This window comes from Populus nigra, chromosome 3 (assembly GCF_951802175.1).
Source record: "Populus nigra chromosome 3, ddPopNigr1.1, whole genome shotgun sequence".
Taxonomy (NCBI): Eukaryota; Viridiplantae; Streptophyta; class Magnoliopsida; order Malpighiales; family Salicaceae; genus Populus; species Populus nigra.
In genome coordinates, this window is record NC_084854.1 from 19,344,426 (window position 1) to 19,415,039 (window position 70,614).

General features: G+C 33.8%; 6 protein-coding genes and 1 pseudogene across 14 annotated transcripts in view; 5 read left to right on the forward strand and 2 right to left on the reverse strand.

Annotated features, from left to right (window-relative positions):
* Positions 1–5,992, forward strand: part of LOC133688144 (protein root UVB sensitive 5) — a 6,191-nt gene extending 199 nt beyond the window's left edge. The window contains exons 1-13 of one of the 5 annotated variants that reach the window (XM_062107543.1): positions 1–266; positions 351–451; positions 704–762; positions 890–936; positions 1,031–1,109; positions 1,200–1,272; positions 2,483–2,572; positions 3,669–3,728; positions 3,856–3,969; positions 4,145–4,205; positions 4,286–4,384; positions 5,156–5,248; positions 5,325–5,396. The exon at positions 1–266 is cut by the window's left edge and continues 199 nt beyond it. In XM_062107543.1, the coding sequence (XP_061963527.1) occupies positions 1–266; positions 351–451; positions 704–762; positions 890–936; positions 1,031–1,109; positions 1,200–1,272; positions 2,483–2,572; positions 3,669–3,728; positions 3,856–3,969; positions 4,145–4,205; positions 4,286–4,384; positions 5,156–5,229 (1,123 nt within the window). In that variant the 3' untranslated portion in view covers positions 5,230–5,248; positions 5,325–5,396. Of the gene's footprint in view, positions 267–350; positions 452–703; positions 763–889; positions 937–1,030; positions 1,110–1,199; positions 1,273–2,482; positions 2,573–3,668; positions 3,729–3,855; positions 3,970–4,144; positions 4,206–4,285; positions 4,405–5,155; positions 5,249–5,324 lie in introns of all 5 variants that reach the window. The other 4 variants (XM_062107540.1, XM_062107542.1, XM_062107539.1 and 1 more) reach the window with 4 other exon arrangements.
* Positions 5,993–15,604: 9,612 nt separating this feature from the next.
* LOC133688044 (E3 ubiquitin-protein ligase AIRP2) lies at positions 15,605–18,725 on the forward strand. Of its 4 annotated transcripts, XM_062107425.1 has the most exons (6): positions 15,605–15,936; positions 17,050–17,200; positions 17,357–17,423; positions 17,570–17,801; positions 18,386–18,444; positions 18,539–18,725. In XM_062107425.1, exons 1-6 carry the CDS (start codon positions 15,860–15,862, stop codon positions 18,637–18,639), a joined length of 687 nt encoding a protein of 228 aa, XP_061963409.1. In that variant the 5' UTR covers positions 15,605–15,859; the 3' UTR covers positions 18,640–18,725. The 4 variants fall into 4 exon arrangements, 3 of the variants coding, with proteins under 3 accessions (XP_061963409.1, XP_061963408.1, XP_061963410.1); XR_009841077.1 differs by lacking the exon at positions 18,539–18,725 and having other exon boundaries at positions 15,609–15,936; positions 17,570–17,905; positions 18,386–18,520; XM_062107424.1 differs by having other exon boundaries at positions 15,609–15,936; positions 18,386–18,725.
* Positions 18,726–21,641: 2,916 nt separating this feature from the next.
* On the forward strand, positions 21,642–22,763 carry LOC133690077 (chlorophyll a-b binding protein CP29.2, chloroplastic). The gene is made up of 2 exons (XM_062110239.1): positions 21,642–22,217; positions 22,310–22,763. Exons 1-2 carry the CDS (start codon positions 21,720–21,722, stop codon positions 22,667–22,669), a joined length of 858 nt encoding a protein of 285 aa, XP_061966223.1. The 5' UTR covers positions 21,642–21,719; the 3' UTR covers positions 22,670–22,763.
* A 3,984-nt stretch (positions 22,764–26,747) lies between these two features.
* Positions 26,748–35,199, forward strand: LOC133689956 (RNA polymerase II C-terminal domain phosphatase-like 2; annotated as a pseudogene).
* Positions 35,200–35,924: 725 nt separating this feature from the next.
* Positions 35,925–39,136, reverse strand: LOC133688036 (uncharacterized). Its single transcript, XM_062107415.1, has 5 exons — positions 38,736–39,136; positions 38,288–38,327; positions 38,043–38,203; positions 37,237–37,953; positions 35,925–36,527 (listed from the first exon to the last, which is right to left on the reverse strand). The coding sequence occupies exons 1-5, from the start codon at positions 38,943–38,945 to the stop codon at positions 36,213–36,215; spliced, it is 1,443 nt and encodes a 480-aa protein (XP_061963399.1). The 5' UTR covers positions 38,946–39,136; the 3' UTR covers positions 35,925–36,212.
* Positions 39,137–45,055: 5,919 nt separating this feature from the next.
* Positions 45,056–48,865, forward strand: LOC133689022 (probable LRR receptor-like serine/threonine-protein kinase At3g47570). Its single transcript, XM_062108724.1, has 2 exons — positions 45,056–47,829; positions 47,970–48,865. Exons 1-2 carry the CDS (start codon positions 45,126–45,128, stop codon positions 48,368–48,370), a joined length of 3,105 nt encoding a protein of 1,034 aa, XP_061964708.1. The 5' UTR covers positions 45,056–45,125; the 3' UTR covers positions 48,371–48,865.
* A 20,592-nt stretch (positions 48,866–69,457) lies between these two features.
* On the reverse strand, positions 69,458–70,541 carry LOC133690377 (uncharacterized). Of its 2 annotated transcripts, none has more exons than XM_062110654.1 (4): positions 70,334–70,541; positions 70,110–70,158; positions 69,896–70,036; positions 69,458–69,815 (listed from the first exon to the last, which is right to left on the reverse strand). In XM_062110654.1, exons 1-4 carry the CDS (start codon positions 70,466–70,468, stop codon positions 69,769–69,771), a joined length of 372 nt encoding a protein of 123 aa, XP_061966638.1. In that variant the 5' UTR covers positions 70,469–70,541; the 3' UTR covers positions 69,458–69,768. The 2 variants fall into 2 exon arrangements, with proteins under 2 accessions (XP_061966638.1, XP_061966639.1); XM_062110655.1 differs by having other exon boundaries at positions 69,458–69,820.
* Positions 70,542–70,614: the final 73 nt, after the last annotated feature.

Below are 70,614 nucleotides of genomic sequence, written 5' to 3' on the forward strand. Positions count from 1 at the left end.
CCGCACGAGAAAGAAAGCGCACCACTTCCAATCTCTCTGTTGTTCCTCCTTACAACATCCCAGTCTTCAAGAAAAGCCTGATAACGAGGTGATTTTGTTGGAGAGATATGGAAATGGAACTGCTAAAAGATATACATTAGACGACGCCGTGCAACTACAAGGTTTTCTTGAGAAAAATGGCTCTGAAAATCATAGCTTCGAGGAAGCCGGACTGTCCTGGCTTCCGGATATTCTCAAAGATTTTATTCTACCTGCTGGCTTTCCAGGTCACCATTCGATAACCCCTCTTTTGCTTTTTTTTTTTTACATGTAATAGCTTTGTTTCTTACTCTTCTTCAATCTAAATGCAGGGTCGGTTTCGGATGACTACTTGCAGTATATGGTGTTACAATTTCCTACCAACATTACTGGGTGGATATGCCACACTTTAGTCACATCAAGTCTTCTTAAGGCATGTCAATCTAACTCAGGCAGTTAATTTTGCATGGGTATGTTTCCTAGGATCAATTCTTTTTCCTAGTTTACTTTGTTGCTTCACATTCTTGTTCTACACCTTAGGTCATGATCCATTAGGGGTGTAAGGTGTTCTATGTTTGTTTTTTTTTCATTTTCTTTTAATTATTGCGAAATATCTCAAAATGTGACTTTAGCTCTGGCAATATTTATGCATACTGATATGAATTTCTATGTACTACCTTTGCAGGCTGTTGGTGCTGGCTCTTTCACAGGAACTGCCGCTGCTGCTTCTGCTGCCGCTATCAGGTGAATTAATTTTTATTTTCATCGGTTGCCTATATATTCAATGCATCAGACTAGTGTTCATTTTTTGGAGTGCAAAAAATTAGTCTTTTATTGGACTGAGCTGTAGGTTTTGCAATTGTTTCTACAGATGGGTTTCAAAGGATGGCATTGGATCTCTAGGGCGGTTATTCATTGGTCTGAAAATTATAAGAAGTGTTTTAGAAACAAGTAATTGAATAAATACAGGTTCTGTGATAATGGTTTCAATGACTATTGTATGTTTTTCTAGGTGGACGGTTTGGAGATCTTTTTGATGATGATCCAAAACAATGGCGCATGTATGCGGATTTCATTGGCAGTGCTGGGAGGTTTGTGTTCTAGCTTTTTGTTTGAGTTGAAGAGCATCAAAATGAAATATGCGCACAAGATTTATCAATGTTTTTTGTTCCATTATGCAGCATCTTTGATCTAATCACTCAAGTATATCCTGCCTATTTTCTACCATTAGCTTCTCTTGGAAACTTGACCAAGGTATTCTCTTTTAAAGTTCTTTATATATACCCTCCATCCCTTGTTATTTTTTATAATTTTTCGGCGGAAAAGAAAATGCACTTCCTAGGTAGGCTTCTTTGCATGTGGTCTCTACTGCAATCCATCCCGAGCTTTTCTTTAGCATAGCACATTATAAAGATCACAAGAAACAGTGTAAAATGTTGGACATGTCACATGTGTCAGGGGTGGGCCCAAATGCAACTTGTACACATGGTAGAAAGCCATGCTTCGTTGCAGAGGGATGTATTTTTTTTTTCATTTTGTACTGAGATCAGACACACATATACTAGAAAACACGGATTATCTTGGAAACATGGTTTTCCCTTTTTGTTACAACAGAAAAATCTGTCATCTTTCCAGACAGGAATGAATGAGAGAGGGGAGAAGAAGAGGTGATATGGAAGCCAGTTTTGTCTGTTGAGTTCAGAGCAACCAAGATTTTTACTTAGTAGTTAGCTCTCTTGAAAGTTATGGTATCTGTAGCTCATAAATGATATATAAACTCACCTCAAGTAAGCCGCATTCCCAATCTAATCAGGGTAGGCTACATGCATCTTCCTTCATCATCGCCAATATCAAGGACCAAAATCTCCATTAGTTATGATATTGCGTCCTTTTTAGTCCACCTACTTGAATTTGACTGCTCTTCTTCACCAATAGATCCTTAGGCCAGTGTTGGATATGGTCAGGCCATCACATCCAACATCCATCAACTCATCCTCAATAGGTGACATCTCCACGTTTCCATGGATACACTCATTTCTAACTTTCCCCTTTCTCGTGTTTCCATACTTCCATCTATGTCATGTTATGAAAGTGCTGCTTCTAACAATATTTATTTATTTAGAAGACCATCAATGCAAGCAAACCAAACCATGATAATAAACACAACTATCATGCTGTTTCTTAAATTTATTTGTAGTCTTCAGCATTGCCATTGATGTGCTAACTGGAATCACGTTATGCAAGTTATTGAAGAAACTACACCCTTTATTAAATTGAGTATAATGGTTAAAAGATAAACCTGTTGGAAGCAAAACATGGCCAATTCTGTGCATCAGAAGTACCCATTATTTTCGTAGAAATCAATTTCTCCACTGTGTGATTGTCTATTTTCTTTTAAATACACTGTTCAAACATGCATAATAACTGATAACTAATCTAAAAAATGTACCGTGGTTTTAAACAGGCTGTAGCAAGAGGACTGAAAGATCCTTCGTTTCGTGTGATTCAAAATCATTTTGCGGTCTCTGGAAATCTGGGAGAGGTAGCAGCAAAGGTATACTTGGATTTACTGTAAGCTGGAGCGTTTCCTTGTTGGTTAAAAAAAAACTTATATACGAAAACAATATAATAGCCTTAACCAGTTGGTATTGGGCGCTTACTATGTTCTGATTCTCTGAACTTCCTTGCAAACATTTGGAAATAGCATGTATAAGAGTTAATCTGGAAGATAGTGTGGAGACAGTTACATTAGCATCAGAAGTGTTGCTTAGGATACAAGGCAACAAAAAACCAATATTAATGTTGATATGCATATGATTTTGTTGTTGACCACTCAATGAGTAAAATTTAATTTTGGAATCAGTAGAGAAGTTTTCAAAGTGTAAAGCATTGCTGAATCTGCTTAGGAATGGGGAGAATGTTGTAGTTTGTGGCTCATAGACAGAAGCCAGAGTGGAGCGGAATGACAACATCTGCCTTTCCTGGGATGTTATTTACTGTTTTATTGTCAGGGATGATTGATAGGTTGGGGGGTGCGGGGCCAATGCCAGTACGGTAAAGGAGTATTATTGGAAAATTACCAATACTTCCAGAGCAGTTTAGGGTTTACTATAAATATACATTATGTAATCCTATATTGACATATAGTGAAATAAAATCTCCTCGCTCATGTGGATGTAGGCACATTGCCAAACTACTGCAAATCTTGTGTTCTTTCTTGTTTTCTCTTGCTTGCAATATTCATCAATAATTGTTGTAGGTTACTCAACAAAGAGTAATGCGGGCTTCATGTTCTGAACCCTGGAGTATTTCTTGACTTTAGAAATATTGATGCTCCAGATGTATTGTGCAATTATACTAGGATTACTATTGTTCTATTTGTTGAAAGTATAAAAAGGTGATTTATTTTTGTTGAAAGGACAAAAGTTGATTTATTGTTGAATCTTTTGATAGAGGAAATTGTAAGCCTTATGTTGATATTTAAAATGTTCTTTTTTTCTCTACTACTTTTCTACTTTACTATTGGAAGAATACAAAGGGAATATGTATATGAACTGGACTTTGACTGATATTTTCTGTCTTGAATCAATGATGTATGGGTTCTCAGCAAAACATAATGTTTTCCTGATGATTATCGATGAATGTGTCAGGAGGAAGTTTGGGAAGTAGGTGCGCAGTTGCTTGGCCTTGCACTGGGCATACTGATCCTGGTATGTGTTATAGTTTCTGAAGATGAATTTTTATATTTTTAGTTAGTAATTTCAGTTATTAAACAAATATCATGGTTTTTTTATGATGCATTTAATTGAGTGTTAGAATTGTGATATATGAATGCAGGATACACCTGGCCTTGTAAAATCCTTTCCATTGCTGACATCAACATGGATGAGCATGCGGCTTCTGCATCTTTGGTTACGTTATCAATCACTTTCAGTTCTGCGATTTGACACAGTAAGAATGCTTTATGTTCAGTTCTTTTTCTCCTGGATGCTTATGGTGGAGAACCTCTTGTGAGGCAGACGGATTGAACCACACTGAACGTGGCAATCTGTTCACCTTGGGGAATTATTAAACTTTCATGTTTGAATCATTGCTGAGATATTCATTTTGGTTTGCTCTTTTATAGATAAATCTCAAGCGTGCTCGTATATTGATAAAATCACATATTTTGCAATCTCGTGTTCTGGGTAAATTTCTTACACTTTCAAGTGTCTTGTTTGCATAAATTTGCTCATTTTGCAACAAAAATCAAACTCTATTTGTTCAGGTTGTGTTGATTGCAACCAGGATGAAAACATTTTATCATGGGAGACATTCACTAGACCACGAATTATTTTTGGTGTGCCTTTAGAGGAGATGATTGGTGGTGAGAGATCTGTTGCCAAGGTGTACCTTTGCTTACCTCATTTATAATAAATGAATCCATCTAAAGCTCCATGGTATGTTTTGAGGAGGATAGACATATGAATTTCACAGGACCCAGTGAATTTCTAAGCATTTTCTTTTACCTTTCTTTTTTTTCTGATACATAAGGTTTTGCCTTAGCTATTAGATACCTTGTAAGCTTAAAGTGTGTGCTAATCAAATTAATAACTGCTATTCAAATAAAACATGGAGTAGTTATAAAGGTAAATCAACAATGTTGATAAAGTCAGTTTTAAGCTGTATTGTTTCAACATAGGCTTATTTGTAACTTACCAAAGCAGTTAGGAAAGGCAACTTTATGTCTACAGAAATATTATTGCACTTTTACGAGACACTTGTACTTTTTGTCTGGCAAGGTTTTCAATGCCATCTCCTTCATTTGAACATAGTTTGAGATGCTTTCTCATGGCTTGGTTATTTTATTTTTTTCCTGTTAGAAACTTAGAAGAGAAATATACCTCTTCCTAGCTTTCGTTTGAGATGTATTTTTTTCCCATTGTGAACCAGAGTAAAGCTCGTTCCTAGCTTCTTATTGGAAAAGCTGAGACCGTCATGAATAGGAAAACTTTTATTAATGGAGAATGTTTGGTAACTTAAGCAGCAGAAAAGCAGAAAATATCTCCATTTTGGGGTTGGGTGGGGCGTTTTAAATGTAGCCTGTTGAAGCTCAAATCTGGATCTCTAATGTTCAGGTTTCTTTTTGTCCGAACAGGTAAAGATGCTCCTGAAACTATATGCAAAGGAGAAACATTTTCTTGTTGTGAACCAGCAGAAAACAGACTTTGAGGTCTTGGTGTCATTCAAGGTACGCAAGAAAACAAGCTGGAATGATTTGTGGGTGAATAAGTGATTAATGTCCTCAGCTCAGAGAAACCTCCTAGTTCCATGCAGGTAGGAGCTACGAGTATGTCCGTTTTGCGCAGCGTGTGGCAGACTTATTGGTTACATGAAAACTGGAAAAGTCTTGACAACCGCAGTTCTGCTAGTGATTGTGATCAGCTTGCACAAAGCCTACTGGAAATGGAGGTTAAGTTTGAGGATTTCATGCAGCAGCTAGATGCAGCTGGATGGGATACAAGTCAAATAAATCTGAAGGTCCCTCGAAAAATCTCCATCGAAGAATTGGGTCCTGTTTGATTCTCAAACGTCAGCAATTGATTTTTCATTTCTATGGTTATTATCAAGAGCCACCTCCTGCTGTGCTTGACATGTGGTCTATCAGCCAGAGTAGACATGCTGCTGGCATAGTTTCATTTATGATCAGGCTGCTTCTGAGACGGTCCAGCTGCACGTGGTTTAGCCCTGCTTGAAAAGAAACAGAGATTTGCAAACAATTTTGCCAGATGGAAGGGTTCGAGGTATAGGCTAGTGGGAGGGTTCTAGTTGAGTGTTCACTGCCATTGTGAACCAGAGGAAAGCACGTTCATAGCTTCAATAGAGTTTCGAGCTTTTCGTAAATATTACAGGATTTTGCTTGTTTGAAATCTTGTGGAATTTATATCTCATTTACACAAATCTTTAAGATTTACTAAATAGTCTTTTTTGCCTCCGTTTTCTGGTTAAGTCTCTTCTACTTGCTTGTTATCAATAGAACCTTTAAAAGTCCAAAAGGAAGAGATACGTCTCAGCTTGTGTAATCTGTCAGCAACAAACACTGAACGCTGGAACACTGAGCAAACAAGAGGCACTGACATTCGCGAAAGAGGTGAAGGGAAGGGGACATGACCCTGGAGTACATGTCATTAAAAATGAGCCATCTTAAATAAATAAAAATTCCTAACGGCAATAGTTTGGTTGAGGTCACTTCTTGTTTTGTATATCTGAAGAATTTAGAAATATACTAAAACTGCTTAGTTTTTTACTATAATAATTCACAGTGAAAGATTTTTTAGTTTTTGTTTTTTTTTAAGTTCTTTTCTTTTAAACCAATTTTTCTTCATTTTTTTTATTTTTTATTTTTTGATGCCTTTAATTTTTTTCTTTCTTTCTTTGTTTTTTTCTTTTAATAAATTTTGTTTTGTTTAATTTAGTTTAAGCTATTTTTTTTCATTTTTTTTTATGCCTTTAGCTTTTTTCTTTTTTTTTTCTTTTAATAAATTTTCTTTTATTTAATTTAGTTTGTTAATGTTAATATTTTTTTTAATTTAGTTATCAGATTTTTATGACATTGATCCCGGGTTTAACAGGTTAACTTAGTTTCACGAGTTAACCAAGATTTTTTTTTCTTTTTAATTAATTTTTTTTGTTTATTTTAGTTTGTTAATATTAAATTTCTTTCTATTTAGTTATCAGAGTTTCATGACACATATCTCAGGTTTCACGGGTTAATTTGGTTTCACGGGTTAACCCAGTTAATTCTGGATTAACCCGTCTATTTTTTTTTTGTTAATGTTAAATTTTTTTTATTTAGTTATCATATTTTCATGATAAGGATCCCAAGTTTAACAGGTTAATCTGGTTTGACGAGTTAATCCAATTTTTTTTTGTTTTTTTTAATTAATTTTTTTCGTTTACTTTAGTTTGTTAATGTTAAATTTCTGTCTATTTAGTTGTCAGACTTTCATAACACATATCTCAAGTCTGATAGGTTAACCTGGTTTTACGGGTTAACCCAGTTAATTCTGGGTTAACCCCTCCATTTTTATTTGTTTTTTTCTTTTGTTAATGTTAATTTTTTTTATTTAGTTATCATGCTTTTATGACATGGATCTCGGGTTTAACGGGTTAACCTGATTCGACAAGGTAACCTGAAGTTTTTTTCTTTTTAATTAATTTTTTTTGTTTAATTTAGTTTGTTAATGTTAAATTTCTTTCTATTTAATTATCAAACTTTTATGACACATATCTCAGGTTTGACTGGTTAACCTGATTTCACGGGTTAACTGAGTTAATTCTTGGTTAATCTATCAACTTTTTTTTTTCTACTTAGTTATCAAACTTTCATGATATGAATCCCAAGTTTGATGAGTTAACCTGGTTTGAAGGGTTAACTCAATTAATTCAGATTTTTTTTCTTTTTCTTCATTAATTTTTTTCTTTTTAATTAATTTATTTAATTATCATACTTTTATGACACAATCTTACAATCAGACCCACATACAAGGCTCTTGGATCTGGTGTTGCAATCAAACCCACTTAAACTTGAGTCATGTAAGTTTAATATTATTATTAATATTATAAATATTACTCTTGGGTCAAGCATTGCAATTAGACCCAAGGCTTTTGGGTATATCTTTGCAGAAAGACCTAACAGTCTTAGATCTTAGCCTTTTTTATATTTTTTATGCAAGAAAATAAAATTAACCCGTGGGTATGCCTTTGTTTTTTTCCCTTTTCTTTTTCTTTTTAAGCTTTTTTATTGTGGATTGCACAGTGCAGTTTACAGTAAAAAAGCTGATGCCTTTAGTTTTTTTCTGGCTTTTTTCTTTCTTTTTTCTAATTTACTTTCTTAATATTAAATTTTTTCTATTTAATTATCAGACTTTTATGACATGGATCCCTGGTTTGACGGGTTAGGCCAGTTAATTCTGGGGTAACCTATCAATTTTTTTTTCTATTTAGTTATCAAACTTTCACGACACAAATCCAATATTTGATGGGTTAACTTGGTTTGAAGAGTTAACCCAGTTAATTCAAATTTTTTTTTCTTCATTAGTTATTTTCTTCATGTTGGATTTTTTTTCTATGTTTTTTTTTTTACTTAATCTATTTAATTATTACACTTTTATGATACGACCTTGCAGTCAGACCCACATCCAAGGTTATTGGGTTTGGTATTGCAGTCAAACCCACTTAAACTTGGATCATGCAAGTTTAATGTTATTATTAATATTATAAATATTACTCTTGAGTTAGACGTTGCAGCCAAACCCAAGACTCTTAGGTATAGCTTTGCAGAAAGACCTAACACTTTTAAATCTTAGCTTTTTTTGATATTTTTTATGCAAAAAAAAATTAATTTGCAGCATCGCGCGGGTCATCTAACTAGTATTATCTCTATTGCTAATTCTAAGTTTTGTTTGTTTTGTTTTGATTTTGATTTTTGTAAATTTTCATGTTATTATTAATTAATAATCTAAGGTTATCATATATTAATAACATGTTTTTATGAGTTTTAATTTTAGGGTTTCAATTTTGAATTAAAACAATTGAAACCTGTTTTTAACAAAAATCATGATATTAGAGTGATAATCGAAGTGAACGAATATTTAATTCTTGGTCTATGCTTGATTACGAACAAAACCTTGTTTTTTATTGCTTGAAATCTGGTCTGGTTTGATATTTACATTATTGGGTTTGAGTTTGAATGATCTTCATTGTTCTTCGTGTTTTTCGTTTTCCTTGGTGTTTGATCTATTTTTGTTAGAAAATTTTATGTTTTTTTTGTTTTGATTTTATTTCGGTTTAAATTTGTATTTGGTTTAGGTTAAACTTTGGTTTTTTATTCGGTTCATGATTGAACCAGTGTTTTTAAGTCAATCTGGATGAGTCAAAATCGGATCAGATTGGTAAGGCCCTGTTTGGTTTGCCAATGTTTTTGTCAAATGAGTTTTGGCTTAAGGAAGTGTTTGACAAACATGCACTTAGGTATGTTTTGAAGGAAAATTTAGTTTTGCCAAACATGAACTTAAAAAAATTAATTTCATTTAAAAATTAAAAAAATAATTTTTGTTTGTTATATACAGCCCAATACTTACAAAAATTGCATTTTAATTATAAAAAAAGAGGGAAAAATGTTTGTTTAGCATGGTTTTAGAAAATACCTGTGTTGATTTTCCTTTTTTTTTATTTACATCAAGTTTGTAAATTTTTTTAAGGATTTAATCAATATTTTAATAATCTTAAAAAAATTTATTCGTGAAAATTAATGGTCAATATTATGATATAAATGTTGGATCTATAAATAGGCTGATATTTAAATATTTGGAGTTAACTAGAAATTTTTTAGAATTATTTTAGATATTCATTAATTTTAATTAGGAGTATTTTTTACCATGATATACAAGTTGTGGAAAACTCTTTCACCTTCCAAGACAAGTAAATATTGTCAGGGTACCTACATAGATTTTTCCATGAGAATTTATTTGGATTTACGAGCCCATAATAAATTCAAAATGCTAGATTTATTCACAAGCGTAAATCTTTGTTCTAAGCCACAAACAAAATATCAATTAGGAATCCATCAATACCTTTAAGCCACATATAGACCATACAATGTAGTTTGCCTCATGTAAGGTGCATTAAAGGTATTAATACCTTCTCTAGTCACAATCAATCCCTTACCTTAGAATTTCATATAATACTAGTATATTTGAGTCTCCTAGTGACTCTAAACCAAATAACTAGGTGGTGACTCCTTGATCCCTACATCTCACTACGTCACGCGCGCCACGTGTGACAAACATCATGGAGCTTCAATGTTTATATAAATAATAAAGGTCCTTTTTTTATTAAAAAAATTTTTCTAACTACTTTTCCATTTCAATTACATCTTTCTACAACTTAATTAGGTGAAATTAGGTTTGGAATTATAGTAAAAGTACCAAAATAAACATTAGAGTACTAAAAGTAAAACAAATATAAAAGATATTACTAACCCAAAATTCATCGCCTATCTATACTATAAGATCTGGCATGCTCCAATTTTTTTTTCAATTCAACCTTTTTATTCTCATTTCCCTTTTTTTTTCCTTTCAATTTCATATTCATACTTTTTTAACAATTGTCTAAGTTGTCTTTAGACTGATCGAGTTGATGGATCATGTCAGGACAACTCCCATATATTTTAATTTTAAACCTTGTCTAGACAAGGTTTTTTTCTATCAATCTCATAATTTTTTCTTAATTTCATCCTCAGATGTTTTTTAGTACTCGGTTGAGTTGCTTTTGAATCATCCAAGTCTACCACGATATGTCGGGGAAACTTCCATATGGTTTTATTTTAAACACGGGCTAGACAAGGAGTTGTGTTAGTGATTTTTTCTGTTAATTTCATCCTTAAACTTCTTTTACCATCGACCGATTTGCTTTTAGACCGGCCAAGTTAACTAGATCACATTAGTGCAACTTCTACACATTTTAATTTTAAAGTTAGGCTACAAAATAGTCAGGTAGAGAGATTTCAAAATTAATCCATTGATTAATGTTTAATAACAATACCAAATAATTTTCCACAACCTAGACATTTTTTATTAAGTTAAAATTTGTTTATCCAACTCTTAACAATAAACTAGAAACAACTAAATATAATAGTAGGATTTAGCCATCGAAGAACTAGGATCTCAAACTATCATGTTAATTTAGACAAGTTCATGGCCAAGAGGTGGTACTGGACTGTGTTGAAGAGAAATGTCATAACCCTTTTTTTTAGACCTCAAAATTATTTGTGTTTTTTCTTAAAAGTTGAAAAAATTAGATATTTAAAACCAAAAAAAAATAATTTTAGGACACAGAAAAATAAGCCTTAAACCGCAAAAGATTAAAAAACTAGAAGAATAGCTAGATTATGACATTTTGACAAGATAGGCTGAGAAAAAAATTTGATTTGAAGAAAAAATTGAAGTTTGAAATTCTAATTGACCAAAATTAGAAGAATTAGTTAAGTCTAATGATTTTATTAAACTTTTAATGGGTTTAATTGACTTAATTAAGAATTTAATTTGAGCAAAATTGAGTTTAAAAGTCAATTTGACCTAAATTGAAAGAATTAATTAAGTTCAAAGACTTAATTAAACTTTTAATGGGTGTTAAAGATTCAACCAAGAACTCAATTGGTAAAAATCAAGTTTCGAGGCTTAATTTGGATCAATACACAAAGATTGAAAGATTAGGGACTTAAACAAAGCTTGAAGGAGGCAAACTGTTGCAATCAAGGGATTAATTAAAAGAAATTTAAAGTTTGAAGGCTGATTAAGGGTCTAATTAAAGAATTTCATGTCCAAGGACCAATTTACAAAAAACACGTGACTGTAAAGATTGAAATTGGTGAAATTAAGAGCCAAATTAGAAAAATTAAAATTTTAATGGTCGTCTAGGGGTCTAATTGAAGAAATCAGAAACTAAGGACCAAATTATAAAAACACTCAAATTTGGGCTAGCAATTGAGTTTGGAATGGATGAAATTGCATGAAATTAGGAGTTCAAGAGGAAATCACGGATGGAATTAAAGGAAATTGGAAGAATAGGGATTAAATTGAAGTTTTCCAAATCCCAAATTAAAAATCCTAATTTGTACGGTTTAACATAGACAACGCATTATTCAGCTACTGTGCATCTTTTTCTTTCGCAGTTTTGGCTGATCGAATGAGCACTTTCAGGTGAATGAATGTGACGTTTCTAACCACCTATGAGGCTGTAGCCACCACCATTCAACCGAGAAACACCCCCTCTATAACTTTATTTCCATGAAATTAAACATTTGCATCCTATTTTCTTTAATGATCTCAACATATTGTCCACGATCAGCCACTACTAAATTTTCAGATTCCATGTTGATCGAGTTGACACTTTCAAACTAATGAATGTGGAGCTTTAGATCTTCAAATTAAGCAAAAATAGATCCAACATAAAGGTATGCACCCCCTCTGCCAAGTTAAGGTGAATTCAGGCAATGTTGACGTCAAAGTTAATCTGGCGAAGCCACGAAAATGACCAAACTAGTCAACTTTAACTGAGATATCTATTTGCATAAAATCATTCAACTCTTTCATGTGTTCACACTTAAAAAACTCCTAGATGGTTCTTATCAAGGGTTTAAAACCTTTCTCTCAAGATCAAAAAGCCAAAAACATTTCATCTTAACCTCCAAATTTGATACCAAACTACCTAAATCCAAAACTATTGATCTTGTGGTAAAACCAACCTAGTTTTGGTTTTTTAGAACCCTAACAAACTCATCTAAAAGCTCTGAATTAGTCTATAAAATGAGAGGTATATATATTTGCATGCATTTTAGATTTAATTATCAGTTTATTAAATTTATGAGAATTTGATCAATATTTCAATAACTCATAAAATTTTAATTCATGAGAATTAATAGTCAATATTTTGGTATAAATGTTGGCCTTATAAGTAGGTTGATATTTAAATATCAGTAATTGACTAGAAAATTCTTAGAATTATTTTGAATATTCATCAATTTTAATTGAGAATATTTTTCACTACAACATATGAATTATAAAAAACCCTTCCATCTTCTAGGATAAGTGAACTCTATCAGTGCACCTACATGGATCTTTTATAATAAAATTCATTTGGACACACGAGCCCATAACAAATTCGACATACCAGACTTATTCACATAAATAAATTTTCATTCTAAGCCTTAGATAGACCACCGATTAAGAACAAATAAAAACCTTTAAATCACATTTAAATCACATAATGTAACTTATCTCATATAAGGTATGTTATGGATGCTAATATTTTTTTTAACTATAATCCATGCAACCCTGAACTAAACAATAAGATAGCAACTCCTTGATTCTCCAACACTGTGCATCCACGCGAGACCAGAAAGGAACTGGAAATGCAAAAGAAAAAGAAAGAAAAAGATGGGAACTAACAAGTCCAAAAGAGTGAAATCAACCATTATTAGTCCCACTAATTTCCTAAGAATTCTATTCTCATTTGTCGACCAATGACCAAAAGGGTCGTGGACTTCTGGCTTGGGAACTCAGCTTACAAAACATGTCCAATGACTCCAACCCTCCAATTTTAAATGACTTCGTCGTTCTTTCTTTTTCTATTGTTGAAGACATGTCGGCGATACAAGCAAGCAAAATGGTTGCTTCTCACTCTTCAACTGCTGTCAATATTTTATTTTTGGTTTGTTTTTGCTTCTACGATATTTGTGAGTGGATATTTGTTATTTTTTAAAATATATTAAAATAATATTTTTTTACATTATTATATTAAAACAATACGGGAAGATAAAAAATATTAATTTGAAATAAAAAAAATAAAATTTATATTTTTAAAAAATACTTTTTAAATATAAAAACATGTTATAATATATGGTCACCATAAGGTTGGCATGTTTTTATTATTAAAAAAATCCAATCATTACTTTCTAACTCTTCTTTATTATCGTATTTGAGACCACCCTCTTTACTAATTAATCTGTGGATTGTGAAATTAGGCAACAAAAGCCTGCCGACGACAAGCAAGGCATCGTCTAGTGAAAGCTTATTGACATGGACCTCATGGAAAACATCCCTCTCCGTGCATCAGAGGGTTCTGTTATGTCATGAAAGAGTCGTTCTCTGAATTTGTCCATCTACGTTTCTTTTCTCTTTTTTTTCATTTTATTATAGAAATTGCAGCTTTTTTCATACGTTTGGATCTCAACAGGATGACTACTCATTGAATGTGTGGTGGTATGATTTGACCACTGCTGTACCTTTGATCAATTCTACATTATTTTTCTCTTTAATGGGCCCTTTTGAGAGTTAAAATTGCTGCTGGATGATGATTACTTGTCAAATTTGGTTTCCACTTGTGTAATGACGTTAATAAGTGGGATGGTGGCTCATAGTATGGTACAATCCACTGGTTTGGACGAGTGGGGGAGGGAAACAATAGAAAGTCAAATAATAATAATGTAATTTAATCTTTCAAGTGACCTTAAGCTTATCCATGAGAATCCCCTTGTCATGCTCTAAACATGATTAGTATGGGTTAACACTACTTGACAAACCAATTACTTGTACGTTCTTTGTTTTCTTAATTAAGTTTTAAGAAATAAATAAGTTGATTACATCTTTGAAAACTTGGTTGCATTGGTAATCAAAATTTAAGATTCTAAAACAACTATTCCAAGTTATACCAAGTTTCAAGATATTACTAGTACGAAATATTATCATTTTAAATAAAAACTTTAAGCATGAAATTTGCATAAATCTATATTATTAGATGATATTCTAAAATATGATTTATATTATTTACTAATATATTATATCAAGTAAAAATTATTCGAATTTAAAACTTGCATAGACTCACGATATTTTATATATAATTTTTATTAAATAGAACGAAGAAACTCATGATATATAATTAATTAATAAAACTATAATATTTTATTAAGAAACCAATTCAACCGTTGAAACTTTTTTAAAAAAATTATATTATTATCTTACATAGATATAATTATTACAAGTTTAACGAGTAAATCAACACATATTTCGCTTAATGTAGTAAAGGTCTTCATCAGACATTATCTTTCTTTTAAGCTTAGTTAATTATTTTTGTTATCCAATACAAGATTTTCATGGTTTGGATCTGCAGAGCTTCTGGGCAACAATCTAGGTCTTTGGTGGGGTCCATCTCATTTACCAATCAGAAAACGTGGCACTCCAAGGACTAAACAAATTAATCATGACCATTGTTTAACAGGTAGATCAAGCATGCATGCCTGCCACGCGTCGGCAGATGCCGCGAACATCGTACTCGTGTCTATGACGACAAAAGTAACACTCCGTAAACATCATCCAAACCGCCACCCATAACCTCATAGATCTTGACCCACACGCACACCGAAACAAGGGAAACTTCAATCTAGCCCCTTATTTATATCTTATTATTATTTAGTTGTCTCAAAACTCTTGCTCTTATCAATTTTATCCTAAATATAATGGACATCAGATAATGTCACTTCCATCCATGGCGCAAAGATAAGATAAAATATATCCTAAAAAGATTATTTTAGTAGCAAATCATATTAATTTCTTTTATCCGTTTCACTAGCTTGTAAATAAAATAAATTTACAATAATTCAGTGCTAACACTATTCATTATAATAGGTTGGGTTTATATATATATTTATATATATAACTAAAAACACTTAGCATGAAAATTGAAAACATTGTTTACTTATCATTAAATGAATGGATTAAGAGGTGACATATTTTAATGTGCATTACGTTAGGGTGAAATTGATAAAATCAAAAGACTTGAGACCCAACTGCTATTAGGATAATACTATGGGGTTAAAATGAGCTTTACCCAATTAACCTGACGTAACAAACGTGACTGACCAGTGGGAAAGCAGAAATATCGGGGAGCGGGTAAGGTATAAATTTCGAGGCAAAATTAAGGGTAATAACGTAATTATGCTAAGTACAATCTTCTTCCTTCAAGTTTCTTTGGTTATTAATGAGTTAAACTGATGAGAGTGACAATTACGTGTGCACCAAGCGAAAAGCCCAACGCAGTAACCCTCACTCTTCTTTCTGCTCCTGTACTCTCTCTCTCTCTCTCTCTCGCCCTCTCTACCTGCCTCAGTCTCATAATTGTTCTTATTTTTATTGTTTTGGGTTTTCTTTTGGAGATGATTTAAAGGTTTTTATGTGAAAGAAAGAAAGAAGGAAAATTTTTTAATGGATGGTTTTTGAAGGAGTGGTGGATTTTTGGAAGAGAAATGAAAAGGGAAATGAGGAAATCGTTTAAGGATTCTCTTAAAGCGCTTGAAGCTGATATTCAGTTTGCCAACACCCTGTAATCTCTTCTCTCCTTTCTCTGTATTTTTCCAGTTTTTTTTTGTTTGTTTGTTATTTGTATTTTCTGTGTTTTTTGTGTATTAACTGAATTTGGTGAGATATTTTGGGATTTCTGAGAAAATTGTTTTGGTTTCTAATTTTATTTCTTTTTCAAGTTTTTTTATTTTATTTTTAATGACATGTTTGTTCTTGTCTGTTTGTCTGTCCGGTTCTTTTCTTTTGTTTAGTGGGCTAAGTGGATTGATATTCTTATCAATGTGGATAAGGTATTTATTGAGCGGAAAAGTATAATTTTTTATTTTACCCCAGTTTAAATAAATTTCCACCATCTCAGAAAATCAAAGTTTGTAAAGGAAAAAAGGGTAGAACTAGCTGTGGAAGTTGGTATTTTTACTTTCGACCCTTTTGTATTTCTGGTAATTTAGATCTTCCTGTTTCAGGCATTTATGTCAATTAAGCTGTGAACTGGAAAAAATAATGATTAACTAAAAAAAAATTGTTTTTTCTGGGATTTCTCTCATTGAAGGTTGTTATAATGATGCTACTTTGTGTCTCAGATATTTTCTTTGCTCTATGTTGGCATGGTGTTTTTGTAACTTATTCACGGAAGAACCATCCAGGAGACTACATTTGATTTTTTTAGAAATTAGAACACTTGATAGTCATTGTTGATTGAGAGCAAATTGCAAATTTAAAGATTACTGGGACAGTGAATAGACGGTGAATGTGCCCGTTTGTCGTTTTTGTAGCCACGTGAGACTTCACATGATGCGGGTGTAGATGGGCGAATGATGCCCTGCTAGATGAATTGCTTTCTTGTTTGAAACTGTTTCAGATTTTTATTATACTCTGCATTTGTTATCATATTTAGTATGCATATCAGTTTCTGTTTCAGATAGGCTTCTCAATGGCTCCCTGTTCTTTCCCTGGCCAAGATAGAAGGTTTAATAAGCTCAATACATGGTTATTAACATCTTTGTGGTTATGAAATTTTCTGCGTTGGACAATTTGTTCCTCAGAAACGAAGTTAGAGCGTGTGTGTATGTTTATGGAGCTCTTTATTATGATGCCCAAAAATATGGTTTATTTATGTGTTTTTCTTGTGATGCAGAGCTTCTGATTATCCTAGGGAATATGATGGTGCCTGCCTTCAAATGAGATTATCCTACAGCCCTACCGCTCACCTTTTTCTTTTTCTTGTCCAATGGACTGGTTTTCACCTAGCTGGTGCCTTGGGATTGCTTAGAATTCTTATATACAAGGTGGTTTAAATATTCTTTTCTAGTTTATGTGAAGTTGTTTTTAGTGGCCAAAAGTCAATTTATGATTGCTGAACTCCCTTCTGCTTGTGAATTTTATTATAGTAAAAAACAAACGCTGCCTTATCCTTGATGTATTATTATCATGTTGAGTCGCAGGCTTATGAGGATGGAAAAACAACCATGTCTATTCATGAAAGAAAGGCTAGCGTAAGAGAGTTCTATGGTGAGTGAGTTTTAAAGAAGTCAATAACTTTCAAGTGTATGAATCAAAATTTGAAAGCATGCTGCATTCGGTTTATAATTTATTTTCTTTGAACAAAGATACCAGCAGTCCAATCCATTCGTCACCTCTTCTTTTTGTGGTGACAGGGGTGATATTTCCTTCTTTACTGCAACTTCAAAGAGGAATCACTGATGTAGAAGACAGAAAGCAAAAAGAAATCTGTGCAAAGTACAAAAAGAAAGATGAAATGGACAAAGGAAAGATCTCTGAAATTGATTTAGAGAGAGAAGAAGAATGTGGCATTTGCATGGAGATTAATAGCAGGGTTGTATTGCCCAAATGCAATCATGCAATGTGTTTGAAGTGCTATCGGGATTGGTAAGTTAACTTCCACACACCAGCAAGCATGTGCACATGGACACACAAATAATCACATAGGAGGACTCAATCAAGGAATGTAACTTCTAAAATCATGCAGCTAGGTACCTTTTCTATTGATGCTCTTACAATATCCAGTCTATTTGCACAGGGGATGAAAATTGATAAATACTTGGTAGTCTAAGTTACCGCTTTGATGTTCAAGAGGTTGGCGATTCTGTTGCTGCTTGATTCATTTCATTATTCCATAGAAACCACCATTTTATGGATCGATATTGAATGCAATTTCTTTTGTTGTTGTTTTTCTTGGTAGTTTTTCATTATTTCTCTCAACATATAGAACTCATGTTGCTTGATCATATTGCTAAAAAAAGATCGTCCCCTGGCAAATTATTTGGTGCTATCTTCTTTTGGGGCCGTCCTAGTCTGCCAAAATCATCTTGTCAAATACGGCCAGGATCAGATTATTATGTCTAAATTCTCTGGTAGTTCATTTTAACACCAATGAATCGTAGTGTGCTTTTGGTCCATGCTCGCATTACAAGTTTGACTTCAAATCTCTCTTCTTGCTGTGGTTGCTTTAGGCGTGCTCGTTCTCAATCATGTCCTTTCTGCCGAGACAGTCTCAAGAGAGTCAACTCAGGTGATCTTTGGATCTACACCAGCAGAAATGAGATTATCGACTTGTCTTCAATCACTAGACAGAATTTGAAGAGACTGTTCATGTACATTGACAGGTTGCCTCTCATTGTTCCAGATCCAGTGCTTGTTCCTTACGAGCCCTGTTACCGGTTTTAGGGTCTGGAGTTTGTACAAAATTCTGGTTGGTTGTATATGATTCTTGCTTCTCTCCTTCCAGGAGCACATTTTAACGCTGTAAATACCTTTTCATTTTTAGCACGCTATGATTTACAAATTTATTCATTTAAATGTGTAGAAAATTCGAGCTGACGACAGGTACGTGGGGCTGTCTTTGCCCATTGATCATTGCGCGATCATCCTTGAAGGGTGATGCGGAGTTTTGATCATCCGTGCTCATGCAAAGATTAGTCTTTTCAAAATTACCTTGAAATTGTATCACTGTTCATTGAAGCAACTTTTTATTCATCTCTCGTTCTGTTCTCTACTAGGATCGGTGCTCATGTTTCTTTACTAGCCAAATATTATAGATAAAAAATTAAAAAAAAAGCTTAAATTATAAAAAAATTAATAAGTAATGAAGGAATGGTTAACATGCAAGATTTATGATTTGGATTATGAGCGCATCTATGAAAAGGTAACCTGGTTAGACAATTTGTATCTTTCTTTTGCCTACTCTTTTTTATTTCTTGATTGGGTCATGATTATGTCTTAATTGGTCTTAGGTTGAATTAAATTTGAAATCAAACTGAAGAGTTATCAAAAAATTAGAGATAAGATTTAAGAAATAAATAAATATTAAAGGATAAAACTAAAAAAATATATATAAAAAAAAAACATAACAAACAAATCCAAGTAAATCTCCTAAACATTGGTTATTTTTCAAATTCACAACTTATGAAATTATATACTCAGAGTTCAACCAAAAAACTTAAATCCCAACCAACTTATTAAAAGATGAAATTTGAGAAAAAATATTTCAATATAAATTTTTTTTCAAAGTAAATCAAATAGCATTTAAAAGAACAAAGATCAAATTTGATATAAAAATAAAATGAAATAAAATGTCGAGGATCAAAATTGAAAAAAAAATCAATCAAGAAAAGGTTCAAAACAAAATAAGCAACAATAAAAAAAATAGGGACCAAATATGATAAATGAAAAAAATTAAAGGAGGATAAAATAAAAAAAATCAATTTTATAAATCATTTCAAATAAAACAAATAGTAATCAAAAGAACATTGATCAATTCTAAAGCCAAAACAAATTAAAAGGCTGTTTTGAAATTTTAAAGGTTTAAGTGCGGAAATTAAAGAGGAAGGAGAAAAAAAAAAGATCATTAAAGGCAAATCAGAAATATGTATGCCACATGTGTTGCCCAGAGATAGGGTCTATCAAAAGTTTGAACATCGCCCTGAAAGTCATTGCTTGATTGTTAAACACATCCTCACGCACTGTTTAAATAGTAAAGAGGCGTTTCATATGCTGAAATATATATTGCATGTGCCAACCTGCCTTTTTTTTTAATAATATTTTATATTTATTAAAATACTAAATTTCTCTCATCCAACTTGATTCTAACAAATAAAATATGATGAAAATACAAAAAAAAAACTTTTACTTCAGTCAAAGAAAAATTTCATTTAAAGATAATTTAATCATTTTATTTTGCGTTAAAATTGAAAGTAGAAAAAGATTGTAGATGCAAGTTTTAAACATTTTACTTTTAAAGTAATCTAGTTATTCTATTATTTTTTAAAAAATAAAAAATATATATTTGTCTCTGTTTAATTTAATAATAACTAATGAATCTTATAAAAAAATTAAGTTACCCCAGTAGCAAGGCAAATGATTTTTTTTAGGAAAGGAAAAATGATAATTATACTATTATGGTAAATAGTGATATATGTGTAAGGATACACTGAATCTCTCTTCCATTTAAGTTTTTTTAAAAAAGTTTTTTTATAGATTTATAAGTGGAAAAAATGAAAAAAATTAACAAGTATTTTATATAAAAAAAGCCTTTTTTAGAATTTAGTACTTTTAATTTAAAGAATTTTATTAATATTGGTCCTTTCTAAATTAAAAATGGGGTTGAATTTACTTATTATTATTGGTAATATACTATAATATTAGTCAATAAATTTTAATCGTTATGAATAAATAAAAGATTATTTTTCGTTTTATTTTCCTACACAGGAGGTCAAAGGACCTTAAGCTAATCAATAAGATAGTCCTTTAAACTTCATTGCACCCTCTCAAGGTTTAAATTAATATGAGATTTTCAAGTATAAATCCAAAACCTTAAATAAATTCGAGTTTTCCTTTGAGCTCGCTTGGTTATTAATTTTTTTAGTGGAAAAGCAAAATATTGATTTGGAGATTTTGCTTACACGAACAATGATAAGAGTAGCTTTGTTTGTTTTTGTATTTTAAAAATATTTTTTAAAAAAATTAATTTTTTTATTTTTAATTAATTAATTTTTGATGTTTTTATATCATTTTAATACATTAATTTAAAAAATAATTTTTTTAAAAAAATATATATTATTTTAATATAATTCTAAATAAAAAATATTCTTAAAAAAAACCGAAACTTTACTTTTAAACGAAGTGTCATTCGCGGAGCAAGTAGATAAATTTAGAGGTAGTTAGATCCTTTTGTCATCAAGCATCAACACGGGAAAAAATCATGCAGAAAGTGTAAAGAAACAAGTAAAGTTGTGTTTAGAGATTTCTTACTGCTGCTACATAAAACTATGGAGTATCAAAAAGAAATCCCTGTCAAACTAGTTGCTATTTTTTTTTTAAGGTGATGAATGGAAATGTAATAAGGACTGTTTTATAATATATTTATTATTAAGAAATATATTAAAATAATATTTTTTTATTTTTTAAAAATAATTTTTAATATCATTTAAAAATAAAAAAACTAATTTTTATAAAATGGCGTCTGTGCAGTGGTTCCCGACAGAAATCCTGAAAGATGATCAACTAGATTTTCTCCTGCCAACATCGACCACAAAAAGATGGCGCAAAATGTTACAAGCAAAGCACAAGTCACCAGACCCCACATTCAGATAAGGCAAGATAAGGTCTCTACTTTCACAACCATCAGATGGATACGCAACTTGATCCAACGGCCTCGAAATCACCACAAAGGATAAAGCATCAAACCTTCATTAAAAACCAGTAGAACACAACAGCACTACCAAATCACCACTTACTCCCTTCCGCAACTCTCCAGAAAACATACGCAGTTAACGTTAGACTCCAGCCATGGCTGCCACCACAGCTGCTGCCGCTACATCTTCCTTCATGGGAACACGTCTGCCCGATATCTATTCAAACTCGGGTAGGATCCAAGCCAGGTTCGGATTTGGTGGCAAGAAAGCACCCAAGAAATCTATTAAGCCTAGTACTCCAGACCGCCCACTTTGGTATCCAGGAGCCAAGGCACCTGAGTACCTAGATGGCAGCTTGGTTGGTGATTACGGATTTGACCCATTTGGGCTGGGCAAACCAGCTGAGTACTTGCAGTTCGAGCTTGACTCTTTGGACCAAAACTTGGCTAAGAATCTGGCTGGAGATATTATTGGGACACGTACTGAGTTTGCTGATGTGAAGTCAACTCCATTTCAACCTTACAGTGAGGTTTTTGGGTTGCAAAGGTTCAGGGAGTGTGAGCTCATTCATGGAAGGTGGGCTATGTTGGCTACTCTTGGTGCACTCTCTGTTGAGTGGCTCACTGGAGTTACCTGGCAAGATGCTGGAAAGGTATATATAAATGTCAGGAATTTTTCTTGATGTTTTTTAAGGAATTCGATTATGAAAAGTTGTCTTATATATAATTTTTGTGTTTGTTTCAGGTGGAGTTGGTTGAAGGCTCATCATACCTTGGTCAGCCACTACCATTCTCCATTACAGCATTGATCTGGATTGAGGCTGTCGTTATTGGATACATTGAATTCCAAAGGAACGCAGAGCTTGACCCAGAGAAAAGGCTCTACCCAGGAGGCCAGTTCTTTGATCCTCTAGGCCTAGCTTCCGACCCAGAAAAGAAGGCTACCCTTCAATTGGCAGAGATCAAGCACGCTCGCCTTGCCATGGTAGCCTTCCTTGGCTTCGCAGTTCAAGCTTGGGTTACTGGAAAAGGTCCCCTCAACAACTGGGCTACTCACTTGAGCGATCCTCTCCACACAACCATTATTGACAACTTGTCCTCTTAAAAAATGTGCCTTAATTTGCCCTGGGAATGTTCCACTCGGTTTTATTAGTACAGTAGTGTTTCACTATGGAGTATTAAAATATTTTTTTTTTTAATTTTTAATTTTTTTTTACATTAGAATACTCCATGATATAAAAATACAAGATAAAAATAATTAAAAAAAACGCAAAAAACACACACACCCTATATCTTCCTTGTCATCATGTAAAAATTATAACCTTCGATCGACAATTCAAGCACATTAATTCTTGTTGCATGCCCTCTATTACTTCTAGATATTGTTAATGCATGTGTGATAAGATAATTCAAGTAGTTAAGTCAGGAATGGAGGTCGCCCTAGGAAGCAAAAGGACCACCTGCAGAGCATAAACTTGTTTTTGTTGCAGAAATGAAACGAGGATTCATGAAAGACAGAAAGGAGAGGAACTTGTAAATAGAATGTCCGCTCGAAATAAATATTTTTAAGAATTTCAACGATTTAAATTACAGAAAAAAGTATTTTTTTAATCATAATTCCTTTCTTTTATCAATGTATTATTTTATTTTTAAAAAACAAGTATATTTTTGTCAGTAAACTAATTTTTTGAATGAAAACCTAACACAATTAAAATAAAACTGGGACGAATTCAATTGATTTAAATCAATGAGGAAAAAAACAATATTTCTTTAGAAAAAAACTCCTTTTTTCATTTTATTCCTAGCAATAACATGTTTTTTTAATTAATAGAATTGTTTTTTTTTGAATAAAAACTTAGTATCATATAAAAAGAAAATTTCAATGAAAAAAAATCATGCCCTGATAACTCTAATCCAGAGACATAAAAAAATAAAATAATAATTAATGTGAGAAAATTATATAAAAAATGAACATAAAAATAAAAACAATATTCTCATTGAATACTCATGAGCATTTGCTTTATATATATATATATAAATTGCATATTAGATTTACATATAAACTTATTGACAATGTTACCATAAAAAGCTTAAATCTTAGTTGAAAAGTAAGGTATAATTGGACTTTTTTTAAAATTTTATTGTAATAATCTTAATTAAAAAGAAAAATACAATACAACAATTAAATAAGAAAAAAGTTAAAGGCCATGCGCTTTAGACTTTGGAAGGCCAGCCCCTACAACTAAGCTTAAAAATATTCATGTAATATTGTGAATACAATTTCTCACACAAAAAAGACACTAACAGTATAAATGAGTGTTTTGGTATAATGAAAGTTTTTAGTTGAGGAATGGAAAGATAATATCTATGCTTAATAAAATAAATTAAAAAATATATGAACTAATAAATCATAAAAAATTTATTAATGTTAATTAAAAATTAAAGTGAGAAGCTCATCTTTCTTGTAAGAAATAAAAGATAAATATACATACAAATATTTTAACTTTTTTGTTCTTTGCATTTTAATTGTTTTCTCTTATTTATCTTGGAAGTTATTTTTATTAATGGTATATATGGTTATTTGAAAAAAAAATCTTAAAAGAATTAAAATAAATACCTATCAAAACTCAAATGATTTAAATTAAGTAAGATAAAAAAATATTTTTTTTTGCAAAACTTCATTTTTGTTATTCCTTTAGTTCTTTTTAATTTTTGAGGGAACACTTTATTTAATTAAAACCATGCTTATCATGATCTATAAAGCAATTATAAAGTAAAAAAAATGATAAATAATGTTTCTATGAAAAAAAATTAATTAATTAAAGGGAGTGTTATAAAAATTGACAATAAGGAAAATATATTATATTTTCATTGAATATTTATGCACAAATATTTTATAAAACGTGTGTATAATAAATGAAATATTATAACAAAAGGCTGAACCAATATTTAAAAGGCATAAGCTAATTGAATAATGATTAAAATATAATTATTTATCTAAATAGGGTCTTGTTATAAGATAAAAAAAAATAAAAAAATATAGGGAAATGAAGAATCAACCCAATGCGTGCCTGGGCTTGAGCTTTAAAACCGATGCTATTTTGTTTTTTAAAAAATATATGATGTGTGTCATCTGCATATAAATTTTTTTGTTTTAGGACTTGTAAAAATCAAGGTGCAAGATCTAGGATTCTAAAAAAACAAAACTTAACCATTTTTTCACACAAGAACATGAAAACTTAAACATTCTATAGACTTTTAAAATCTAATTTTCAACTAGAAACATTTTAATAAGTCTAAAAAACTCATTAAAATGATTGAAAGTGAACATCACGGTGACCACTTGCTATTTGCCTGGATACAGCAAAAGATCTTCCATTTCTTTACGAGGAAGCTGAACATATATTGTTAAAATGCATATCATATCTGTTTGAAAGCTGAACCGCATATTGTTAAAATGCATATCATATCTGTTTGAAAATATAACAGTAATTATTTTTTAAAATATTTTTTATTTAAAAATATATTAAAATAATATATATTTTTTATTTTTTAAAAATTATTTTTGATATCAGCATATTAATATGATCTAAAAATATTAAAAATATATTAATTTTAAGGAAATAAAATAAAAAAATAATTTTAAATATTTTAAAAAATATTTTTAAAACATAAAAATAAACTATAACCGAAACTTGCAACCTTAAATAGATGGTTTTGGGCTTGTAAAACCTTTTCCAGACAATGTTACACATCTTAGTACACGAGTGGCAGGAACAATGTAGGTATATGCAGGTGTAGCTTGCATTTTTTTTAACAAATAAAATTTTAATTTGTCAAGTTATGTTGTTTTTAAAAATATTTTTTAAACTATGTAATTTTTTTTTAATTTTTTTTTATTTTGTTAAAATTAAAAAAAAAATCATTGAAAGATAAAAAATAAAGTCATGTTCAAATTTATTTTTAATTTTGTATCTATTTATTTTAATATGTTATACATGGAAAAATTACTAATTACAGTCATTTAATCAAAATTTGAATTTGAAGTCAAACTAATATATAAAAATTAAAAAATTAATTTTTCTTAAAGTTACAGTTTTTTGATTTGATGGAATAAGTGATATAAACAAATTAAATATGATTCAGTATTTTTTGATATAATAAGTGATATACACAAAAGCCTTAAATGTAATATATATAAAGACAGTGTGTAATGTTGAAAAGTAAAATCTTGAAAGGATAGGCCTTAAAGAGAAGTCAATAAAAAACTTGTTTTTTTAATTATCTGTTCTTCAAGTTTTTTTTTTCTATTTACATTCAAAAACTAAAAATACTTAATTAATTATGAAATTATTATAACACACCATTAATCTAAGGAGAGGCAAACAAAAATTATTTTGAATTAAAAATTGGAAAGATCAAGCGGTCCTAAGCTGTCCTTCCTATGTCGCCACCTCATCACAATCCACGTATCCAATACCTTTCAGACCTCCACTTTAGCTGGCCAAGGGCAAAGTTATCCATATATATATATAAAAAAGTATTTTCGTAAGCTCTGACAAAGCACTCATGAATTGAACTGCCACATTCTCCTATAAATACACCTCCCCGCCCTATCGCCCTTCTTTTTAAAACCACTTAGACAGAGAAGCATCAAGTTGAGAGAGGGTCTGTGCGCCTCTAAAGGCCTGGCAGGAGAGACCAGCAGAAGTGAGTCATAGAGAGAAAACATAGCAAATCCGCAGGCATTGCTGTTCCTGTCACTTTATCATCATTTACTGCTGGTAATTTCTGGCGACGGAACAGAAATTCTAGTTCCCAAACAACGAGATTCGAATCCACCACATCTCTCAACAAAGTGAGCGCTGTCCTCCTCTTCCAGTTCTCCAAACAATCTCTCCATTTTCCGTCCGTTGCAAGCTCGAATCGTCTTCTCCTACGGAACAGTCACATTTGATCAATCTTCATGCCTCTTGCTTCCATGAAGTCAAGGTCTGTATTATTTTTTCCTTTTATTTTCCCCTGATTTAGAGCTTAATTGATTCAATTAGTTGAAAGTTTTGTGTAATTAAGCATGCTTAATTTTGTAGTTCTATTTAAGAATTGAAGAAGTGAGAATGCGATGTTCTTGACTTTTTTTTTTGTTATTATAGACTGCTGTGGTTTTAATTGGAGACGAGGAGATTCATTTAGTGGCAATGCCAAGTAAGCAAAAGAAGTTTCCGTGTTTTTGATGCTTTGCGGCACCTGTAGGATTATACAATTCGTGTCTACGGATGCTAAATATGCGTTGTCTTTCTATTGTGTTCGATCTTGATGAGACACTTATCGTTGCGAATACGATGAAGTCGTTTGAGGATAGAATTGAGGCTCTTAGGGTTTGGATCGCACAATCAATCATGGATCTGATGAGGGTATCGGGAATGTATGCAGAGATGAAGAGGTATATCGATGATCGGTTGCTTTTGAAGCAGTACATAGAGAGTGATGTTGTTATGGATAATGGAAAGACGTGTAAGGTTCAATTGGAGGAGGTTCTGCGATTATCAGATGGCCACGAGAGAGTTGTTAGACCTGTGATTAGATTGCCATAGAAAAACATTGTTCTCACTCGCATCAATTCAGAGGTATAATTTGCGTGATGTTATTTGTTTATTGAGGTTTTTTACTATTGTTCACTTGTTCCGTGGAATTGTCTACTTGTTATTTTTATGATATATTTTTTTAAAAAGTGTTCGAATAGTGAGTATTTGATGTTAATTGAGTGGAAATGAGGATGAGGTTTGTAGCTTGATTACATTATTTGGAACTATTAAACCTTTTACATGCCTACTATTACTTATCAAAGTTTTTCCTCAAGCTAGGAGAAGATCAAATCAAGTGTAATTGTTTTCATGTTACTTGCTTTCATCGTCATGATGTCATCAGGCAGTATAAAACTTGTACCTGATGTGACGTGTCTATATAAAAATAGATGTATTTCTGTATTTTGGTTTGGTATTTACATTTTTTTATTATATTTTCACCCATCTGTTAAAATTATACTTTCTTTTAGAGAGTTCTCAATTTTCATAGAATAACTTTTGATTTTGGCCAAATTTGTACGGCCATTCTTCTAGATCAGTTCGACCTTACTTCTGTGCCTTCCCAAAAGTTTTTAGCTTGGAAGGTTTCATACTTCTCAAGGCATGGCTTGATTTTACTTTTTAGCTGACATTTTTTTGTCACTTTTCTTGCAATAAAGTAGGAAAGTGACTTCTCCTTGGTTTGTTGTTAGCCATTCTGAGTTTTCTGATATGAGAGTCAAGTGATTAGTGGTAATTTGTTTATGTAGATTCGTGATACAAGTGTGCTTGTGAGATTAAGGCCTGCATGGGAAGATTTGAGAAGTTTTTTAACTGCAAAAGGACGCAAACGGTTTGAAGTTTATGTTTGTACGATGGCTGAAAGAGATTGTGCCTTAGAAATGTGGAGGCTTCTTGGCCCGGAGGCTCACCTGATAGCTTCAAAGCAACTCTCAGACCCCGTAGTTTGTGTTAAATCAGGCAAGTAAAGGATCGCTACCATTTTAGAATATATTGACTTCCAATTTTGCTTGGAAGTTTGATACATAATTGATTATCTGTTGTGAAATGTAGTTAAAATTTCTTCGATTGTGTTTTGGTGAATCTGGCATATAGTTTTTTTACACTAGTTTTAAATGTGAAGGTAGATGGTTGAAAGCCAAAGTAGACAAACGTTTGCTAAATAGAAGTGGTACAGCACATAAACGACCTGGAATGCATTATTATTGAGTTGTCATGTCAGCCACCTTGCTTTTACCAATGACTAGAATACTTTTATTGTAGCAGGCTCCAGGAAATGTTTATTAAATGTCTTCCAAGATGCATGTGCCATCCAAAGATGGCAATGGTAATTGATGATCGGTTAAAGGTCTGGGAAGACATGGATCAACCTCGAGTTCATGTAGTTCCTGCATTTACTCCTTATTATGCTCCTCAAGCAGAGGTACTAGAAAATATCTTTGTGAACTTATTTGTTAAAATCTGTTCTTTCTTTTTCTCGTGTTTCTTTCGAAGTAAAAATGTTTATTAGGCTCACTCTCTATTCTATAGACGGCGAACGCCATTCCAGTCTTATGTGTGGCAAGAAATGTTGCATGCAATGTCAGAGGTTGTTTCTTTAAGTAAGAGATGCTAACTTTATACACTTAAAGTATTTTATGTTACTGTGAGTGTATGAGATTATTTATGATTGCATTGTGACATGTTATGTTTATAGAGAATTTGATGAGATCTTACTTCGAAGAATGTCTGAAGTCTTTTATGAAGACGAGGTGAAAAGCTTACCTCCTCCTCCTGATGTGATCAACTACATGATGGCAGAGGTATTTGTATTGAGATATTAGGTTCTTCAAGTCCCATTCTAATTGTATTCTTAAGTTGTGACAGTCATTTTCATGAATCACAGGATAGTGGTTTTGTACCCAATGGCAATAGCAATGCCCCCTTTAGTGAAGGGATGAGTGGCATTGAAGCTGAACGGAGATTGCACCAATCATTAAGTTCCAAAACATCATGTTGAAGAGACTCATGAACTTGATCTGACTTAGTTGAGAGAAAAGCTTGCTTGCCTTTACCTGAGAAATACGAGGTTCATTCTGAATACTGCATGTGCTTCTAACAAATTAGAGCAAAGCAATATTAAACATATGCACTTACAAGCAAGAGGTTTTCTGTTTCTTCTATCGTTTGACAAGTAACAAAACTTGATAAATTTGTGCAGCCTGTACTTAAATTCTTAAATCTTTCAGGATGACAAGAATGTTATGGACCCAGTAACTCATTCTATAACAAACAGTGCTGAATTGAGATCTGAAATCCCCCAGCCTCCTGTAGCAATAATTCCAAATATCGTTGGACTGACCTCGTCGGCAAGACTCTTGCCTTCTCAGAGTATGGAACTCAGTTGGTTTTGATTTTTTTTTGTGCTTGTATGTAGCATCAGAGTACATTTTAACTTACTTCCCATAATTTAAACCACTGTATTTCAGAACCTAGTTTACTTGGCGATCCTGTTAGACAAGATTTAAGCAATCAAAATTCAGGTCAACCCCCGCTTCTTTCTAGAGTACCTGTAGCAATATCATCATCCTCTCTACAGCTTCAGGGATGCTGGTTGGTGGAAGAAGATATTGGCAAAGCAGAATCAAATTACCGACCTTCAGCAATAGCTCAAGAATTGGATTCTTTAAAATCTGATAAGCTGCGAGGAACACAGAATCCATTTGCTCATGGCGCATCAGCCTATGCTTCCTCTGGTTTTGTGTCACCTGCTTCAGAATCGAAGGATGAAGAGGTTGTCTGAAGTTGATTTGAATTTATGTTTCGAAGTCCTTGCTATTTTCAGTTTTTGATGCATAGGGATTGTTGTGAGATTAGAAACTGAGTAAGATCTTCATTTATTTGCAGGCACTTGCTGGAAATGACATGCATAAACAGTATCTTCCTGCTGGAGGTCAGTCTTCAAGCATATGAATTGTTTAGAACTATAATAGTTTGAAGTGCCAAGTAATTAATGCTTGCTTTGTATTGATCCATTAGGCCTGCTCAGTGTGTGTGGATATGTATTGGAATCCATCTTTTGATCTTAATTGGTTACAATTTTCAATTCTTTCTTCAAAATTGAGGATCAAATGATCTAAACATCAAAAGATGGGAGCCTTTTGAGAGACAAGAAAATGCCATAACAGAACAATTTATCGAACTTATAGATGTATCAATATGGAACTTATTCAGAAGTGATGACAAAGCCACTGGTTACTGTACTCGGTATGAAGGCCATTCTAATCCATATGATTTTTTTTTCAGAGGTTGGTGTGTCTCAGAATCACGTTTCCTCTAGTAGCAGAGAGTTTCAAGCTGAAGCTGGGAAATTCAACCTGCTACCATCCCACTTGTCCATTGGAGTGCTGCAAGAAATTGGACAAGGATGCAGATCCAAGGTACTGATTAGTTCCAGGCTTGATCGTGGTTGCCTTATCTCTTTATTTCTATTGATCATTGATCATCTCCTGATGTGCAGGTGGAGTTCAAGTCTGTTGTAAGCACCAGTAAAGATTTGCAATTTTCTGTTGAGGTCAGTTAAAATTTGTTCTCTGCCTACCCCCCCTGTATTTCTGGTTCTTGATACTGTGAGAACATTTTCAGCGTAATTCATGAGCTTTGTAATTTTTATATTTGTGATTATCTGAGAACTTTACTTCGAGGACAGAAATTTTTGGTGCTGTAACTGTAGTTGAATAAATACTTGAAATCCATTGTTACGTTCTCTTTGCCAATTGTCTGTTCTCCCATCCAATTCTTTCTTGCAATTTCTTTTTCATTGGGGAAATTTCAGTTAGTTTTGCTGGTATAAATGTAAGGGTGTAGCCATGTTGAATCAGCTATCCCTTTAGAGTTGATTTACCATTTTATTGTCATGTTCATTGGGAGTGTCTGTTTACTTCTTTATCTTCCATAATTTTGAAGCCAGCAGTTATTTATTTTAGTTTTTTTCTGACTTCTCATGTGGCCCATTGTATCACCAGTCTTTGTTAGTTTCGAAAGCCTCTCTCTGTCCTGTTATGTGTTGGAAAAACTTTTTGTTTTTGTTCTGGGTGATTTGGCACTTGACTGACTGTGAACTTGAAGGACTAAATATTTTTAAACGTGTAATCACTATTTTAAGTTTGTTAAATGCCTCCTCACTTTTTAGATTAATAGAATGCCATAAGCAATCCCTTTCTATTACTTTACATTGTCTGTATGCCTAATATGCATCTGTTATATTCTTGACAAATGATTTGCAGGTTGCTGATGCTGAACTTGGGAGTACATCCAATATGGTAAATAATCAACAGCAGAAGTGTGCCAACTCCCCTAGGTAATGTAAAAAAAATCCTTCCTTTTATAGTGAATCGATTGTAAATTTGATCTCATAATGACATAGAGGGAGTAGGGCAGAAACGTTTTTCCAACTAGTTTTTGAGGAATGGGATTGGTGTGACTAGTGATTGTGTTCGAACCAATAGTTTGACTGTGTTTTCGGTAAATTGGATTTCATTTCTTTTTTGAGTCATGAAGCGGATTTATCTGAACACATGGAATTCAATGGGCTCTATAGTGGTGAATTCAGTCCTAGGGTTGGCTTATTGAGGTGGTTTGGGAGTTGCGAAGCTTGTGTTAAGTGTCTCACAGATGGATTGTTCTTGCCTTTCTGAACGTCGTGTCTGAAGGATTTTTTTTGGGGTCCTGTCCTGGGATTTTCACACTTGTACTTTCATGTATACTCCTTGCTGAACCTTTTTGCCCTGTCTTTCATTTTTCTATACCTTATTGTGGAACTTCTGCATGCTGTCTTGTACCATTCGTGTATGGCATGTGCTTTTTGAATGTCATCCCCCATGGAAATTAGATTCATTTGGAATTATGAATCTATGCTACTCTCTGGGGTGCAAGTTGGAAGGAAATTGTAGGGTGAGGTGTTTCTTTTCTGATTAATTTGATGCATTGTCATGACATTTTTGTACCTTTGTTTGTGATTCCTTTATTATCTATTATCAAATCTTTGTAGAGCATGAATTATTCCTGGCAATTTGTATTGTTGTGAACTTTTTTTTCTTGTTGTGTATCTTATGAAGAAATCTGGTCTCGGCATTTGCATTCTTGTCATGGAGAATTATTGCATGTCTAGTTTGGAGATACATGATGGTGAGTTGGTCATTTTTTGGAAGCTTGGTTGCTTCCTACTTGAGTTGCTAGTTGTAGAAATCTAATTATTGTGCATGCCTTCCCGATATGGTTGCTTAATCTTTCCAGATTGCCTCAATCTATACTAAGTAAACGGTCAAAGGAAAAACTGCGCGGTTCACAAAGTCTACCCTTTCAGCAACCCAATAACGGGAATCATGTTTCATAAAAGCCATAAAATTGGGAAAATGAGGAATGATCAAAGGTTTTATTTGTTTGGATCTATAATGCTGCACCTGGATTTTGTTATCTTCTGGAAAGATTGGCATATTTTATCCTTTTTCTCCCTCCTTCCAATTTTTGGTGGATGATGAGGGCAGAGCCGTTCTGGCAAAAGCAGCTTCTACCGTCCGCTTGTTACAGAACCTCTTCTTGTCTAGTTTAGGTAGCCACTGGATTTATTTATTTTTGCTGCTAGTATTTCTTATAAAATAATTTATAGCTCATCAATTGTAAATACTTTTGATTGTTTGTAAGATGGCAGCTTAGTGTTTGCATATTCTTAAAGCATTTAACCAAAAACTGGTCGCTTTTTGTTTAGCAGTTCAATTCTATCGAAAGGCAAGCACATTTTTGCTCACATGGAATGGTCTATGCCGATCCTTGAGAGAGAACGTGGCTGGCCGGTTGCCCGCTGTAACACGTTCCATTCCTTTTCAAGCCACATCTGGAGGCTGAAAAGTCGAATAGCTCTTTAAGCCTGAATTTTGAAAGGGCCAAGGGTCGTTAATATCGAGAAAACTTGGTATTGACTCGAGGACTTGGTGTCAGGATCAACAGGTCAGATGGTCCTTGCTGGGAGAATCAGTAACTCCAGCTCTGTTAGAACCTAATTTATTACAGTGATTAAATGCAAAAAAGTTTCTATGCGTCACTTTTTCGCTGGCAGGTGATGAAAAATAATCTGGGGCAGAGAGCTTTCAGCGGAGCACCTTAAGAAAGCAACGGTGGTTTAACACAAATGTTGCTGCATATGGAGCTATTCACCCTGGGAGTTACCCGTGGGCATACCTCGATCTAATTAAAAAATGTCAAGTTACCATTGATGTTTGCAAGACTATTATTTTTTATTGGTTTCGATTTTAAGATTTTCAATGCAGACTACAGAGGATGCGTCTTTGGTAACAGAGCAACATTGTTTCAAGTGCATTGTGATATCATTTCACTATGATGATGCTTCTCTGCCCCTTGAACGAGACAGAATTAATAAAGGTAATTATTGCCAACCGGAGCGATGGACAAGTTCCAGAATCACCGGAGCGAGGGACAAGTTCCAGAATCTCCGTTGACTTGTCACTCTCGAGGTTACCCGCTGCTTTCATCTTTGTATGTAGGAGGGAAGTGTCGGCCAATTGCTCTGACATCAGAAACATGCGCTATCTATCATTACAGAAGAATCAACCATCAATTATGTGTTGGTGCAGGATCCTTGCCTCCTGGAACTATAATTAGATGACAGTAGCATTTCCATGACTGGACAGAAAATGAAGCTTTACAGGTAAAATAGGCCCTTCTGCTTGCACATCAATTTTATAGTTTATACTATAATTTCTTTCAATAAAAAAATGCACCATTATTTTCAAAATCGGATTATTATGGAAATTACAACTTATTAATGGAATAAAAACTTAAATAAAACAACCAACAATAATGATAAAAGGTTAGATTAATTATAATATAGTTTGTTCTTTATATATATATATATATATATATATATATATATTACCTTTGTTCTTTTTGAAATTATATTTTATATCATAAAGTTAATAATTTCATAATATTTTGTATCCCCATACTGACATGCTAAAAAAAATCAATAAAAAATATAGAAGTATTTATAATATTGTCATCATATTCTATTTGATGATTAAATAATTATTGTAATATTAATATTACAACTTTTCCATTAAACGTATAGTTACTACTTTGTTTCTAAATCAATATTACAGCTTTGCCAAAAATTAGAGAAGAGGTAAAGTTTCATAGCGTTATTTCACCAAACACTTCATTTGCAATACAAAATCAACCAAACTGAGAATTCATGTAACTTAGATCCTTGAATGAACACCACAATAACTAAATTTCCCCCATTTTTATCAGCAACCTTGTATAACCTTCCTGGAATCTGTTTGAGGATTACGAATAAAGCAGGAACACCCTCCTGAGAATTGCATATACACCAAGGCACATGTTCCTAGTTGTGAGATACATCCCCCGGAAACGAGCGATATTAATTCGAGGCTTTCCTACATTTAAAAAATAAACATGTTCAACTGGTTCTACAAGAGGAATCCACCCCACAAAATACAATTCATGTATAAAGTAGGATCCACTGTTTCAAAACTAGAGTTTCTACCTTTCTCCCCTCTGTTTTCTCACCATAAAGTGAAGTCAGCTTCTTGTATTTTTGTTGACGAAATCACGAGCAACATGCTGACTAGAAAATCATTCAAAAACTAAACTCTTCTTTACATCATTGTCTTATTTATACCTCTACTCCAACCAACTAATGAATCTGTTACAATCTTTAACTACTTTTATTCCCATGCTTTTTCTATACCAGTCAACTATTACATCTTTCCCCGCCATTCTTCTTTCCTTTGTTATTTCACTTCTTTACTTCCAGCTCACGTTACTACTCCTATTGCTTCTGTAACAAATTATGGGTTTTAATTATTTTTGCAGGTGGAAGTTTTGAGACTAAGTGAGGAAGTGAATAGGTGAAATTATGGGTTTTACTTTATATGGAAAATTTGAAACTTTGTAGTTGAATTTTCTCATGGATCTTGTGAAATTTTCTTTGTTAGAAAAATCTACTGAAAAAAATGGATGGTCTGGACTCTAATCTTCCGTGTGTTATTATTTAGGGTTTTGATTGAAACAAGAAAGAGATAAAGAGAGAGAAGGAAGGGGAAGAGATTGGAAGAGAGAGAGAGAGAGGGAGAATGTTGTTTGTGACTAGAGAAAAGAGAGCGTGCAACATGTGTTACGAGGCTAATTTAATTATTTGATTTTGATTTGAAATTTTTTATTGATTAAAAATATAAAGTATAATTTTCAAAATAACAAAGTTAAAAACTATAGAAAACTCGAAAACTCGATGTAATAGCAAATTAAAAAAAATAAACAAACTAGAAGGACTTCTTAAAATAGGAATCATCAAGCGATAGGAATAGACCACAGTATAAAACTTCATGGATGAAAGATCCTTCTCACTTCATGATTGTTAGAGAGTACCAATCTCTTTCAAATCGTCAAATGTAATAGCAAATTTTTTATTCAAAGAAGAAGATAAAAACTAAATCGGATCTAGAATCATTTACAACTAGATTAAGATTTTTTTTTAGAAGTGTAGGAGGTCGAATCTTAAGTTTTCAATTTCATAAATTTTAGGGCTATTAAAGATTTTGAAAATCTATAAAATTAATTAAAATACACATAAATTAATCCAAACACTCATATTAATTAAAAAAAAATCATGGAAGAAAAGTGAAAAGGTTGACTCCTATGATTCTTTCACCCATGCTAGGGTTTTTTATTTCAGGGAGAACCAAGAGGGAGGGAGAGAGATGATACAAGCAGCTGGTTATTACTATTATTTCATTTTATGAAACAACTTTGGGAAGTTAAAATCATTAAACACTCAACATATAAATACAAACTTCAATATCCAGGTGACAATAACAGCATCTTTCTTGCAATCTAGTAGAAAAATTTACAACAACATCATGGCTTAGTCATAAATTTCTACACTAACACCTGCAATTGTCTCGCTGCCTCCTATTTGCCAGGCCACTTAAAAATTGTAGACAACCAAGTAGTAGCACGGAATCAGGCACAGAATAAATTTTCTTGAAGCTAAAGAAATCCTAAATTGGTTAGCAGCTTCCGTATCCAGTGCAGGTCATTTTGAACAATACTATTTATAACTAGCTCTTGCTTCTTTTCTTCTTGGGCCAGTGGCTTGCATACGAGTTCATAGCCATGCTGCTTCTCATCACTGAATCCATTGACTGTTTCTCCTCGATGTGGATTGTCATCATCAGTATCACGCTTTTCTTCTTCCGCCAGTAGCTTACGTCTGACTTCGTTACCGTGCTGCTCCCCGTCAATGAAACCATTAACTGTTTCTTCCCGAAGTGGTTTGTCACCAATTTCATGCGTCTCATCAAACTGAATATTATGACAACTCAGTTAATTGATAAGAAGAGCATAATGGGCAGAAATGCCATAAAATGTATCACAAGATCTATCAGACCAGTAATATGCACTTTGCAATAGCCTTAGCGTGCTTGTATGAGTGCCCGAGTAGTTGTAAACAAGCAACCATCTGAGGAGATTTGTGCTTGGAGTAGGTTGATGCTTTTTTCTTTCCTCGAGCGTTTCTCATTTTATGGAAATGGTGGTGGCTTTCAAGTTACTATTAGAACTTCTTGCACATTTCAAAGCAATAGCTCTCGGTAGCATATTTCATTGTTTGACAAAGAGTTCTGCTGTTCTCTCGCATATGATGTTTACAACAAAAATGTACCGGTCTAAAGTGCCAGGGGCACAGCATTTTTGGATCCTGGTTCTACAGAACAAGGGAACATGAAGCTCTGTTTTTTTTAACTTGTCCAGAATACTAGTATACAATTGACAAAGTGAGAGGGAAGAGAGGATCTTTCTTGTTCCATTCCTTTTGGCAGAGTTAATTGGTTCTGGATAGTTTTTTCTTTTCAAGAAGATACAAGCCAGTGCCAGATTATTTCTTTGGAGTGAATCCCCTAGCACTAGAGAAATCGGCCAATGGAAATGTCCAATAACTTTATTTCATTCAAAGCCAAATTGGTAGCAGAAACGAAGAAAAAGACAATGGAGTACGCATTAATCAGGCAGTTACCTGTAGGAAATTGTGATTCTCAACTTCATCAACTCCAACAGAGGCATGAAAGGCCGGACTTCTCTCACCTTCATTGTCATTAGCTGCTTCATTTGGAAGAACTGATACTGCAGACAAGTCAGGTACCAGAACAGGATCTCCTTCGTGAGTAACCACACTTCCTCCGACGTCAGACTTTGATGAGTTTATGGCTGTTGGAGCATCATCATTTCTGACAACACCCTCTCTGATCACCGTACTCTTGTTTGACTTAGTTCTCTTTTCAACTAACACTTTATTCACAGCAGAAGCCCCCTCTGAGTAACGTATGTTATCTGCTACAATTGCTACAGGCTTCTCTTGCATAGGAGAAATGTTATCAGCAACAATACGTTTCTCATAAGTCACTGGAGTTGGCTTCTTTTCCGGGTTAGAACTCACATTCATAGTAACTCCTCCATTGCTTGCATCAGAAACCAATTCTTCCTTTTGATGAATCAAGTTCTCAGTGACAATCAGCATTTCTGGGTTGACAGAAGGTTCCTCAGTCCCATTAGCAGATGGTTCTTCCTCTGTTACCTTCTGCAATGCAGCATCTTCCCAATCTTCCCGAACTACGATTGTATTATCAGTTTCCTGAGTTTGGAGAACCCGATCAGGACCCGGTTGCCAGCAAATTCCCCCACCAATACCTTTCAGTATGAACTTGAACTGGAAGGATTTTCCAACCGGTAAATCCTACATAAAAGATTAAAACGCATCAGCACATCATCAAATCTTTCTAAAAGTAACAACATTTTATACATCGTCTAGTAGTTTCTGCTTACCAGTTCAACAGTCCAAAGATGCTCATCTGACCAGTTCAATGGTATTACACTTCCAGGATCCCATAATCCCAACAGAGGATCATCCCCCACTATGGTAAATTGCTCGCCAAAGGAACACTCTTTCTGTAGCTGGAATTTGACACGAACTGTCTTTGATTCATCTGCACTCAGAGATAAGCATGCCAAGCTGAGACCAAGGATTGACCAAAAGATCTCAAGGGCCAAACAAGAAAAAGAATACTTACTTGTTTCATGGTTTTGATCATCTCCGGTCTCCAAGTCTACCTAAAAGAAGAAATTAAAACCAGTTTAGATTTTATACTGAATTTTAAGTACATACACAATAAACCCTAACCCCATAAGCACCTTGTAACATCATCAACTACAACTGCTTTAGAGAAATAAACACAAGTAAAGGTTAAAGATAAGTGTTTTAAGCATATTTTCTCTGTCTTTGATATAATTCTCCCAAGGACTCTGTTTTCTCTTTTGAAAACTTGTCAAGAAAACATCTTTGAGTCTGCTTTCATGAGTATTTTGAATACATCTCCAACAAGTGAGAATAAATAAAATTAATAAGGGACAAGAAAAGGAACCACTCCAGAAAGTTTTGGAGACCCAAAAAGGAAAGCTGAAACTTGAAAGCTATGACATACATAGAGCAAGAGAGAAGGAAAAGAAAAGAGCGCATGCCTGGGGCTCAGGTGAGGTAGAAGAAGAAACACGAATTGTACAGATAGGCTTATGTTTCACACATAGGCAGTGCAAGAAGCCAACATTATGAACAAGCTTCTTTGATGGAAAAATACTAATTTCGTGTCTCAATTCTCTGGATGAGAAAAAGGGTCTGTCTCCATTTTTGTGAAGGGTGATCTTTGAAAAAGAACTGGCTAGGGTTTCCATCACTTGAAAACAACAGTAGTTCAGTTGCGAAGCAGTGGAGAGCAGAGAACTGATGATTGATTTGTTTTGTTTTGTTTTGTCTGTTGATTCATTGAGCCTGGGAGATGGATGATAGGGCCTCGAGTCGAGAGAGTTGATAAAATGAATGTGGAGGCCTGACACGTGTGAGAGACTTAGCACCTGGAGGAGCCCTCATTAATAAATTATCGGTACAGTACTATAGTAGGTTTTTAAGGTCACCGTCGGTGCTCTGCTCCCTTTCAACCCCCACCATCAATTTCGGATAATAATTTATTTTTTATACCATTGAACAAGAAGGATTCTACTTGGCAAGTTCTTCCTATTCCAGCATGGAAATTTAGCAAGAGCAATTTGGGAAAATTTGAGGCCTATAATTCATTATGAACTTCTTTAGGACATGCATAAAATCACCTTTATCATGGGCGGCATTAGAATAGTTATCCTAAAGTCTCGGTGAATATTAATTCGAGCCAATTTGAATGAGTGAATTTTTTTAATTAATAATTACTTTATTTAATTTAATGGGTGTTAAACAAGATATAATATATATTTATATATGCTATTTTTTAATACTGACATGACACGCTGGCGCTTGGATACTCAATATATCTCTGACCAGAATGTCCGGAACACAAAGAGGTAGTGTGGCTGTAACAAACTGGGCTACCAAAAATGGGTACTGTGGGCCTCATGTAAGTTGGGCTCATAGTTTAGGGCAACCAATTGCCAATTATGTGCTTACTGGACATCGTTGAGATGAGAATCTATATATCGATCATTCAGTAGTTTTAGCATTTCACTATTTATTTTGTCTCGAGCGATCTTGGGATCCATTCTCAAAAAAAAAAAAAAAATTTAAAATTTATTTGATTTTTTAGAAATTTTAAGAATATCTGAAATAATTTTAATTCTAGATTAGGAAATATTTTTTTTAATCAATGTTCTCTCTTTTTATTTATGCATTTTATTTATTTGTCAAAACCATGATTTTTTTTAATAAAAAACATGGTTTTCGTTATTCTTTATTTATTTTTAATGTTGATAAAAATGTTTTTTTTATTTGCAATGTGGTTTTTCATATAAGAACTTATCATGAACAATTAATCAATTTTCAACAAAGAAATAAAAAATAATGTCATTATATGACTATAAAAAATATAAGAATAAGTAATTTATGGAGAAAATATAAAAAACTGACAAGAAAATGTTTTTTTTATTCTCATTGGATATTCATGTACAAGTTTTTTTAAAAATATTATGCATATTAGTTCCATAAACAATTATTAAAAAAATTTCAAATATAACCATAAAAGTCTAATCTTATTTAAAAAAATATGGCATGATTAAATGATTTTTGAAACATCATTATAATTATTTATTTAAAGATAATTTTATTTAAAAAATAAAAATATTAATAGGAGCACTTGAGGTTGTGGCCTAGTGGGGGAAGGGACTTGTTTCCTTCCTCTGCACTTGGGTTCGATCTTTTTTATGCATGTTTGTCATTTTCACGGTGTCTTACCTGTTTACTAGACTTGCAGGGTGTTTAATAAATTCAAAACTTAGTCGTAGTGCGTGTAAACTAACCCGGACACCCAGCTTATCAAAAAATAATAAAAAAATATTAAAAAGACGAGAGCTAAAAGACACCGGATATTGCCCCAAGCATGCCTAGTTTTATTTAAAAAAGTAATAATAAACAAATCAACATATTGTTCCTAGGAAAGATCATATTTCATCCACTATAATAAATACAAACTATCTTTGATAGCTGAAAAACTGATTCTTAAGGTATTTTGATAACCCTCCTATTTTCAGCTCGTTATTATCTAAAAATATCACAAGAATCTAATAACTCTGTTTATAATTCAAAATACTTTCTAATCACTTCAAAAACTAAAAAACAAATAGAATAAAAAAAAATCTTTTAGAACCCTAACCTATTTTTTCCTTCATGAACAGAGACTCAAACATCATTCATTGATTACCTCTTTTCTTGATGAATCAAAGATTAGCATTTCTGTAGTCAAAATATAGATAATAAAAAACTTTTTCTCTATTCTCTCAACAATTAAAGATCAAAATATAATAAAAATAAAATTTTAGAGTGTTGGAGCATTCGGAAGAATAGTTATTAAACTTGACATTTTTATGTGACGTTGATTTGGAGTCTACTCCGAGTGAATGTTTTTATTTTTTATTTTTTATTTTTATAATAAGGATAAATGTTAATTTAATTAAATCTGTGACTTTATATGTATGTCTGTAATGTAATTGACTTGATCAAGTCTTGAGGAGATGCAACTGAGTCAACTGTAATTTTTTTTTTAAAAAAAAATTTTGTTTTAAATAAAGACATTTTATATTTTTTTCAACTTGATGTTGGCCAGCTGTGGGGCTAAGCCTGAGACTTGCAAGTTCCAACACCTTATTATACGTTTTCAAATGGGAGGAAGTTCTCGAGTGTAGGAAGCATTGTTTGGGGAGTAATGGTTTGCATGCAACTCCCCAAACAATCATATTTTTGCTGCACCTAATCTAATCGTAATATCTAGGTTAAAAAACCTAGTATGGAATCATATCTCAATGACAAATTAGGGATAAATTGGACAACTAGCATATAAAATTAAAAAAATGAATAGTGATAAAAAGTTTGGGTAAAATGACATGTTTTTGAAAGTCATGATTTTGAAACGCGACATTTAATTAAATATCGCGTTTCTGAATAGTAATAAAGTTTTAATTAATATCATGGTTTACAATTGCGACATTAATTAAACTTAGAACTAACCGGTTAATTGATTCGTAAAACAAATCAGAAAACTGTCAAAATCAGGGCTCCAGGATGAGATTTTTGAAATCTAAAGATTCGATGGTCTAAGTAGCGATTCCATAGCTACTTTAAGGTAAACGACCTCTAGAAACTCCTATCAAAAATATTTTTTCCCTGGGCATGTTGTTTGTCCATTTCTCTTTAAAATAATCAAATGATGTGTTAGTAGACGCCACGCCGTTTGTTTTTTTAGTGCTCAGGGGCATACTGCAAGTTAGATACCCTTTTCTCTTAAAACAATAAACATCGTGTTGTCTATTATAGCATATGACTCGTCGCTTATGGCACCACTAGAACTCAACAACTACAATGGTGGTTGAAAAATGAGATCTAACTTTTTGGATCCGAAAACCTATTTGCCATCCAAAATCTCACCTAAAAGCACCTATCTAAAGTGCTTAAAAAACCTTTTGTGATCTTAAACTTGAAAAAAATCGGTTTCAAAATGAAAAATCAACCCAAATTAAAAAAAACTCCATGGTCAAGTTCTACTCTCTCAGGAAAAATAAAGATTAAAAAACTCCTCATTGGAACTTTTTCGATCAAATGAAACTTGTTAATATCAAGATCGATTTCTTTTGTCATTAAAATTGATACAATTTTTTTTCTCCACCATTAAAATCCGGTTATTTTTTCTCTTCTCTCTTAAATCAAGGGCTAAAAAATGAGTAAAATAAAGTTGTGAATTGAAATGCAACTTCCAAAAACTAAAGGGACTGTATTAGAAGAAAAGTGAAAATAGAGGGACCAAAAAAACTTTTCCATGCTTATTTTAGATTGGCCATGTCAACTTGCCGGCTCCTGCACTATATTTCTATATCTTTTAACTATGTTTTTCAATAATAAATCATAAGAAATCAGTTGTACATTTGATAAAAATTGATGTAATTGAAAAAAAGTTCCAGAATAAAAAAAACAATTGTTCATTCATATTCCATTTCCCCCCATCTTTTAGTCCACGCTATAATTATAATGAGAGGGTGCATAGTTCATTTCCGTTATACACCCCTTTCTAATAATAATTGCAATATTCCTTCCTCATTTTTTAAATCCTTGCCATTCTTTTTCAAGCTTTTAACTCAACATGAACCAGTAAAAATCTCAAGTTTTGATGGCATATGTACCATGGAAACAAATCTTATGGACTTGATTGTTTGAATTATAGTTTGAAACTCGGCCTAGCAGGTTGACTCGGGACTCGGCTGATCCAGGACTGGAACCGAGCTGAGTTGAAAAAAAATAGAAAAAGTCATGATCTGATGGATTGACCCGATAAAATTCAATTGCAATCTGTTGACTTTTGTTTTTTTTTTCTAAAACGACGTTGTTTTAATTTTTTTTAAAATAAAAATTAATTTGAGTGATTCAGTAATTCAGTTAAAATCTAGAATTTAAACTTTAAATCGAATAGAATTTAAAAGCTATAGGATAAACAACTCAAGAATATCATTACAACTCCTTGTAACTTTCAAGATTCGGTGCCTAGGGAAAGTGGTTCATGGTGGCATAATCTCACATATTCAATGAAATCATTAATTAAGGATTAGCATATAAACTTTCATTACCAATAAACAAATCCATCAACAATGAAGTGGTGTTGACTTGGAAGCTAGTGTGATACATCTTCTAAAAAGGGATGTTTGAAAATGTTGAATCAACTATGAAGTGGTGTTGACTTGGAAGCTAGTGTGATACGCTCTCTAAAAAAGGATGTTTGAAAATATTGAAGTGATTGTTTTTTTTAATTTTTTTTATTTAAAAATATATTAAAATAATATTTTTAATTTTTTAAAAATTATTTTTGACATTAGCAAATCAAAACGATCCGAAAATATCAAAATAATTAATTTGAAATAAAAAAAATAATAAAATCTTAATTTTTTTTTAAAATATTTTTAAAATGTAAAAACAAACTGAATATATTTAAGAGTTCAGTAAGATTGAATGCAGTAGGTTTTATGAATGTATAAACTTATTTAATGCACAAAATCATCATCATTAGAAGCAAGTTTCACATATTTTCTTTTTATTTTTAAGGCGAGAAAAAATTACCACCCTTCACCGCACCATAATTTCAAACACACACGCACAAAACATTCTCAATTAACCCATCATACTGTAGTACTATAGGCTCTCACATCTAAAGTTTCACCTTATGATATTCTTATTGGCTTCAGCTTTTAGGAATAAAAATAAATTTTCGTTGACTTGATGACTTTCTAAGATCGGAGGTGATGGTTTTTGACCGGATACACGAGTTTTGGTTGGTTTAATGGGAGGTCCAAAGGAAGTTGGGTTATACACTCTTTCCATCGTTTCTGAATCATCATAACCCCGATTGGGTGGGCATAATTGTGGGCATTATATTAAATCATTTAGGATTGGACCATAAACTAAGGATCAACTACTTATTATTTGTTGACTTGGAAGTCAAACTTGGTTTTTATTGTTTTTTAATGAATTCTTACCTTCTTTTTTCTAGATTTTAATCATAAGAAAAGACCAAGAAACATGCTCACTTGTCCACAAGACTAGATGGGGATCCACTATAATCAGATAATTCAACCCTGTCTGTAAATTATTGAGCTTGCCTTGAACAGTTGCTGAAAATAATATTTACAGTAATACAGAAAAATAATTCTCTATTTAACTTCTTTTATTCTAAGTGATCCAGAATCATCAGGGGCGCAAATTTAAATAGAAAATGTGCACCAACAAATTAGAGATAAATTGAGGAATTATCATATAAAATATAAAAAGTATATAATAGCAAAAGTTTTTGGTAAAATAGTATGCTGTTGAAAGTTGTTGTTCTAGACGGTAATATTTAATTAAATGTTGTGGTTGATAATTATGATAAAATAATTATTGTGTTTAAAAATAATGATATTTATTAAATATAGTGTTTTATAAGCATGATAATGTGAAAATATATTATTTCAGCAATTTTTTTAAAAAATAATATTTTATCAAAACTTTTAATTTAATGTTTTAATTTTTTTTAAACCCCCCCACCGGCTAAGATTAGATAATCAAATCAAATTACCATCTAATTACATATAGGAAACCAGCTTATAAATTAAACAGCAAAACCCATCTTTTCAAGGAATAAATAATAATAATAATAATAATAATAATAATAATAAAGCAACATTTTCATGACGAAGGGAAAAACCATCAGCAGAGTCCTCCAATCTACTTCCATCCCATTACAAAAATTTCCTTATATAATCCTTCCCTCCTCTAAAGCAGCAGCCACACTACGAGCAGAGCTCTCTAGCTATCCGTTCTCCATAAATCATTTTCTTCCTTATAAGATCTCAATAATGTCTTGTTCATTGTTCTTGAAGGTAATCTTGCAATCCTGTTTCGTTGTAATTTTTTTGCATGCGCCATCCTTCACTCAAGCAGCTACCACTTTGAGTGGAAATGAGACGGATCATCTTGCTTTGCTTGCCATCAAAGCTCGGATAACACTTGACCCTCTTGGTCTCATGAGCTCATGGAATGATTCTCTCCATTTCTGTAACTGGGGGGGCATCATTTGTGGTAACCTTCATCAACGAGTCATTACTTTGAACCTTAGCCACTATGGCTTGGCAGGTTCACTCTCACCACAAATTGGAAACATGTCCTTCCTTAGAGGTATTAGCTTGGAACAAAACTACTTTCATGGTGAAATCCCACAAGAAATAGGCCGTCTAGACAGGCTAAAGTACATTAATTTCTCCAACAACTCTTTCTCTGGAGAGATCCCAGCCAATCTTTCTGGTTGTTCTAGCCTTCTAATGCTTCGTTTGGGGTTCAATAAATTGACAGGCCAAATCCCATACCAGTTAGGATCATTGCAGAAGCTCGAGAGAGTTCAGCTTCATTACAACAATCTCAACGGGTCAGTTCCGGATTCTTTAGGAAACATCTCATCTGTTAGGTCTCTGTCCTTGTCAGTTAACAATTTTGAGGGGAGCATACCAGATGCATTAGGCCGTTTAAAGACCTTGAATTTTCTTGGCCTAGGCTTAAATAAGTTGTCTGGAATGATTCCTCCCACAATTTTCAATCTCTCATCTCTTATAGTCTTTACTTTGCCCTATAATCAACTACATGGCACCTTGCCATCAGACTTGGGACTTACACTTCCTAATTTGCAAGTCTTGAATATTGGTCATAATTTTTTTTCTGGACCTCTTCCTGTGTCAATATCCAATGCTTCAAATCTTCTAGAATTGGATATTGATACAAGTAATTTCACTAGAGTCACGATTGATTTTGGAGGCTTACCTAATCTCTGGTCACTAGCTCTTTCCTCCAATCCCCTTGGGAAAGGAGAAGCTGATGACCTGAGTTTCATAGATTCCTTAACTAAATGTAGGAATTTGCGGTTATTAGACTTGAGTAATAGCCACTTTGGAGGGGTGATTCCTGATTCTATAGGTAACCTCTCAACCCAACTTTTTCTGTTGAAGTTGGGAGGAAATCAACTATCTGGTAGCATCCCTACTGTAATTGAGAACCTCCTTAACTTGGCGGAGTTGACAATGGAGAAAAACTACTTGAGTGGGAGTATACCTTCTGTACTAGGTAACCTTAAGATGCTACAAAGATTGGACCTGTCAGAAAATAAGCTTTCGGGGCTGATTCCATCATCCCTTGGAAACATCACTCAATTGTTTGAGTTTCATCTCCAAAAGAATCAGATAATGGGGAGCATTCCTTCCAGTTTTGGAAACCTGAAATACTTGCAAAACCTTGACCTTTCTCAAAACCTTCTCAGTGGTACGATACCCAAAGAGGTTATGGGTCTTTCTTCCCTAACAATCTCTTTCAACCTGGCTCAAAATCAACTGACAGGTCCCCTGCCTCCAGAAGCGCAAAACTTGATGAATCTTGGTTACTTGGATGTTTCCGAGAACAAGTTATACGGTCAAATTCCCAGTAGTCTAGGCAGTTGTGTAACCTTGGAGGAACTTCACATGCAGGGTAACTTCTTTGAAGGAGCTATTCCTCCATCATTCAGCTCCTTGAGAGGACTCCGTGACATGGATCTTTCCCGCAACAATTTGTCTGGCCAAATTCCACAGTTTTTAAAGCGCCTTGCACTCATTAGCTTGAATCTTTCATTCAACCATTTCGAGGGTGAGGTACCAAGGGAAGGGGCTTTCCTGAACGCAACAGCAATCTCGTTATCTGGAAACAAAAGGCTTTGTGGTGGCATACCACAATTAAAATTGCCGCGATGTGTTGCTAACAGATCAAAGAACGGAAAGACGTCTCTGGGGGTCAAGTTAATGATTGCATTACTTACCCCACTTCTGGTATTAGTTTTCGTCATGTCTATTCTTGTCATCAATCGATTGGGAAAGAAGAATAGGCAGTCCTCTTTAGCATCTTCATTGTCATCAAAACAAGAACTGTTATTGAAGGTTTCCTATAGAAATCTCCATAAAGCTACTGGAGGCTTTTCCTCTGCCAATTTGATTGGTGCTGGTAGCTTTGGCTCCGTATACAGAGGCATTCTGGATCCAAATGAAACAGTTGTGGCAGTGAAGGTGCTGTTCATGCGTCAACGAAAAACTTTGAAGAGCTTCATGGCTGAATGTGAAATACTTAAGAACATTCGGCATCGTAATTTGGTCAAGATCCTGACGGCTTGCTCGAGTGTAGATTTCCAAGGAAATGACTTCAAAGCTCTAGTCTATGAGTTTATGCCCAATGGGACTCTGGACAGTTGGCTGCATCCCTTTCCAAGGACAAATGGCATCGATGAGGACCTGAAAATATTAAGCTTTCATCAAAGGTTAAACATTGCTATTGATGTGGCTGCTGCTCTCAATTATCTTCATTACCAGTGCCATAAGCCAATTGTTCATTGCGATTTAAAGCCAAGCAATATTCTCCTTGACAATGATATGACAGCTCACGTGGGTGACTTTGGGTTAGCAAGGTTCATTGAAGAAGCCATAAATCCGTCTCATCGGAATGAAAGCAGCTCAGTTGGACTGAAGGGAACTGTGGGATATGCTGCACCAGGTATGGTAGCTTTGTTTCACCCAACAAAGCTTACAATGGTTTTATGAAGATTAATCTAAACCAAGTACATGAACGAAATTATTGCATTCAAAAGTTCTTTTCTTTGATCTAACAATCAGTTCAAAATTTGCTTATTGCAGAGTATGGTATGGGAAGTAAGCCTTCGATGAATGGTGATGTATACAGCTACGGAATCCTCTTGTTGGAGATGTTTACAGGAAAGAGGCCTACTGATGACATGTTCAATGATGGATTGGATCTCCATAATTTTGTTAAGACAGCATTGCCTGATCAAATTTCAGAAGTTGTAGACCCATTATTTGTTACTGGAGGTGAAGGAGATGAAGAGGAGACCGGGCACTTAGAGAACAGAACCAGGGGACAAATAAAAAAGGACCAAATGCAAGAGAGTTTGATAGCAATCCTAAGAATTGGAATTGCTTGTTCGGTGGAATCAATCAATGAAAGAAAGAACGTTAAAGATGTTCTCACAGAATTGCAGAATGTCAGGAGAATTTTTCTTGGATCCGGGAGGAACTAAAGCTCAAGAGCAGGTGACACAGATCTTTCACATTGATTAATAACTTATAGTTAGATTTTGAAACAGTATGATAGGGAGATTCTTAAGTATAAATGAGTATAACTCTCAGCAAGTCTTTTGACATGTAGGGTTCTAATTGAACATATAGTTTCCCTTTTCTTCTGTCAGGTTATCAGCAGGTTGGTTCAAGGCAACTTCCAATCAACCAGCAGTCTGCCTGTGAATGTTACTGCCGTAGTCCATGTAAAAGATATATATATATATATATATATATATATATATACATGTGTGTGTGTGTGTGTGTGTGTGTGATTTCTCCTTCTCTCTTTCTTTACTGGTTTGGAACATGGCTCTCGTCTGTGCTGCTCCATCCATTAATGTTATTTTGTCGAAATAGCATTCTCTGAAATATATATGTACATATGAAATCCTCTGGTACGGTCATATCAATGGAGAAGAGATGTTGCTGCCTAATGTTTCTAGGCATCAATTGCATACATACTCTGGACAAAATAAATAAATACATGGATCATTGTTATCAGACTCAAGAAAACTAAACTGGGCATTTAAGGAACCTTGGATTTGTACATTAATTACATGTATATATACTGTAGTATCTAATATCATATATGCTTTTATTTAATAAATCAACATTAATTGTGGAAATCTTTTAACTCTATATGTATACTGTAGTATTTAATATCATATATGTTTTTATTTTTTAGTTTAAATATATATCATGAATATGTTTGATTTTGATAAATTAAAAAAAAAGAAGCAAACATGCAACCAATTATCTATATTATCTAAGAATCTGATTAAAATAGAATAAAACAACAAATGAACATGAAAAGTGATTGAACAATCTATGTTGGAAGGATGTTTAATTTTAATCAATAAGTCCTTAACTATTGATTAAAACTCAACTTGAATCTTAATTTTTGTTATTATTATTATTTCGGATCAATGTAATTCAATTTTTTTAACACATGTCAAAGAATCATAATCAATTTTGAAGTGAGACATATAATCAGCAAAAAATTAATATAAACTAAAATATAATAAACCATCAACTACCAAATCCTTGTTATCTGGACCATTTCTTATATATATATATATATATATATATATATATATATATATATATATATATATAGTCAGTGCTGATTTTTTTCTTAAACAAATTGTTTTTTTAGTGTTACTGTCATTAAGTTTTTTTTTATATATATATATAAAAGTATACATCTTAGATTGATCAATTATTAAACCTTAATTATTGTCAATTCTTTTTTTGCAATTAATCATTATCTTTTATGAGTTTGCATGAAGAGTCATTATTACTTACAATCATGTTTATTACTTTTCAAGATTAAATGATTTTTTATACTAATTTTGAAATAACAAACAAAAAAGTCAAAAAATGGAAAATAATAATTATTTTTATGAGGTTATATGAAAAATATAAAAATAATATGAATTATTTGTTGAAAATTGTGATAGAAATAAAAGAAAAACTATAAATTCCTTGTCATTTTGACCCTTACTTCTTTTGAGTATAAATCTACAATTGTAAGATAATATTTGTTATATCAGCTTAGATTGATTAATTATCAAACTTTTATTATTGTTTAAAAAAATGACAATTAATTATTAAATTTTAACAAGTTTGCATAAAAATAGTTATTTTTTTTTACAATAAGGATTATTTTGTATACTACTTTTGAAAAAATAATTATTATTTTTGTGAGGTTGTATGAAAAATAACAAAATTCTTAATTATTTGGAGAAAATTGATATTGAGAAAATGATAAAATACTAGATAATGAAAATAAATAAATAAATAAAAACTACAAAAATAAAAATAAAAATAAAAACAAATAAAAAAGTTGGGTCGGGCGCTTGTACAGCCTACGGGCATGGTGCCTAAGCCACTAGGTTGTAAGCATCAGGCTAGGACTCTAAAAATTATTTTAAAAAACTTGGCTGATGGTTGCTGTCAACACAACGGTCCAACTCTGCTGCTGCCGTCTACGATTTTCAGTAACCACTTGCTGTTGAAAAAAAAATGTTAGGCCAAAAAGGTCCTACTATAGCAGACAAAAAGACACCGTTTCAAGTCAAAAGGCCTAAACGACACGTTAGGGGCTTGTCTACGATGAGACTCCATTTGCTATAGCTTCTTAATAATTAGCAACCATGAATTCGAGATGATTCGTCAGGTTAAGACCCATAACTTGAATGATGTAGCCAATGGAGCCCTTTAAACCTGCAGAAATTGTTTGATTTTTAGAGTAGTTCCTCGATACTTCAAAGAGGAATTTAGCTAATCCAAAGTCACCAACGCTGCTTGGCTTTAAAAATCACAGTGAAAGATCTGAGTTTCACAATGGTGAAGGAGATAAATAATCCAATGCAGAAGGAACATCAATGGCTATTTTCAGTCTGAGTAAAGCTCAATTTATTAGTTCGAGTTGTTGGATGTAGCCCCTGGTCTAGATTGCCATCAGACTCGAACTCAAAAACAAGAACTTTGAAATCATTACCTTGATGATCAACATTGGAGCAAGAAATCATTACCTTGATGACCAACAGTTGAGCAAGCTGTGATGATCCTCAGGAGGTTACGATGCCTTACGCTTCTTAAAGCATTACATTCATGAGTGAAACTTTTTGAAGCACCTTGCTAATGAAGGTTCAGAATCTTGATCGCAACATTTCTTCTTTCACCAGAAAGAATTGCTTTGTACACAGAACCAAAGCTGCCAGAACCATTCAAATTCTCAGCAGCGAATCCATCGGTTGATTTTACGAGTTCCGAGACTGACATACCTACTTTCTATTCCTCAGAGACAGGTGCATTGAAATGCCTTGTTAACTTTCTTACCATACAAAAATTAGAAAGAGAGCACAATACAACAGTAATGAATGATGCTGCTATTATTGATGGGATTACTACCTTGAAGGAAAGAGGTTCTCTGGGTTTTTTCCTGGAGCATTTAGGTAAATGTAATTCTGTATAGCTTATCATTTCCAAATACTGGGATGGCACTTGCATTTGCAAATGTACTTTCTCTTTGTTGGGAATTCCGGTGTACTGATAGTTGCTCATCAGAGAGGTAAGCACACTGAGACAATATTTTACGTGGCTCGGCAAAACACCTACATCCACGGGAGAGAGTCTGTATTATTTAGGGATAGAGAAAGGATACAATAAATACATGGAGGAGGATCACTCAACTCTCAGCTCACACACTCTGCTGCATATGGCAGCAGGGCTGCTGCCCATGGCAGCAGCTCCTCTTTCTCTTCACTTCACGTTTTCCTTCACTTTCACAACTCTCACAATTTTTGCTCTCACATAATGCTTCTATTTATAGGCATTTCATGACAGCTCTTCTTGCTTTGTTGTCAACATTGGTTGCTGCCAAACTCCAACTCATTCAACAATGGTGGCTGCCAATAGTCAATGGTTGGTGCCAACCATTTGCTGCACATGCAATGGCAACCAACCTAACAATCACCCCCTTTGCCATTCATGTGGGGCAACTGTCCTCTTGCTTCTTCAGCACAGGCTTGCATCTTGCAGCTCTTCCAAGCTTACCATTCCGAGAGCGTCTCCGACCAAGTTTACAGGTACTCGCCAAACCTTTCATTCATCAGAGTCACCAAAGCACACCTTTTCTCACACAAAAGGATCACTACAACCAGATGGTCTGCCACTTCACATCTGAAGAGTGTTAACGCTTGTCTCTGGAACACAACATTCCCCTTCGAGCGTATCAACCATGCTAGGTCCGGAATGATTCATCAAGCCTTACACCAAGGCTTACAACACCCCCTCAAACGGAAATTTCTTTTTCCAAGTGCGACGGTCATTATCTGAGTATCTCAATATGATCACGAGCTCACCACTCTTCCAAGAGTCTACTTATCCAGGAGTTGCGCCTCCCCTCTGTTCCACCCTAGGAACCACGCCTTACGTCTCCCTGAATCTCTCGCTAAGAGTCCAGGTAGCTCTCCACCTTCACCTATGGGGGCAGCCCATTAAAGGTTGATCCATATCTGTCTTCATACTTTGAGTATTATAATGCCATTACCGAGCTCACCACCTTGACAAGAGTCAACTCGTTCCCGGAACCTGCGCATGCCCTTCTGCTTCTTCATAGCAACCGCGTCTTAATGCTCCACAAGTCACACACTTATTGTCCAAGGCAAATGTCTTCTAGCTCATTGATCTTTAGCATGGGGGCAATATCCATGAAAGTCAATCCTGCATTTGTCTCCATACTCATCATAGCCACTTCATTGGCTATACACCTGTCCACTCATGTCTAGCCATCACATTGGCTCTGGGGCGTTCTGAACTGGGCTTACATCGTGGCCCACACACCTTCTCCTTAGGTGTCTCCGCTCGTCGTCATCCGGCGGTCTGAAATAGGGTTCCTATCATGGTCCTCACACCTTCTCTAAGGTGTCTTCGCCAATTGTCATGAGGTGGTCTGAAAGAGGGTTCTTATCATGGCCCGCACACCTTCTCTCTAAGGTGTCTTCACCTTTCATAGGTGGTCGCATCCTCCTTCAGCTGAGATGCTTCAAAGTGGCTCCAGAATTCTCTACCACCATGTGCACTATGGGAGAGATAGCTGCCACTAATCACATAGAAAGAGAAACTTGCGGTATACTCCTCGCAATCCTCCACCTCGATTTCTATGTTTGGAGCTTCTATGCCTTTCTGCTTGACAGCTCCACCTACACCAACTCTCTTTAATAATTCACCACCACCACTTTCGGTCTCAAATCTCAACGATCGGACCGTACCATTGCATCCAGAACGATCAAATTAGCTGGAAACAAGTTTGAAATCTTCCAGATCGCATTTCAGACGACCAAGATTTGATCAAAACAATTCTGGCCTAATCAACGGCTCAAATTCAATCTTAGATCTGGTTGCACGTAGGATCAGCTACACTGGATCCTGTCCCTCGGCTTGGCGGCTCGGCTCGGCTTCAATTCAGCTCGGCTCACCCGGCTCGGCTCGCGGCTGGTGACGTGGCAGGTGGGTCCCACTTTGCTGACGTTGCTGCTGACTGGTCGCTGACATGACATGCTGACTGTGCATGCTGATGTCATAATTACGTCATGCTGACGTCATCCTTATCCGGGTCTAGCACGTGGGTCGGGTCGTCTGGTATTCGGGTCGGGTCGGCTCATCCGGGTGAAGAAGACGCGTGTGACGCGTGGCGTGCGTCTGTGCGCGTGGGCAGTGTCCTCGCCGGCGCGTGACGGCGCGTGCGGCGGATTCCAACGTCCGATTTCGACGCGGTTTTCAACAGTGGCTTCGTCTCTTCCTCCTCTACACAGTGGTATGGTCAAAACACAATTTGGACAACTTTTATTTTTGAGCAAAAATCAAACACCCCTTTAAACCATGTGCTCTGATACCAATTGTTGGGAATTCCGGTGTACTGATAGTTGCTCATCGGAGGGGTAAGCACACTGAGACAAGATTTTACGTGGTTCGGCAAAACATCTACATCCACGGGAGAGAGTCTGTATTATTTAGGGATAGAGAAAGGATACAATAAATACATGGAGGAGGATCACTCAACTCTCAGCTCACACACTCTGTTGCATATGACAGCAGGGCTGCTGCCCATGGCAGCAACTTCTCTTTCTCTTCACTTCACGTTTTCCCTCACTTTCACAACTCTCACAATTTTTGCTCTCACATAATGCTTCTATTTATAGGCATTTCATGACAGCTCTTCTTGCTTTGTTGTCAACATTGGTTGCTGTCAAACTCCAGCTCATTCAACAATGGTGGCTGCCAATAGTCAATGGTTGGTGCCAACCATTTGCTGCACATGCAATGACAACCAACCTAACACTCTTGACACTTCCGTCTCCAAATCATTACAAGAAATTAAGATTATGATGCTTGAGAGCTAATAACCTGCCGAGAAACTCGGGGATCCTCTCAGTTAAATTATTTTTTGACAGATCTAGTTCTTCTAAACCTCTCGAAGTTTTCAGAGATCCAGGAATTGGTGCTTCAAATTTATTTCCCTCTAAATGCAGGCGTTCTAATAAACTGAAACAGGTGCCAAGGTACTTTGAATTTCACCTGGCATTTTGTTCCCTCGTACATCCAACTCCACATGATTTTGTAAGCTATTACTTGTAATGGCAGGGGACAAGTTAAGGAATAATTAGACATTAACAAAGAAATTCAGACAGATGAAAGACCAAGGTTGTGACGTAGCTCAAGTAAACGATAGCATTTTTGTAAGTCAAAACTCTTGAAAAAAAAAACATAATTACATAACTATGAGGAAATATTTAAAATATTTATTTTTTATTTATCTTAATTTTACTAGCTAAATAATTATTACAATCCTTTATATAGATATTTTTTTAGAAAACTACATTAATACTAAATAAAAAATTAGAAAAAATATTCTTTTCAAATAAAAAAAAACTAGAAAATCGTAATAGTATTAAATAGAAAAATAAAATGGGAAAAAAACTAAAATTACTAAACTAAATAAAATAAAATATTCTAAAAAAAATCTTGCAGTAGTCTTCCTAAATTGGAAGGAACTAATCATTGAATTTAAAACTTAGTCACAAACTCTTCTCCATCACGAAACATTATTTTATATATGAGTTATTTTGTCATGAATCTCTAATATTTTTGTTAAGCCACCCTAGCTCTAACATCCTTTTACAAATCATCCTGTCGTATTAACATCTTTGTGCAGTTCGTCTAGTTAGCCAAAGAACTAGGAAAACTCAAGTCATCAACATCCCCATTTCCCAGGTTGTTTTGATCAAAATTGAGTCTAACTAAACTGTTTAACCATCCTAGATTCCTTGGAATAGTTACAGTGAGACCATTTTGAGCAAAATCGAGAACCTGAAGTCCAGAAGCATTAGACATTTATACAGGTATGAGTCCTGTAAAACTTTTAACACCACCAGCAAATATTTCCACGCCACGAAGTCAAACCTACATCTGGTGGTAACTGCCCATGCAGCTGGTTTGAGTAACAGAGAACCAGTATATTGAAGAAATATTATAAATTGAAGATGGAATCATACCAGACAAATAATTTTCATAAACCTGAAAAGAACCCAATCATCTTATATTAGGCATGCTTCCTCGTGAATTATTCAGGGGAAGTGACGAAGCAAACATAGAAGAAAATTCCCTATCCAAGGTGGTGTTAACAGTAGGTAAAATATTAACTTCCTATTCTATTTCTCTTGGTTGAATGAGCATCTACATAACTAGTTTGTACATAGAAAGATAACTCTCTACAATTACTCCACTTTATCTTTTTAATTCTCGCCAACATTCTCCCTCAAATTGATGCATAGATGTCTGCCAACCAGTCATTAGACTTAACAAATAGGTTCTAGCTTATTTGTTAATATGTACTGGACAATGCCACAGCATTTTGTTTCTAGCTCCTTCAAGTAACTGAATTACCTCCCACAAAGGTATAAAATAGTCAAACATGGATACTTGTCAGTAACACTTCCTACTCAATCTGTATTTGTATAGCCACTAATGTCCAGATGATCATTCTTTGAGAACACGAGCGCTTTTCTAGGAGCAGATTTCAAGTAATGAAATCTGTGACATAAGAGATAACTAATGTTCGGCATTTACCAAAGCAACATTCCTTGAACCATCATTGAAACCTGTCTCATGCTATTTTCGAGCCTTGAGTTCGTCCCACCATCTTAGATACCCATGTAATTTAAAACAAGTCTCGTGGGCATGTTTTAAATTACCACAGTATGGCCAACGTCCTCCTCCTGTTTGTAACTTTGACTTTAAAGATTGATTTGGCTTTCCACCATTTATAATTTACAAGGTATCTACATATATAGTTTGTACGGATAGCTAATTTAGAAAGTTATCCTTAGCTATCAATTAGTTGATTGCTCTAATTTACGTTGACCCGTAAATTGTGAAGTTTACAAACACAGCAAAATAGATCTCTACAATTACCCCACTTTATTTTGCCAACTAACGCTAAGTGGAAGGCTACCTGTAAAGCTATTACCTCCAAAACCTAGGATAACCAACTTTGTCAGTGCGCTAAACTGGTCTGGAATCTCCCCAATAAACTTGTTGACAGCAAGACCGAGCACTCTAATTTCTGTACAATAAGTGAGATTAGTTGGAATCTTTCCTCCTAAGTAATTAATGAAAGTCAAGATGATATGCTGCAAGGGAAAGAGACGACCAACCCGTTCTTCAGGATATTGACCCACCAAAGCTGTTGTTTCACAGGTTAATTCTTGTAAGATATGTAAGATTTCCTATAGAAGGCGGTTTAGAGCCTACTAAACTTTAATACTCCAGGTTCAAAGTTACCACACTTCCATTAGATGGACAGCATGAAACACCAACCCAATTACAGAAATTGATTGAATCATTCCATGAACTCATGATTTTGTGCGGATCTTGAATTAGTTTTGCATGAGGCGAACTCGGATTTCGATCCCATTAGCAGAAACATCATCATTGAAGGAAAGACCACCGCAAACTGCAGTTTGTATTATAAGCATTTCATCTGAGCTAGCACTAGGCCAATATCATTCTCCATTTGAGATGAAATCACAAAATTTAGCATTAAAAGGAGGAAAGCCTGATTCATAAAGAAGTCTCATTCCAACAATCTCATTCAAACGACCTACAGGATGCCAACGATCCCACCAAGGAAAAGCATTCCGTCCATTCCCAGTACTATGCACCAGATGATCCCTTGCAATGCTTCTTAATTTTAAGATTGTCCTCCAGTTCCAGCTGCAATCATTTGAGATATTCGTACTCCAAATACTTTTATTCTTCAACAAAAAGACATGACACTAGCAAACATAATGACCCTGGTTTTAAAAGCAAGCTCCAGATATGTTGGTAAAATGAAACTGGAGGATATATACTTAATCTACTTGACTATGATCTAAAACTGAAGGCAAGCACACACATGGCCAACACATGCTCGTGTTTGAAGAAAACACAAGTTAAAAATATGCAACGGGTCAACTTAGTTTAAAAGCACGGGCAAATAACAGAAGAAAGAAATTCATTTGACCTGCTTTTGCTGTAGGAAGAATTAGTCCTCTTTTCTCTAGTCTTATAAAGCAATCCCTTAAAATGGTGCAACAACCCTTTTTCCTGCAGTATATACATTAATTATTAGGATATACAATTCAATTTCTAGGCAGACATGAATATGATTTAGGGCAAAAAATAGAACAGCATTGAATACCATAAATACTTAATAGCATATCAGTACTGAAAAAGAAAGAATTCACAATTCACAGTGAGTCACACTACTTTAGAAAGAGTGCCCCAAAACATTTCAAATAATCAGTAACTCTGACCTGTTCACCGTTTCATGGGGTTTCATTGTAGAAATTCGGCTTGCTTAAGTTCTCTTAGTAGGTTCTTCCTAAGGTAATGGATGGTGCTTAATGCATATGTTGCATGGAAAAACCTATCAAATTTCTGTACTAGGAATCTCCCTTAAATGGTGGAAATGAATTGAAAAAGCAGGTTCTAATCTTATGGAGGATTAAGGGCCACCTTATCAGTATCTTTATACCAAGAGGTCATATTGTAGTAATATTTACATGCTAGCAAAATATGAAAGGAAAACAGGAAGAAGAGAATTCACCATGATGACCTAATGAAAAATCACCTATACCATTATATCTGAGGACCAGGGAGTAACACAAGACTGATTTCTTGTTTTCTGAGCTTGCAATTAACTAATTATTAACATCAAATGACACCAGGAGTTCCCCCAAACACTTCAGTGGGAAAGATAATACTCTTTCGGTCTGAAGGGTCCCAGTGAAGTGCTCAAGGGAACTCTAGGGGACACTTGATCTATACACCATTGCACCCATACCAAATTACTAATCCTCTTGTTGTTTATATTATCAGTGATGGTCGCCAACTTATATAGGAGCTGTTTCGTACAGCAGCTAGTAGTACATAGTGAATCTAGACGCAACAATAGGCTGAGTGGATGGGAGATTAATGTGATACAGAGAATAATTCAACTCTTTCGTATTCTATGATGATAGACATCCAGCCTTTCCTTTTCAGATCTTCGAGGTAGATCTTATTAAGATTCTAGGAGAATATACATTTATACATTACACTAAAATTTGATCACAACAAAGGTCCCTATCCTTTCGGCACCAATTTGATAAGCATCCCTTTCAAGTATTTCTAATTGTTGAAACTCTTATACTTCAAAAAGAAAACAAGAGATATACTAAAGATAATTGGACATGGAAGAAAGAGAGAAGAAGAACAGCATGTGACCAGCTTTGAAATTTAGAAATTTTATGTTTCTCTTGAGCTCAATTTGGCTTCTTCTTCTTCTTCTTCTTCTTGTTATTAAGGAAATGAAGGATACGTAAATGCTTTTTTCTTTTTTTATTTGAGGAACTAAAAATCAAAGACATTATATTATAGAAAAAAACTATTCTGATGGTGAATTTACTATGCCTCTCTCACAGGTCGAGGACGGCTACATCGTGTTTCTTGTTCTACATTCATTGCTTAGAATATCAGTTCAGTCTTTGTTTATTGTTAATGTTTATTTTTAACATTTATTAACATATATGGTGATTGATTAATATTACTAACATGCCGACCAAGCTTATGGTGCGTGTTCCAAATTTTTCATCGTCAACAAAGAATTTCACGTCGCCCACATTTTTTTTTCTCGATTGAATCGAGTTTTAATTTAGTCTAGCGTAGCGGGGACACCTAAACTAGTATTTGCGTATTCATTGATGGCTCAAACCAAATCTTTTTATACTAATTGAAACTTGATAACCATATCTATGAAATAAACAGGCAAGAAAAATTGAAGGAAAGCATTGTCATTGCTTAAATGCAAAACAATATATTAATGGAACCTAAACGAAGCAAATAAAAATTAGCATGCAGTTAACAGCATTTATACTTTTAACTGCAGTCATGTCGTTTCTGTAGTTAAGAAAGAATGTAGAAACTCCCTATATTCTAAGTTGGTTGCCGATAAATTAGCGGTTCCTTTGTATGAAAATGAAGCCTCTAGCAAGGATAACATGCACGTTGCTGTTTTTGCGTTGATCCAGTACCCCAAGCAAAGCATATAGCTAGCATGAATCTAGACAGAACTGTGGGCAACAGGGAAGGTATAGAATAACTTCCCCTTCATTTTGGTCCCTATCCATAATCCAACCTTTAATTTCATTTTCAGCAGAATTTCCTAACAACAAATAAAGCTGAAAGGATAATACCAGAGTACGTATAAGAGCGTGGAAGAAATTTATGGCCACTCACCCGCAGCATAAACAGCATTCATACGGTCCAGATTCTGACCAGGTTCAGTCCTCTCATGTCTTCGATTGTTTGGTCCCCTACTTGCTCACAATAGATCAAGAAACCTTTACCATATCAGAGCTAGGCAGATATTGTGTAACAAAGAAACAAAGATCTTGCTGTCCCCAAGAGTTTCCGTGACCTCTTTTCATTATGCCTATTCCTAAGGGTAGCTGTAATCCTACCCTAACCCTACTGGAGTGTTTAGGGGATCTCTGGATGCCAATTTGACTCTAGTTAAGAGATAGTTCTTCAACTTGTTTTGCATGTCAATTAATTTGTCGCATTTATTTTTTCGATCCAATATTTTACATTCATATCATTGTTTCCATGGAAATAAATATAAACCATGAATGTATGCCTCAATAAATTTCCTGTTACAGCCCCATGCATGCCAGCATAACTATTTCCTACATATGAAAACAAAAACAAAAACATGAGGGCACCCTGCGTGAATTACTACTAGAAAATTAGAAAAAAAAAAAAGCAATGAATTAAAACTCCGACGGACAATATTTCATTATTGTTTGCATATGAAAATTGCAACGAAATAAAAAAAAATTAATTGTCGGCAATTCTATTGGCCTTTTTGATTTATTGAATTGCAGATGAAAATTCTTATCAGCAGTTTTAAAATGAATTAAAACCCAAGAATCTTCTCTTCCCCCTGGTTTCTTTTTCTTCTTCTTCAATTCAAACCCTAACTCTAATTAATATTCTGTCACTGTTCACCAATCAAAATTGTGATGGAAAATTTTCATTCATAATTTCTGATGGAATAAAAAAATTTTAAAAAAATTGTGTTGGCAATTTTGTTGGCCTTTCTTACTTGTTAAATTGCCAATGAAAATTTTCGTTAACAATTTTAAACAGAATTAAAACCTGACAATCCTCTTTCGCCACCCCCCAATTTCTTCTTCTTCTTCTATTTTCCGACAACCCCCCTCTAAAATCCAGCCACCCAACCCAGCGGTGCCAATGCAACCTTCTTTTCTTAGTTTCATTTCTTCTCAAGTTTCACTCCAGGAAGTAAGAAAATCCATTAATTTTTTTGTAACACTCATTTATGTTTAAAATTAATTTATTAAATTTTTTTTGTAGAATTTATAATTTGCATATATAATTAAGTGTTTTACTTGTTTTATAATATAATTTTGTTGTATTAATGTATAATGTGTATTTTAGAGTTTGTTTGATATTTGAAAGAAATGAATTTAATTTGTCATTTAATGAAATTAATTATAATTTTATAATTTAGGTGTGTTAGAATCGATGAAATGATGGGTGGTTTAATGAATACTAATTATTTTTTGTTAATTTTATGGTTAAGTTGGAAACTCGAGGAAAATTAATTTTGTATGAAATTGATAATAAATAAAAAGTATTAATTTAGATTGAATAAATTTGAATTAAAAAAAATAATGGATAATTAGTTGGGACACAAATAATTTTAGTCAATAATGGGTTTTGTTGAAAATTTAAGAAAATTAAATTAATGTGTAATTGATAAAAATTAGGGTATGAGTTGATGTTATTATTTATTGATAATAGTATGATATGTAAATTTATGATAGGTATAATAATAATGATAGTAATAATTATGATAATAATATTTGTAATGATAATTATGATAATAATAGTAATATTAACTAGTTATGTGGTTTGTACATTTTAGAACATGTATTTTAATTGATATACATAACACATAGTATTTTTCCCGAGAATATAAAAATATTGTAAATTAGAGACAACATATTTTTACTTGGGTATTTAAAATTGTGGCTAATGGTGTTTTTTAAAATAAAGTTTTATTTGAAAATAAATTAAAATAATTATTTTTATATATATAATTTTTACTTTCGATTACACCACATCAAAACTATAAAAAAATACTAAAAATATATTAATATAATATTCTGTAAACCAAAACTATTTTTAAAAAGTACCTGCAAATAGAAGCAGTGCCAAACATCAATTACTAGCTTGGGTATAATAAAAGTCTTTGAGCCCGTGTTACTGGCGGCTTCTTTTCAATTTAAGGAATTCAACTCAATCTTTTTTTTTTTGGCTATAAATTAAATAGTTATATTATCCAATAATTAATTAGAGTAATAAGTAACTATAAATCTAGTTTGGTTCTTGATTAGATGTTTTAATTATATGAATATTTATATACTATATATTTCTTTTACTCTTTTTAGAATTCATTTACGTACCACATATACTTAAGCTATTTGACTTAATTAAAAACATTATGATAGGATATTTATTTCAATTATGAATTGCAAAAGGAAAATGATCGTGTGTGTGTGTGTATATTATCATAATTCAATTGTAATTACATTATTTATTATAATTACCAATCAAAATAATTTATTATTGCCTACGGGCATTAAAAAGTTTAAGGGTTTAACAAGGCAAGAATTTTCCATTCTATACAAGTTCATAGATAATAAAACTTATTCCGAAAAGAAAATAAAAACAAATGCGTAAGTAATCCTTCCCATCCCATTATATATATTATTATAGGTTTTTTGTCTTTTAAACCTGGGCTAGAAGGATGTTTCAAACTCGGAACACAGCACAAACCTTTAGAACATCCAAAAATATTGTGTGGCAGCCTCCTTGAAACTTGTGTCTTCATGTAATTCACATAATTCTGACCGTCGTGGAAGATCTTTCTCTTCTGAGATTTCTTGAAAAAGAACGAATATCCATATTATTGTTTTTGTCAAAATCATTCATTCAACAACAACCATGATGAGAAGAGTTTCTCACAAGATGTTAGATTAATTACCAGCAACTCTCTGTCGTGGAAAAACTCCTATCCTCTTTGCTACAGCACCCACTGCTGTAATCTATTTTTGTTGACAATCATTTTTTGTTGACACCAAACAATTTTCTGGGGAACTACATGTTCATACAACTGAAAGACAAATCATGTTGACAGCTATCATTAAGCAACCACTGCGTTCTATGCAAAAAGTGATTAAGGAAGTTGATCATAGTGAACATCAGAGTTCTGTAATTCTGCCCTTCAATCTCACAGAAGAAGAAAGAAATGCGTGGTTTCGGAAAAAAGGCACCGGATTTTGAGATTTTGAAGTCAAACAACTTGACCAAGAAATTTCATGGTCGATTTCTTGAATTTTTCAGCAATGAGTGTACTGTTCAAATCTCCATGACATGGATTTCGCCGGTAGCATCCTTTGAAAGAAGAGAGTTCTTGGCCCTGGAAAGTGTGTTCAAAGTCCACCCTCATGGCTGCTTATTGATTCTATCAAGAGATATGGATTCCATACAAGGTTGCAGGATTCTGAAACCACTACTTGACCATAAGTACAGAGTTGCTGCAATTAGCTGACTTGTCCTTTATGTTCAAGACAACTCCAGCGGAAACTTGGTTTGAAGAGATGAAGAGTGGGGACAAAGACCCTGGCGAAATTCCGTTGTCTCAGAATCTATCAGAATCTATCAAACCTCATTATACTTCCAGTTTTAAACATGTATGGAGGGATTTCATTGTCCTAAAAAGTTTTGCAGGCTTGAGGAACGCAATTGGAGCACAAAGTATTGGTGTGTCCAAGAATTGGACAAGATTGAACAATGCAGTTCTAGTCTTTGATATGAATCATCCACTACTTTTCAAGTTCATAGAAGAATTCGCTTCGACTTTCGATGGAAATAAATGGGGGCATAACGGACCCTATTTGGTCTCCAGAGTTGTGCAGAAAGTGGCTGAGAGACCTGGATATAACTTTACAATCTTGCCTCCCATGGCATTCTATCCAGTTGGTTGGAATAGGATAGGTGGTTTTTTCAAGAAATCAGAAAGCAATGCGGAATCAAGATGGGTAAATGCCAAGCTGCTTCAGCTTATAAGTGGGGAGACTTGTGGGATACACGTATGGAACAGGCAGAGCAGTAGATTCAGCATTGAAGAGGGAAGTATCATGGGTAGATTGATCTCGGATAACTGTATCATTTGGGAATACAAATAAAGCTCTTGAAGAAGATTTATGAATAGAGATGTATAAAGTTTCTTCAATCAGGTAGCTGCACCCGTACAGAGTCATCAGATACAGAATCAACAAAAATCCTCCCATTGTTTATAGATGAGTCCACTCGTTGCTTGAAAGTCCCATATTTCTTCCGAGAGTTTTTTGTATCTTTATTTGTCGATTTCATTCATCTCCCATTCAACGTAAATATCACAACGAGGACATAAAAGCAAATCTCTCGCAACAAAGATGTAAATTTTTTTTTCTGAATTATAGGCGACTAATTGTTTCCTTTGCATGTCATCCAACATTTGAATACAAGTAATGTAAATGCCCTCAAGTGCAACCTCTCGTTGACCCTAATAAGAACAATAAGCAATTAACACAGAATCTCTTTATAGAGGAATCACTTCAATTTATATTATGACTGTTAACCAATCTTCAAAAGCATGTGGTTCCAATTTGCCATAGAAATCAGGCACGTCCACCTTCATTCTCTTAGTGAGTTCGTCGATGGGTTGATTCTCCAGCCCTTGCCTGTCATGGTTTCGCGGAAAGTCATCTTTGTGATGCTAAACTTGGTGGTGATGGGGCTCAAAATCTCTGCCGAATTCAGTTTCCAAGTTTTCCCCACCAATTATGTGATTTCCCTCCAGTGACTCCTCACGAAGTTGGTCACACCCCCCTTCTATTAGGAGATCTTACCCCCTCTCGAGCTCGACGTTCATCCACAACATCTATTCGGTTAGAAAGTTGTTCCAACATAGTGGTGATATGAATGATTTACTGTTAGAATTTGGTATGTTGGCATGGGGAATTGTTGGGAACATGAGGGTTCGACATAATATACGAGTTACTGCTCTGGGTTACAGTCATGAACAGCTCTAAATTAATGTAAATGCCCTCTGGTGCAACCTCTCGTTGACCCTAATAAGAACAATAAGCAATTAACACAGAATCTCTCCGTAGAAGAATCACTCCAATTTATGTTTAAAGAAAAGCAATTGCCAAGAATACAAAAACTGCATATCTTTTTTGTTCTGTTCCTCTCTTAAATACCCTCCAGCTAAGGAATTACAATCTAATATGTAATTAACATCTAATACTAATCTGACTAGGAAACTACCCGCTAACTAGGATAATAATAACTAACAGCTAATAAGCTTATAACAGCTCTCAAGATTCTTTGAATTTCCCACGTTTCTGTTATCCAGTAGGCTTTGTGAGTTAAAGGGTCTCTTCCCCTGTCTCCTGATTTGCATCACCAAGGTTATCATCTTTTCTTTCTTTTCGTGAACAAGAAAAGAACTAAGGTTACATTGATCTGATTTCAGAATATTTTACCACAAATCATAATCCTAAGCCTTTTCAATCTCAACCTGAAACTAAATCTCCTAAATCTCCATACACGAAATCCCGGCAACCTACGAAATGACTTTTTTCTGGTTAACTTGCGATTCTTTGCCTTTTTATCCTTGGAGGCAAAATCATCGTTCCTGCAGCTACCAGAAGCAAACTTACTAGGTTCATCGGACCCAGGATCACTAAAAGCCCCAATCTGTCTTATGGATGCCCATGGATCATGCACCTCATTTTCAGTATCACTGCCCCATAGAGGGATAGGCTTTATCATCGGCGAGCCACTGTAGTCCTGAAAATGGGTTGCCAAACTTGTGTGCTCCATGTCAAATAATCTCCTCAGAGATGTGCTTCCCACTTTCATCAAGTCCAGCAAACTACTACTTTTGTGAGATGAAGAGAATGAAGAACAGGAAGCAGTTGAAGATGACAATGAAGGTGAAGATGAAGACCAGTACAACGATTTCTGGTATTCAATAATCTGTCTGATCCTTTGCTTCTTATCTTCTGTATTGAAGAAGCAAGGGGAATCATCATCCTTCTCTTCTGTTATTTCTGATGTCATCTTATTCTCTGAGTTCGTTTTTTCTCGTATTTTTGAAAGGACAAAAGACAGTCCTTCGTATATGGAGCTAAAAAAATAAGTAATTTGGATAAAAATGTTGGGAAAGCCGGCCATAACCAAATGTTGTTCCTACCCTCTGTCTTTACGAAAATCCAAGTATGGTCATTTGGGCATAAAAATACAGGGCAGAGATGACTTGCATAGTTGCCTTCGGAGTTTGGAATGTTGAAGCTCTTGATTACTGGACACTGACGACATCCACTCTACGAAACTTGTTACATCCCACTGTTGTTAGGGTTGCCCAACGTCTAAATAGTTGCTTCTCGTAGTACCTTAAAAAAAGAACAAAAAAAAAATAGCAGCTAATTGTTGTCATTTCTCTAATAGACGACCGCAGTTCTTATGTGAGGGCTTGCGGTCTCATGTGAGGGCTAGTTCCATATTTGCTAGTACTTTTATATCATTGTATAAACTTATGTGTTAATCAAAATCAAATCAATTTCGTGTCATAATCTCCTCAGAGATTTGCTTCCAACTTTCATCAAGTCAAACAAACTGCTACGTTTGTGAGATGAAGAGAATGAAGAACAGGAAGCAGCCAAATATGAAGACCACTGATACAATGATATCTGGTACTCGTAATCTGTCTTTGCTTCTGATCTTCTGTTTTGATGAAGCCACGGGCATCCTCATCCTTCTCTAATATCATGGTAGTCGTCTAAATACTTTTTCCCTCGGCAAGTGAATGGACAAAAAATAGTTAATTATTTAAAAAAGTAAAAGAACAAATTTGAGAAAGCCGGCCATGGCAAAATGCTGGCTTTACCTTTTGTCTTTAGGAAATCTAAGTTGGTGCCTGGGAACAAACATGAATAATTTCCCTATATGCCTTTGGAATGTTGGAGCTGTTAATTAATTGCAGAGTAGTAGTAAGGACAGCCACTCCAGACAAACTTGGGTGGGATCCAGAGAATGTCTCTTTTAGTACCTTGAAAAAAGAAATAGTTGCTTCTTAACACTGCTCTAACAGGCAACCGGCATGGGAACGAGTCTTCCTGTAATCTCTGATGGAACTGAATGAAATAATAATTGAGGGTTACTTTAGACACAAGCCAAGCGAGGAATACAAGTGAAGTAATTGCAGAGAATTGGAGATAAAGGCAGATAAATTATTGCATTCCACTGAAAACGATATCTTCAAGGTTAGCCCCAGCAACTAAACTGGGATGGAGACAGAAATGCAGAGCACAACAGGATGCTAAATTTTTTGGTGGGCAAATAGTATCCTTAGGCCAATGTTCACGTGTTTAGACTAAATCCATCTCCTGAGTTCAGTCAAAGACCATGCCAAGGCTCTAAACTAATGAGAGAATGCATTCTCGCTGCTTGACCAAGGAAATACGCAGGGACAACTGGAAAATTCAAACGTCTTGGGCTGTCCTTCTAGCAGGTCACAAATGCTTCAGATGGTCATTTTACATCTCGAGTTTCCTTGCTCAATGCCTCAAGCTATTTCGGTGGCTGAGCCTCATTTAGCATCTTAAATAAAATAAAATAAAAAAAGAAAAGAAAAGAAATTGGACTCAACACGGTGCAAAAGGAAAAGTATCATGGGCGCTGATTAGATGGGCTTAGTCAGAGTAAATTAGCCCGCAGTGCCTCGAAAGCCACTCCAAAACTCTCCCAAGTAAAATTACTGATAGAGTGCTATAAATATAAATTTTAAGGTTATTAAAGATTTATAAAAAATCAGTGACTATTTATCATGAGGTTGAAACTGCGGAACAATGTTTAAATATATTTAGTTTGGAAAAAATAGTAAATTAATTTTTTTAGTATTTTTTTAATAATTTTAATGTCTTAATATTAAAAATAAAAAAATATTTTAATATATTTTTAAATAAAAAAACTTTTGAAAACCATCCCAAAAAAACAAAAATTACAACAATCCCGTGCTCACAATAAAAAAAATCCAAAGTCAACAGGGAATAAAGACCTTAAAACTACACCACCTGTTATAGATAATGCCCTGGAGACTGAAAAAGAGATAAAGAAAAATATCTACAAAGCAAAGCATACGCATCCTAAAGTTGGATGGAATTATGCAGATACTCGACTGCCCGTAGATCTGCAGAGAGAATTATAGCTGGTATTGATGATGCCTTGAGTTTGCTAACCCAGATTATACCTGATAAACAATTTGCAAGCTGCAGAAAGGAGCTGAACATGGACATCTTGTATTGCAAGCTGCGTATGGACATGATTATAATTAATTAGGCATTTCACAAAGAGTACATACCAGCGAGGAGACATCAGCAGTAAATTATTTGTCTCGGAGAGGGTTATTGCATCTGATGATTCTAGGATACAGCGATGGTAAAGAACTTGAAATCTATATAGTAAATTTTAAATTTGAGTCAGGATATGTATTTTTTATAAAAAATTAAAATAACTGGGATTTTACTCGTTCATGTAAACTTATAAAATATACTTTTGGAGAAGTAGGGTTTTTTCTGATAAAAAAAAAATCTGATGAGATCAACGTATAGAATATTATCATTCAGTAATGCTCTTTCTTCACAGCCCCTTCGCTCGACTTAAATGGCAGTCAGATCAGACATGCATCAACATTTAAAAATAACTTCGAACAACCAGCTTTAATGAATGGATTGATTTCGGAGTTAACGCTAACAATAACTAGTCCCCACAGATTAATGTCTGGTTAAACCCATCCAAATCAGAGACATTCTGATAGTTTTGTGAGAATTTAGTCTCTAATCCCGATGTTGAATTTCTATTCCTAGACTTTCATCACATTTTCGGTTAACAACAGCATTGGATCCGCAACTAAATAATGATCTCGATCTGTTCCAAATTTATGGTTACGTATTATGATTACATTGTGAAGATATATTTATTTGAGAATAATATAAATTATATTTTAAAATTTTATTTAATAGTTTAAATTTTTTAATTTCAATTAGTTATCTGATATAATATTAAATTTTTAATGATAAAGCTATTATAAGTTTGAATTTTATATTTTTTATTTATTTGATAAATATTAACATAAGATGGTGTGAGCCTGTAAGTTTAAAACCTAAAAAATTTTCATTTAAACAACTATGTTAGAGAATAATATAAATTATATTTTGAAATTTCACTTAACAGTTGAATTGATTTTTTTTATTGTAGTATTAAATATTAGAAAATAATATAAATTATATTTTAAAATTTAACTTAATAGTTTAATTTTTTAGGTTGAATTGATTTTTTAATATAATACAAGTTTAAATTTTATTATCTCTATTTATTTGATAAAAATTAAATAAAAAATAGTATAAATCTATGTAAATTTCAAGCTCAAAAAACTTGTAATTTAAATTATATTAAAAAATAATATAAATTATATATTAAATTTCATCTAATAATTTAAATTTTTAGATTAAAATAAATTTTTCACCGTATAAACTGCAATTGCAATAAAAGCTTGGCTTGGCGAGATGAAGAGTAAGACGGATCCAGGTTACATTCCACCGTCTACAAATCCAAATATACGGAGGGATAACTTCTTAATGTACATGTATATTTTAGCATTATTTGCATCACTCCAAGTAAATGCAGATCTGGACAGAGGGAGAGTAGAACTGGTAAAGGCTTTGAAATGCATGTTTATGGATGCCAACATACGTTGTGTTTTCAGGATATACTCATTCACTTCACCAATTACACCAAATGAAGAAAATCACAGCACAAAATATCACCAAAACGTTCAAGGTTTTTCACTACATGCTTTGGCAAGATGATCCTGTTGAATTTTCCCAACTGAACAGAGTTTTACATCTACAGAGAAAAAGTAGATCATAGACTATGTAGAAAGAGAAAATTTAAAACTCGCTGTCTGCAAAAAGTAACAGCAACAACACTAAAAGACCAGACATTCAATGGATATATTAGATCTCAATAGGCACAGGTTCAGTCAGTAGCCAAACATAACTAAAAGCATCTCTAACAAAAACTTCAACATAACTTCACCGAGGTAACTAGTTGTCTTCCGGTAGGAGGTTAGCTACTCTACTCTCTCAGATCTAACTTCTTTTCTGAAGGACCTCCGGCCTAAACTGCACAAACACCAGACATTTTACAAATGCATTAACAATCGCACAAAACACAGAGCAAGGGAGGAAGGCTCTCACTTCTTTGCACTCTCAAAAGAGTAAAAATCAGTCCCGGAGCAGTTGATACGGGACCTCCAAAATGAGCACAAAACTTGAACACAAACATCAAATTCAGGTACTTCAGAAAATGTAAACTTGACAGATTCCCATCAACTCTACCTTCATAAGAATAGCAAGATCAGATACCAAAGCAAAAGATTAAAAAAAATAGAAAAAATGAAAAACCAGATACCTTGGAAACATTGGCTTGTCCTGTCTGCAAATGAACACGTCAATAATGTCTAAGAAATAGACAGGGGAGGTTTGAAGGAGGAAAGAAGAAGGGATCACAAGGAATGCAGGATAGTGTATAAAAAAAATAACATTAAACTTTATAATTTAATAATAATAATAATTATTATTATTATTATATTCGATGGCTATAAAATATTCAGTATGCATACAGAAAATTTGTACCGTAGAATAACCCAAAACTCTTCGTGAGAAGGGATAGAATTTCATTCCCTTTTTAGGGGAAAAAGCTTCATGGAATCCCATTCCCTTTCTTTCAAGAGATGATAAAATAAAGAATCTCATTCCCAAAATCCCCATTTCCCTCCCTCCCTCACTCCCTCTGTCTCCCTCTCAAGATCTTATAGCAAAGCAGAACTGAATAATACTGTAACAAGAAATTAAAAAACAAGAATAAACACAAGTTCAAAAAAGCAACAGAAAAAGTAATACAAATTCAAAAAGCA

What these genes read in the sequence shown, in the direction of transcription:
- LOC133688044 (XM_062107424.1), top strand. Translation starts at nt 15,860, where the DNA reads ATGAAAAGGGAAATGAGGAAATCGTTTAAGGATTCTCTTAAAGCGCTT. An exon ending in TTAGAATTCTTATATACAAG is followed by an intron (nt 17,201 to 17,356) that starts GTGGTTTAAATA and finishes GTTGAGTCGCAG; the next exon opens with GCTTATGAGGATGGAAAAAC. An exon ending in TAGCGTAAGAGAGTTCTATG is followed by an intron (nt 17,424 to 17,569) that starts GTGAGTGAGTTT and finishes TTGTGGTGACAG; the next exon opens with GGGTGATATTTCCTTCTTTA.
- LOC133690077 (XM_062110239.1), top strand. Translation starts at nt 21,720, where the DNA reads ATGGCTGCCACCACAGCTGCTGCCGCTACATCTTCCTTCATGGGAACA. An exon ending in CCTGGCAAGATGCTGGAAAG is followed by an intron (nt 22,218 to 22,309) that starts GTATATATAAAT and finishes TGTTTGTTTCAG; the next exon opens with GTGGAGTTGGTTGAAGGCTC.
- LOC133688036 (XM_062107415.1), bottom strand. Translation starts at nt 38,945, where the DNA reads ATGGAAACCCTAGCCAGTTCTTTTTCAAAGATCACCCTTCACAAAAAT. An exon ending in TGATCAAAACCATGAAACAA is followed by an intron (nt 38,204 to 38,287) that starts GTAAGTATTCTT and finishes CTCTGAGTGCAG; the next exon opens with ATGAATCAAAGACAGTTCGT. An exon ending in AGAATCACAATTTCCTACAG is followed by an intron (nt 36,528 to 37,236) that starts GTAACTGCCTGA and finishes CATAATATTCAG; the next exon opens with TTTGATGAGACGCATGAAAT.
- LOC133689022 (XM_062108724.1), top strand. Translation starts at nt 45,126, where the DNA reads ATGTCTTGTTCATTGTTCTTGAAGGTAATCTTGCAATCCTGTTTCGTT. An exon ending in TGTGGGATATGCTGCACCAG is followed by an intron (nt 47,830 to 47,969) that starts GTATGGTAGCTT and finishes TGCTTATTGCAG; the next exon opens with AGTATGGTATGGGAAGTAAG.
- LOC133690377 (XM_062110654.1), bottom strand. Translation starts at nt 70,468, where the DNA reads ATGGGGATTTTGGGAATGAGATTCTTTATTTTATCATCTCTTGAAAGA. An exon ending in GAGTTTTGGGTTATTCTACG is followed by an intron (nt 70,159 to 70,333) that starts GTACAAATTTTC and finishes TCTATTTCTTAG; the next exon opens with ACATTATTGACGTGTTCATT. An exon ending in GACAAGCCAATGTTTCCAAG is followed by an intron (nt 70,037 to 70,109) that starts GTATCTGGTTTT and finishes ATTCTTATGAAG; the next exon opens with GTAGAGTTGATGGGAATCTG.